The sequence below is a fragment of the Lactuca saligna genome, chromosome 5, assembly GCF_052625555.1.
Source record: "Lactuca saligna cultivar CGN05327 chromosome 5, ASM5262555v1, whole genome shotgun sequence".
Taxonomy (NCBI): domain Eukaryota; kingdom Viridiplantae; phylum Streptophyta; class Magnoliopsida; order Asterales; family Asteraceae; genus Lactuca; species Lactuca saligna.
In genome coordinates, this window is record NC_136421.1 from 234,450,795 (window position 1) to 234,522,883 (window position 72,089).

The 72,089-nt window shown below is 34.7% G+C and overlaps 5 protein-coding genes across 13 annotated transcripts in view; 1 reads left to right on the forward strand and 4 right to left on the reverse strand.

Annotated features, from left to right (window-relative positions):
• LOC145046387 (glutamate receptor 2.7-like) overlaps window positions 1–5,966 on the forward strand; it is a 17,712-nt gene extending 11,746 nt beyond the window's left edge. Inside the window, exons 2-5 of the mRNA XM_078994676.1 lie at window positions 3,087–4,279; window positions 4,351–4,657; window positions 4,733–5,130; window positions 5,246–5,966. Coding sequence (XP_078850802.1) covers window positions 3,087–4,279; window positions 4,351–4,657; window positions 4,733–5,130; window positions 5,246–5,626 — 2,279 coding nt within the window. The 3' untranslated portion in view covers window positions 5,627–5,966. The remainder of the gene's footprint in view (window positions 1–3,086; window positions 4,280–4,350; window positions 4,658–4,732; window positions 5,131–5,245) is intronic.
• A 22,591-nt stretch (window positions 5,967–28,557) lies between these two features.
• On the reverse strand, window positions 28,558–33,461 carry LOC145046373 (uncharacterized). 7 transcript variants are annotated; one of them, XM_078994653.1, is made up of 9 exons: window positions 32,872–33,461; window positions 32,603–32,650; window positions 32,456–32,517; window positions 32,227–32,280; window positions 32,031–32,111; window positions 31,140–31,952; window positions 29,270–31,031; window positions 29,121–29,191; window positions 28,558–28,862 (listed from the first exon to the last, which is right to left on the reverse strand). In XM_078994653.1, exons 4-6 carry the CDS (start codon window positions 32,257–32,259, stop codon window positions 31,506–31,508), a joined length of 561 nt encoding a protein of 186 aa, XP_078850779.1. In that variant the 5' UTR covers window positions 32,260–32,280; window positions 32,456–32,517; window positions 32,603–32,650; window positions 32,872–33,461; the 3' UTR covers window positions 28,558–28,862; window positions 29,121–29,191; window positions 29,270–31,031; window positions 31,140–31,505. The 7 variants fall into 7 exon arrangements, with proteins under 7 accessions (XP_078850779.1, XP_078850783.1, XP_078850785.1 ...); XM_078994657.1 differs by having other exon boundaries at window positions 29,270–30,295; window positions 30,911–31,952; XM_078994659.1 differs by having other exon boundaries at window positions 29,327–29,390; window positions 29,630–31,952.
• A 7,221-nt stretch (window positions 33,462–40,682) lies between these two features.
• LOC145046374 (glutamate receptor 2.2-like) lies at window positions 40,683–43,879 on the reverse strand. Of its 3 annotated transcripts, none has more exons than XM_078994661.1 (5): window positions 43,548–43,876; window positions 42,246–43,429; window positions 41,831–42,143; window positions 41,364–41,761; window positions 40,683–41,277 (listed from the first exon to the last, which is right to left on the reverse strand). In XM_078994661.1, the coding sequence occupies exons 1-5, from the start codon at window positions 43,798–43,800 to the stop codon at window positions 40,882–40,884; spliced, it is 2,544 nt and encodes an 847-aa protein (XP_078850787.1). In that variant the 5' UTR covers window positions 43,801–43,876; the 3' UTR covers window positions 40,683–40,881. The 3 variants fall into 3 exon arrangements, with proteins under 3 accessions (XP_078850787.1, XP_078850789.1, XP_078850788.1); XM_078994663.1 differs by having other exon boundaries at window positions 41,121–41,277; window positions 41,378–41,761; window positions 43,548–43,879; XM_078994662.1 differs by having other exon boundaries at window positions 41,121–41,277; window positions 41,360–41,761; window positions 43,548–43,879.
• A 10,273-nt stretch (window positions 43,880–54,152) lies between these two features.
• LOC145046375 (glutamate receptor 2.9-like) lies at window positions 54,153–57,693 on the reverse strand. Its single transcript, XM_078994665.1, has 6 exons — window positions 57,547–57,693; window positions 56,569–57,008; window positions 55,466–56,454; window positions 55,076–55,367; window positions 54,609–55,006; window positions 54,153–54,528 (listed from the first exon to the last, which is right to left on the reverse strand). The coding sequence occupies exons 2-6, from the start codon at window positions 56,819–56,821 to the stop codon at window positions 54,262–54,264; spliced, it is 2,199 nt and encodes a 732-aa protein (XP_078850791.1). The 5' UTR covers window positions 56,822–57,008; window positions 57,547–57,693; the 3' UTR covers window positions 54,153–54,261.
• Window positions 57,694–71,308: 13,615 nt separating this feature from the next.
• LOC145046382 (glutamate receptor 2.8-like) overlaps window positions 71,309–72,089 on the reverse strand; it is a 3,377-nt gene continuing 2,596 nt past the window's right edge. Inside the window, exon 5 of the mRNA XM_078994671.1 lies at window positions 71,309–71,939. Within this exon, the coding sequence (XP_078850797.1) occupies window positions 71,487–71,939 (453 nt within the window). The 3' untranslated portion in view covers window positions 71,309–71,486. The remainder of the gene's footprint in view (window positions 71,940–72,089) is intronic.

The following is a 72,089-nucleotide window of genomic DNA, read 5'->3' on the forward strand; positions in this document are numbered from 1 at the left end:
ATCTTTTCCTTAGTTTGAGACTGGATTCACATAAGTGTTCATCTAATTCACTCAAACCAAGGCTCTGATACCAACTTGTAACACCCATAAAAATCAAGTTAATTTAAAACTTTTTTCAAACATTCAAAAGCCATTAGTTATTACAAAACGTTTTCAAAGTAGTTTAATATCAAAGTATCCCAAAAACATAGTGCCTCCCACGATCATCTGATGTACCTGAAACGAAAACTCAAACTGTAAGCCCAAAGCTTAGTCAGTTCTCCCAAAATACCAATACACTACAAATAACACATATACAAATAACATGTACTGGGTCCACAACTTTACAAATTGGATCACCGCTAGGCCCATAGTGTGAGTCTGGATTGCCTTCCGGGCCCATTGCTCACATCTGGATTGCCACCGAGCCCATATTACGAGATTGGTATGCCCTACCTGGCCCTTAACTTGTATATGGAATGCTACCGAGCCCACATTACGAGTCTTGCATGCCCCACCCGCCCCTCATCTCGTATCTGGAATGATCCCGAGTCCTCAGTATGAGTCTGGCATGTCATGCCCGATCCTCAAATCATATCTAGAATACTCCAGCGTTTGTTGGCTACCGCACGGTGCAGTACAACCTCAACCCAACCCACATAATATGTCGATATATAACATAACTAATGCACATACAGATAATCAAATAATAACACAAGTAGTCCTACAGACGTACCAAACTGGCATAACAACTAGCATGCAAAACTAACTCATACTCAACATACTTCCAACTACTAGGATAACATATCCAATTGGACCGACATTGGTGCCTTTGGCCCCTTAGTATAGTGAGGATAACTCACTTCTTAATTGTCAAATCAAAGTGATAAACTCCAACTCTCGAACCAAGGCTACGAATTCCACCACCTATATTTACCATAAGACCATTTTCATAAATTTCCAATTTATCAAAATACCCCAGAAGTCAACTAGTCAACCCTTGGTCAAAGTCCAAGTTAATGGTCAAGGTCAACCGTCCATATTGACCCGACTCGTCGAGTACTTTCAGAACTCGAGTAGTTGTGAAATCCCTTGTTGACTCGTCAAGTTTCCCTGCAACTCGCCGAGTTCATGCATGTTCAAAAGTCGGGAAAACCCTAGCTGACTCGTCGAGTCCATGCAGAAATCCTTGCACGACAATCTTCATCGGACTCACCGAGTTGGACATGCAACTACTTAAGTCCCTTCATTCCTTTCTCTATTCAAATGCTTTTTAAGCCATTCCAAAACTCCATATTGCAGATCAAGCTTCCCAAGGCATGTTTATCACGTAAAGTTGCAAACTTGACGTGCATGCAAGGCTCTATAGGCAAATGATCCTTTAAATATGGTGGAAAACTCCGATAATTAGGGTTTCATCCTTAACTCCAACTAGTCGAGTCGTGTCCTCCGACTCGTCGAGTTGCTCACTTAAACACGTGGCCAAAGACGTTCCTACTCGACGAGTCAAGGCATCCAACTCGTTGAGTAGACCTTTCAATATGAAAAATAAAGCTTTAAAATTAATACCTGAGAGTCGGGACGTTACAACACAAATATACATATACACAGTATACATACATCCATCATACATATACAGATATATATACAATACATACATATACATATGAATAAATTTATACACACATACATGATTGCATACCAACTACACATAAACATAGACAAAATACACTTATAAACATATAAACTGTTGGATTAAACAAATTTGCATACCAAATACCATATGTTTGCATACCATCAAATTTATGTAATAATTGTTAGATTTCTTATTATAACCTTGAATATGAAAAAAATAATTCTATAATTATTTTCGCTCATAAAAGTTTGCATACCATCTGTTTTAGCTCAAATACCATCTGTTTTAGCTCAAATACCATCTGTTTGCTTCCCAAATACCATCTATTTGCATACTAAAGAGAGTCACTAACCTGAAATTGAAATCAGAAGCACCTGTGGTGGTGTTTTCACTAGGAAAATCTACAATGGCGGTGGGCATGCCGGAGCAGCAACAAAAATGGCTATTTGTGGATTTCTTGATCACAAAAAGTTATTTTAGAGTGGACATACTTCACATGAGAAGAAAACCGACAGGAGGGATGGGAAATTACTTACTGTCGGTGGTTTTGTGGTCGCAGGGTCGCCGACAACACACCTAATCGCTGGTAAACTCCCCAAAATTGTTGGTATGAAAACCCCAATGGTGTTCCTATCAGTCAGAGGTGGTAATCGGAACGACCTTAAGCTTTCCAAAGGGTCGGAGTGGAGTCGGAATCGCCGGAGAAGAGAAGTGGGAGTGATAGTGAGAAAGCAAAACGTTGACAGGTGGATGAAATTGACTTAAGCTATTACCCACGACGGTAATAGCATCGACAGGGATCAATAGCGGCGACACTCAATGGTAAATGGAGGGAAGTTTTCGCTGTCAACATTTTTTAGGGTATTAGTGGTGACGGGGTCGCCGCTATTTCTATCGTCGGTAATAATCTTGTTCGATGCATCATTTAACCATTCGATTGGAATCAAGATCGACGGTTGTGGTGAAGCCTGAACATTTAACACGGATCGATGTTTTTTATCATTACCTGCAACGATATTAGCGGCAACAAAGGCATTACCGACAATATATTTGAAATGTCGCCGCTAATACCGTCGCCGGTATTAAGCACAAGAAATTTTGTAAGTACAAAATTGAGGGGTTAGAAAAAAAGGGTATTTATACTTCAAAAAGCAAAAAGAGCACATCTGCTAGACCATTTCACAAATGGTTTTGAAACGGACAAGTGGACGATGCATATCTGTGCATTAAAGGTTGTATGTTCTCTGAAGAACTAAAGAAATCATAGACGGCCAATGACCTACGATTTCAGTGGCTAGTTGGTGTAATTTGTTAATTTTTTGTTATTCTCTTCAAAGTAATTAGGATTGTTAGGCTAAATTACAAAATTTATCTAGTTTATGAGGATCCCTTGTGCATCGTTATCTACCTTTTTTTTCCCTCTATCCTACCTTCAGACAGATAACAATTTCTGGACTTGGTTGAAATGCAGCCACATACCTGATTGAAACACATAAAGTGGAGGCGATTTTAGGGTTACAGACCTTGGAAGAAGTGCTTTCAGTTTCAGAGGTATGTAGTGAAGCTCAAGTTCCAACTTTCTCTCTTTTTGATTCACTTCCTCAACGGGCACTAGATAGGTGGCCCTACCTATTTCAAGCTTCACCTTCTCAGTTTCCTCAAACGAAAGCTTTTGTTGCTATTCTTGAGTCTTACGGATGGAGTCGTTTTACTTTCATATACGAAGATATCAACTCAGCATCCACTCAAGTCATTCCACATCTCATGGAAGCCATTAAAGAATCTAGTACTGTCGAAATAAGCAGCATTGTAAAGCTCTCACCTTTATCCTCTTCTTTTTCATTGCCAAAAGAACTCGAAAGAATCAGTAAAGAACAATGCAGAGTGTTTCTTCTTCATTCCTCTTTGGAAACAGGCGTTCGCCTTTTTCAAAATGCAAAGAACATGGCGATGATGGAAAAGGGTTATGTGTGGATCACAACAAGTTTAATCACAGATCTTCTCCACACTCTAAATTCCTCTACTTTTTCCACGATGGAAGGCGTTTTGGGAATTGGGAGTTTCTTCACAAATACGGGCTCACAGTTTGATGATTTTAGCACAAAGTTTCAGAAAAAGTTTAAACTCGAACAACCTGAAGAAGAAAACAACATCCCTGGGGTTTTTGCAGTTCAAGCGTATGATGCTACATTGATTGTGGCCTTAGCATTGACCAACAACAACAGGAGCTGGCAATCCGTTGACCAAAAACCACTTGCATCACATATATTTCCAATCATAAATGTTATAGGAAAATACTATAGAGAACTAGGGTTTTGGTCAGAAGGACTCGGTTTTTCTGAGTTTATTAATGAAAAAACCACTTACGACACTTGTTTAAAAAGTTTAGGCTACATTTTTTGGCCTGGGAAACCGTTGCATACTCCAATAGGATGGGCTATTCCTACAAATGCCAATCCATTACGAGTAGGTGTCCCAACAATGGCCATGTTTAAAAAGTTTGTAGAAGTGAAATATGATCATAAAAATCATAATCTCACATACAGAGGCTACTCAGTTGAGCTTTTCAAAGAAACCATCAAATTCTTGCCATATTACTTGCCATATGAATTTCATCCCTTTAATGGAACCTACGATTCTCTAGTGGAGCAAGTTTATTTGAAGGTAAATCAATGACTCAATCAATCATATATTGTTCTTGTTATTGGTATTAAATTCTTTATTTATTCTGGCAGAAATTTGATGTGATAGTTGGTGATGTATCAATTGTTTCAAGGCGATATAAATATGCCGAGTTCACACATCCGTACACAGAAACAGGGCTGGTGATGATAGTACCTGTCACATCGTATCACGGACAATGGTTATTTGTGAAGCCTTTTACATTAAGCATGTGGGCCCTAACAATCTTAATCAATATATATAACGCCTTTGTGATATGGCTGATTGAGCACAAAAACACCCCTGAACTTGGAGGGTCTGCTTTGAATCGCACAGGAACTCTTCTCTCTTTAGCGTTTACTAGAATGTTCTTCACAAATGGTAAGTTTTAAACATTTCTCACACATTTCAAACCTCTTGTAACAGTGTTAATCTGTTATCATCGTCATCATTCAGGTGATGCGCTTCATAGTAATTTGACCAGAATGACAACAGTGGCGTGGCTGTTGGCGGCGATAATCATCGGGCAGTGTTACACCGCTAGTCTCACCAGCCAGCTCACTGTGAAACGGCTGATACCTAAAGTAACAGACTTTGAAACCCTAAAAAATGGTAATGCAGTTGTGGGGTATGGCCAAGGAGCCCATGTTGCCAGTTATTTGGTGGATGTTCTTGGTTTCAAGAAACACAACATAAGAGCTTTCACTTCTCCAGAAGGATACGCACGTGCCCTTAAAAACAAAGAAATATCAGCGGTTTTTCTTGAGGCTCCTTTCACTAAACTTTTTCTTGCTAAGTACTGCAATAGCTTCATTACTGCTGGACCTACATTCGGGGATGGAGGATTTGCGTTTGTAAGATTATAATATTATATAAACTTTTTCTTAATTTATCATTTGAATATCTGTTGAATTTGGGGATACCGAGTTGGCGAGTTGTATTTATATTATATATATGATTTGTTTGTAGGTGCTTCCGAAAGGTTCTCCAATGGTGGCTGATTTTACTAAAGCATTGTTGAATGTGTCTGAAAGTGGAACCCTACAAGAGATAGAGAAAAGAATGATTGGTTCTGAGAAATGTGTAGAGATTGATTCAGATGATGATGAGTATGAAAGTTTGGGTCTTGGTAGTTTTTCGTCGCTTCTTGTTTTGACCAGTGGGACTTCAACTGTTGCTCTTGTAATTTATGTTGTTATTAGCTTGAGGGATTATTGCCGGATCGAACAGAAAAGTATAATTTCAATTTTTTCAGATGTTAAGAAATACTTTGTGAATCCAAGGAGACGATTCTCCAGGAAACTCAGCGACGTAGAAACTCCTAAAAGTCCCAACTTGGAAATGGCTTAAGCAGGTGCACCAACCTTTTTGCAAGTAAGCATATTATGAAAATAGATCATACCCTGGGGGCATGCCATCTTGCTATTCATTCTCTTATAGTTCAATTAGAGGTATGCAAACGGATTGAGCTTATGGAATAGACTCACCTTGATTCGGGCTTTTACATGTTATCAACATACAAGAAGTTGGTGCAAATTGGATCAACTCTTAGGGCTAAATTATTGTAAACTTTAGTTTTTGTGTTTTTGATGATGCAATTAGCGATTCATGATGAAATTATGGAATGCTTATGTTGTAAATCGTCTAATGTGGTTAGAGCAATGCTATCATGTTCTTAAATTCATTTTTGATGGGTTTAACCCTTTACAACCATGTTAAATCAAGAAATTAATGGTTTGAGACAATTTAGGTTTCTTAGACTTTTTTTTTTTGGTAGATCTAAGGATGTTTATGACCTTGTAATGCTATAGTTATGTTACATGGTGGTGAATCATTATGGATCAATTTTATGCTTTAAAAACATGTTTATGGATGTTTTGGTGAAAATTCACGGTAGAAATCGTGGATGTGATGGCTCAGCCATGGGAATGTATGAGGAGGCAGTACAACCATCCACATGACGTTACGAGTTAGTGTAAAAAATGGTATCATGTATAAGTATACTATTGAAAAATTGAAGCTTTTATCTTGGGGGTTGACTTAGGGTTTAAGGGCTCTAATAGGTGCATTAGGGTCCTATAGTTAGAGATGGAAATATATCTTTCGGGGCTTGGTATTTCCCATAAAACCAGACAAAGACGTTGGGTCTGATCCTGTTAGGCTAATAACCAAATAACCAGGGAGTGACGGGGGTCGAGTGCTCTATTCCCCAAACCTCACCCCATCCCCACGTTACTTTGCCATGTACATGAGGGTTTTAAAATACAAAATCGAGCCTTGATGCATTTACTCTCCTCCTCACGAAGCGTAAGCCTTGAGGCGAACCGAAGCGTAAGCTTCAGGACATAATGAAATAATAATAATAATAATAATAATAATAATAATAATAATAATAATAATAATATATTGTATTATTCATAAAAACGTACTAAAGTCCAAATCAAACATAAAAAAGATATTAAAATTCATACTAGTCTTCAAATCAAGCCAAATTAGTAATTAAAAACAAAAGCATAATACTTTTCAAATCAAAGTCAAATCATTAAAAACAAAGGCATATTAGTCTTCAAATGAAGCTAAATCACTAGAAAAGAAGGGTATCGTTATCTTCCATGTTACCATCCAAATCATCATCTTCATCTACCAGATTTAATTCAACTTTCCTCCTTTTTGAACTTGAACTTAGCCACATGTTGCAATTTCTCCACCATTTCCATATTCTTTGTCACTTGGGTCGGCTATCTATTTATCATCACAAGACAAATTCCTACAAATAAGGGATCATCACCCTCTTTTAGTTTCTTCTTTGAGACAAACTTTTGCTTCAACTTCTTGTTGTACATAATGTACATCAAGATATTCATTTTACCCATATAGTCAAGTGATTCCTTCACTTTGTATGTACTTGATTAAATGTACTCCAATTTTTTTGCAAGCTGGAGTGGAACAAGTTAGACTTAATATTTTTGTTGCAATCATCATGAGTTCGGGCACACCCACCCCAAAGTTATGCCACCATTCAACTACATAAATAAGCAAAAAATCAAATTATTATATTATTGAAAAAAAAGGTATATATAATTATAATTTTAGTATACCATGTGATCATTTAAGGTATGATGTCAAAGAAACATTATATCCAAACAACTTGCTTTTGTACTAAGAGACTTAAAATCATCGATTTGTGAATCAACTTTTTCACTAGTCTCTCGATTCAAAAGTCTATCCATGCACATGTAAAACCACCTTTTGTGGTTTTAATTGAATACACAACACTAAGGCAAAAATGAACGTCATCCACGACAATCTTCTTGACAATATTTTCATCTGGCTTCTTGGCCCAACTCAATTTGACCACTCAGTTGAAACACACACCATCTATAATGGTTACTTCAACCCGTACATCTTTTCCAGGATGGAGACATGAAACACAAGATAGATTGTAACTGTACCTAGCAAACGAAACTTCAGTGACACCATCCCAATGCGTTTGAGTATTGTATAAGACCCAAACTATCTTGATCCAAATTTCTCGTTTTGCTATCATGCCATTAATTGTTGCCAATAAAAGTTAAAGTTTGAGGTAAATTTATCCCAACCTCAAACTTGACCTCCCGCCTATGTGCCGAAACATGTATTTTCATATGATGTTGAGCCTTTAACGAATATCCTTTGAGTTCATTCAAAACTTAATCGTGCTCCCCTAAATGACATACCACCTTAAATAACTCGGAATAACTATTTTGTAATATACCACATGTAGTGAGTGCCAACCTTAAAGGATCTTGAAAGGAGTTATAGTAGCCAAAGTATGATACATGGTATTAAGCCAATACATGACCCATGATAACCAATGTGACCATTGTTTGGGGTGTACGATGCAAAACCTACTACTTCTCATAACAATGTTTCAACTACTGTTATATTTTGTAAACTGGTTCATAACAAAACAAACTGGGCATAATTCCCACTTGGTTGTAATTAATCCATTAGGAACCGAAAGTCAAATATTTATTACATACAATGCACAAAACACTTACATAACACCTTTAATGCTTGTAATAATCCATTTGTTTTGTTTATATTGATGCTTGAACCACTTACATAACAAAAATTATGTAAAATGCACAATGCACAAACCACTTAAATAACAAAAATTTATGTAAGTTAAACAACATATGAAACATTCCAAAAATACAGCCTAAAAATTTCTTTTTGATTAATTATAAAAACCATAGATACCATTTGTCATCTCATAAAAAGAACATAAGTAATATGTCTCAAATCATCATAATAAAATATTGTGTCAAAATCATGTGCCAAAATATCAAAGTCTAAACTTCCCAGGTTGAACAAAAGGTATGTGCACTGCAATCATCCTGAGCTCTTCCCCTTGCTATCGGATGTACCTGAAACCAAAACTGAAAACTGTAAGCACGAAGCTTAGTGAGCTCCCCTAACTACCACATACCATACATGTATAACATGCAACTAAGAGATACGGGCCCCGCCCACACTCATGGAGATACGAGCCCCGCTTACACTCTGCTATCTAAGAGATACGGGCCCTGCCCACACTCTGCTGCTATGAGATACGGGCCCCGCTCACACTTAGCTACTATGAGATACGGGCCCTACCCACACTCAGCTACTATAAGATATAGGCCCCGCCCACACTCAACTAATGAAAATACATACAAGTATTACACAGACAACAAGTATTCTAAATCTATCGATCAATCATATATTCATACTCAACTAAGCTATGAGATACAGGTCCCGCCCACACTCGACTACTATAAGATACGGGCCTCGCCGAAACTCGGCTACTAATCATACATATAGGGGCCGACCTTGGTGCCTTAGACCCATCCTACTAGAGGAAACTCACCTGGCAAACCTGACTACTGAAATCTCGAGTGAGGAATCTCTGACGGCTACTCCCATGACTCCCTAGCTATTATTATCACAATAACACTTAGTCAAAACCTGATAATTCTCCTTAAGGTAAAATGACCATTTTACCCCTGGTCAAAGTCAACGCTTTGGTCAAAGTCAACTTTCTAGTTGACCCAACTCGTCGAGTTCCTAGGCTACTCATAGTCGTGATCTACCGAATCTACTCGTTGAGTCCCTTCACCGACACGTCGAGTTCTAGCTTAAGCTAAAACCGGACAAACCAACTCAACCCATCAAGTCCCTCTATGGACTCATCGATTTCCTCTGTCTGATTGAGCTATCTCATTTGATTAAGCTCTTACCCTTCAGATCTAAACTCCATACTTCATCTACACACTGGGAATACACTTTTAAGGGTAAAGTTTCCAATTTTATGTTGGATTAGGTGTCTAAGCCCATAACTATAATTGGTATGTACTTGACTCGATAGTAGCATGGTCCTTTTGGGTTGTCTTCACCAGATCAATTTGACAGGATGGATATTTGAGAAAGAGGTTATTTTTGATTTTATTAATATATTATATGAATAATATATTAACTCAGAAATCATATTATTTAATTGGTATTGATCAAGAATTAATTTGGAATTAATTTAGTGATCAAAAGAGACTGATTAAATTTATAGGGACTGATTAGGTATATCAATAATACTTATAGTTTGGGACAATGATCTATGTTGGTTAGGGATGGACTAAACATATATGAGAGTCCATGAAGGTTTAGTCCAAAGGGCTTACCAAATGTGAAGAGCCATGGTGAATTAGGGTTTACCTGGAAGAAACCCTAGGAATTCCATACTATAAAAGTAACCCTTAGCATCACTAAAATCGACGATAAGGATTCCAAGGTGAAACCCTAACTGATTTGTGCTTCCTAGTCTCTCTCTCACAACCCTCAATTTGCTTTTGGTGTTTGTAACTGATTATAGGTATCAAACTTGAGGTACTAAGCTCTTGAAAGGCCAAGAACTACAAGATATAACTAAGAGGTATTCATCTAACTAGTTTTTAAGTTGTATATCTTCAATTTCATGCTAGCTAGGGTATATGCTTTGGACAAAATGAAATTGCATGTATAACTTGAGAAGCTTAGATCTAAAACATTAGGGTTGTATATGTACCATAGGGATGTTATAGTGCTCAAAACCTATCACTTTACCCACTATTAGTCCTTCTTAATGGGTTTAGCTCAAACCCTCACTCTCTAGAACATAGATCTTGGTCCACAAGCCATAATACTCTAAACTAAAGCACACTATAATAGATCTAAGCCTTGGACATCAGTTGTACACGTAAAGTTCCTAGCTTTCTTTCCATGCATGACATTTTAGGGCTAAAAAGGCCATAATAACGTTTTTAAGCTTGCATGGAGCTTCCATGGTCATACAGTTTGCACCTTTATGCCATGGAACCCCTTGTAGATCCCAGATATGGAATGTAAGTCACTTGGGACGTCCAAATCCCAAAGACCAAGTTCTTGAACTAAAACCCTAATAAAAATTGAAGTAAGTAGATCTAATGAATGAATGATCAAGTTAGAGACTTGATTACCAGAAAATGATGAGGATGGAAGGAAATCTGTGGATCTGCAATCTTCTCCTTGAACCTTCTAGCTCCTTCTTCTCCTTCTAGAACACACACAAAATCACTCAAGAATGGCTCCTTCTTCTACATCTAAATACTTATGTTTTGTTCTTCTTGTGATACTTGTTCTACTATGTAAGCATGTAAGTATGTATACCTTTATAAAAATATGGTTATATTTTAGAAGTATACTTTTAGTCAGAGCACTTCGGCCCCATTGTATTTATAGTTGAATATCTTTTATAGGTTGATATACTTAGTTCACTATAAACAATGCACTGATACCAATCTGTCACACACCTAAACCGGAACGACGGAAACGTTCAGGGGCGGAGGACGTCATGTACAGTATCACAAAAACTGTATAATAGTAATCAAAGCAACAAAAACCATTGTATTAATAACATAGTATTTACATTGTGTTCAAAACATTACTTGTTTAACATTTAAGACTATAGCAAAAGATAAGACGTAATGCCACTATGGTCCATCTTCTAACCCTTGAGAGGGTACCTGTCTACTAACTTTCTTGAGAATACAACTAGTTTGAAAAAGTGTTAACATTTAAGTTGGTGAGTTCATAAGTGTCTTGTTAGAAAAGTTATGTTCTTTGTTATTGAAAACATTAATGTGTTCTTCCAAAATCCACTATTTTCTTAGTAAATAAATCATAATCTTAGTACTTTGAAAATTAAAAAGTATAAGTATCTTATGTTTATAACATGTGATTCGAGATTATGAATCATGTAATTGGTATAACACGTACTGTTACCTCCTATGATTTCTTAGTGTATATGTATAAGTAAAAACGAACGAACAGTCGATTAGGTGATTCTGCCCTAAGCCCACAACCAAACAAGGAACAGGAAGTAAGTCAGAATTCACACATTCCACTGCCTATCGGATCTTTATAAATATGTAACTCTGATGTATAGACTAAGGAGCCATAGAATTAACGATTAAAGGTCCTTTATGTTATACTAGTTTGTAAATAAATGTTGAATCTTTTGTAAATATGTTCCTAGTTGCACCCGCTCTAATGTAAAGCATTGTTTTAGATAAACAGTTGTGATTGTTTTCAGAAAGTTGAACTGTAAACTATTCACCTGTAAAATAATGATATTGGTCCTGGGAAAAATCCTATATTTTCCTTGATAATCGGGTTGTAGTCTTAAACGTACCAAGACCAAAGGTACAAGTATAAATACCATACTTGCTTTGATAATACCTAGTTTTATTTGTAGTAAAACTAGCTGAAAATATGTTTGTTCTGTAAGTTATATGCAATGTAAATACTCCTTTTTGTCTGTTTAAATAAAAGTATATTACTACGTAAATGATTCATGTTTTCTCCATGTAAATTCCTATAACCATATTGATGACTCATGATGGCCTGAAACGACGTTCTTCAGGTGTCGGAATCATTAAGACATTTGTCACCCTAAGCCTATCGGCCTAACTGTAGCTAACAGTTTAGGTGCTGGATTGTCAATCCCGTATAGATCTATACATATATTCACGCTCTCTCTACAAGAGACTCTGGTTATAAGTTAGGACTTAGTTGGTACTTAGATAAGTACGTGAAGGCATCTCACAAATAGCTTCAATGGATTTACTAGTAATAAAGTGGAAAACCCTTTTGTTTATGTGTTAACCTGAAATTTGTAACATAGTCTCTTAGTTCCAAAAACTATACCTATTATAGTTTATAAGTTTGCTTCTATGTTGGCGTGAAACTGCTGAGTCTTAATGTGTTCTGTAAATCATTTGTAGATTCGATAGTAATGATATTTTGTGTATTTAGTAAATTTCATGCTGAACAATATGTTACGGTAAAAAAAATAAACAATTTAGATTTTTAAACACAAGATTTGTTGTGTTTTACTTGTATTCCCACCCCCCCTAAAACAATTTAAAAATTGTGAAAACTTAGGGATATGAACTCACATCTTTTTGTGAGTTCTCGATTAGTTGAGTCGTAGTTGTGTAGATCTCCATATTAGAACTTGTATAGTTAATCGTATCAATAAGCCTTAGAATAATTTGTTGGTGCTCTTGGTGTGTTCTTCGTTGTCTTCGTGAAATTATGGAGATTGGGTGTTTTCGGTTGGAATTAAGAATACGGGATGGTGTTTTCGTTTGATATCAGGTACACTTGATGATTTCAACAAGATTCTATGAAGATTCAAGGCTTTTCGGTTGCATATATATAGAAAAAGGGTTGATTTCGGTTGGTAGTTTTTTGATTTCGCATGAATATTTTGATGAGAAAAGAAGTGGTGTTTTCGTGGGGAATGTGTGTCAATTAGGTTGAGTTTTTGGTCACATATATATATATATATATATATATATATATATATATATATATATATATATATGACGTGACATGTGCCTTGAAACACGTAACTTATCTTCTAGAAATGCGAGCCAAAGGGATAGAAGTTGGGTATTCGGCCGAGAACACAATCCGAGAAGAAGTGATTGGACCGATCCTGTTTGCGGCCGAATATTGGTTTTGTTGTCCGAAGACGTTTGCGGTCAGGAGGGAGTTTGCGGTTAGAAGGCTCGTTTCTGGACCGAAGGTTCTTAGTTAAAAATGGTTCTCGGTGCAAGGCAAGTGGCTAGTCTGAGGGTTTTCGGTGGAGTCTAGATACGAGATTTCGGTTTAAGTGTTTTTACTTCTAATTTTTACAAAACTTTTAATAAAAGGTTTGTACATATCAAGATTATTAATTTAACTTTAATAATTGAACAAAACAACTAATTTTGAGTTTTATTTGACATGTTTGATTTTTGTTGACATTGGTTGACTTTTGTTGACTTTTACAGATTTGAATTAAAGGGTTGTCTCATTATCTCCCCGTGAAAGGGAATTTCGTCCCGAAATTCCATCTAGTGTGGTTATTCTTTGAATTTGGAAAAGATATGGGTACTTTTGTTTTGTTACACTTTTCTGTTCCCTAGTGAATTCAAGTTCTCGCTTAACGTTCGATTGAATCTTTATTATTAGTATGTGACCTTGTTTTGTTTAATTTGACTCTCTGTTTTAGGAGGGTAAGTTGTACTTAAAGTGGGAGAAAGTGTGGGTTTGGTGTACTTGTCTACTTTTACTTGATTCATAGCATACTTATTCAAAGTCTTGGGCAACTTTTCCTTAAACTTCATGGTAGGACTCATACTTGGTTCCTCCATCATCACTTCGTTTATACAAGTCGTATATAATTAAGATTCAAAAGACGTTCGGGTGGGTGGCTCTGCCTTACGTCTACAACCAAACAAGGAACAGAAAGTAGGGCGGAAGCACATATCCTAAATCCGTAGAATCTTAATTATATACCACACTCGTGTATACCCTTAGTAGTTATAGATTAACCGCATGGGTACTTAGTCTTTATTCTCGAATTTGACTTGTTGTACGAGTGGTTTTCCTGGGAGGTCTGCTGAGGATACTTCGGAAAAGTTATGGATTTCTGGAACACTCTCGGTGCTGTTCGCTTCAAATTTCTTGTCTAAGGAGTGAGTTAGGAAGGCGTAGTACCCCTCGCATGGGTATTTTTGAGTTTTGAAGCAAAAGATGATACTGATATTTGTGTCGGGTTTGTAGTTATAGTTTAAAAAGTTTGTGTTAAGTGATTGGTTAAGGCAAAGGGTCTTTTCGTAGTACATGGAGTTTGTATGGTGAGGACGAATCCAATTCATGTCTAATGGCGACGTTGGAATTCTTATCGTAACGGGTGTTAAGTCAATTAGGAGAAAATGTTTGTTTTAGAGCGATAGTACATTCTATGCTTATGTCTTTAGTGTTCTTTGTTTTATCCTTGTTATTACTACTGTGAAAATTTGTACCACATTTAGTGAATATAGATAATAAGAGCACTTCGATACTAAATGATAAAACCTCGTAATATGATCCCTATGATGTCCCTCTATAATCGCTTAGTCTATACAATTCATATAAAGTTAAGACTGAGAAGACAGTCGACTGAGCAACTCTGCCCTAAATCCACAATCAAACAAGAAACAGGAAATAAGGCAGAATCACTCCCTCTAACCCTGCAAAATCTTAACTATGTATGTCTCTAATGTTACACTAAACCATCATAGCTCACCTGTAAGGATCCTTAGTTTTTATATGAATAAATTGTTTTATTTGAATGAGAAGGCAATTTATCATTTTGAATTTGAATTGTCAAAAATTTTTGTGAAATTTGATGCTTAATTTTTGTTATTTGGAAAACGTACCAAAATCCCAGAAAAGTTCCTCGTTGCCTCACTATGTCCTATTTGTTAAACTCTTCCTACTCCTCCGTCATTCCACTATATTGGACAATCTCTCTTGAAATGTCCTATTTCACCACATGCATGGCATACTTGACTTGTACTAGCATCGGTAGTTGAGGTGATGTGTTGGGCCGAGGTCCTACAAAGTGGGTGGTGTGCCCCTTCTTGTTGCATTTGTTACAATGCAGCACTCGGCAGACTCCATAATAATGGTAGTAGCACTTGCTGCATTATGGAAGGTTTCCATAATATGGTGTTGTCGGTGTTGAGGTAGTAAGGTCAGTAGGGGTATGGACTACCACAACTGGTTGTCTTTTGGTAGGCCTTTGAGTCGAACTGCCTCCTTTCTCATTCACAAACCTTCGTTTCATGCTCTTGGGTTTGGGGTTTAGGGTGTCCTTGTAGGTAGACACTATTTGTTTTACTTGGTTGTTACTGCGGTTTGAATTGTCGACACTTTTTCAATTTTTGTTTGTGTTGTTAGCATTGAGATGTGCCATGACGGCTATCACGGCAGTTGTGACCGCAACTTGAAAAGTAGTTGAGTCTATTTGCAGTATTGGGGTTTCACCAGTTGGCTGGTTATTTCCATGTGAAGACATAACTCTGTTGCATGATGTGAAATGAGTTCATAAGTAATTATTTTCACTGATAGTTGTATTTTACTTATATATATATATATGTGTGTGTGTGTGTATGTATATATATAAATTTTCTCGTTTTGTTGTGCGATTCTCAATGTTTCAACCTACATCCCTATGATGTATTCATGGTATTGAGTAGAAAAAGGTTAAGTTCAACTGTCCTAGTATTATTCTCGTCCAAGCACACTTAACTGCGGAGTTCTGATGGGATCCGGTGCATTAGTTTTGGTATGATCGCACCCAATAAGTCTACAAGAAGGCATCTTTCTACCATAAGGTTTAAAAGAATGAAATGGTAGTAAGTCTTTAGTAGTTTCGATTGAACTATGTTATCTTGGTTCTGTGCGTATCATGTTCTGATTTTTATAAAGTTTTGTAAACAATTCATAATAGAAGTCTATATAGAATAAACTTATGAATTTTTAATAGTTATTGCCCTTATATGAAATTCTATAACTTGTTGTATTAGTATTTGTTGTTACAAAAGAAGTGATAAATCTAACATATAGTGTGAGTAGTGTAATCACTAACTCACTAAGTTATATCTATAACATCCGGACTCCCAGGTATATTATTTAATCATTTATTTTGAGATCTAGTGAGAAACTCGACGATTTGGTGCCTCAACTTGTCGAGTAGAGACTGATTGACCACGTGGGTCTAATAACTGACTCGATGAGTTAGAGAGTCGACTAGCTGAGTTGGCGCTGAGAGATGAAACCCTAAATCCCCAGGGTTGGGGCCTATTTATGGGAACTTATGACCTCATTTGCGCCTCACCAACTGCCCAACTTCCCTGTGTGAAACTTTAAACGTGTGTAGTGAGATAAGAGGGTTCTAAGGCTAATCTTTGAGTATTTTAGTGCATCTTTTAAGGAGAAGAAGGAGATTATTCAGCAAGGAACGAGGATAAATTGTTGGAATCAATGTTATATTGTCCAGAGCTTCCGTGGAGGGTATAAAGCCTACACCTTTCTCATCTTATTGGTTAGATCTCATGATTATGGAAGTTTATGGTTCTTACCACCTTTTTATTGGGACATTGAGCACATTGAGTCTATCAGGAGTCTAGACTTCATATGTGGACCTTGTGAGGTCCATAGAATCCAAAGGTCCTAGCTTTATTCACCCATATAAGAGATATTGAGCGTAAACGTCTTTATTAAAGTTGTATTGGCATTTTGGAGAAAAATATACCATGCATGAACATTAAGATTGAAGCTTTACGTGAAATTCGAACCTACGGAGCCTAGATCTAGAGTGTGGAGTAGTAGATCTGCCTTAAAATGTCTGAATGAGAATTGAGACTGAAGGGACTCGTCGAGTCAACGAGCTGCCTCGATGAGTCGGCTAGGGTTTTCCCCGATGAGTGTGCACATGGGTAACTCGACAAGTTGATGGGACAACTCGACGAATTGAGTTGGGTTTTGGCGATGTTCTGAAGAAACAAAGGGGACTCGACGAGTCACATAGATGTACTCAGCAGGTCAGATCAACATTGACAGTTGACTCGAGTGTTGACTTATGTTGACTTTAAGGTTTGGTCAAGGCAGGAAGAATGGGAACCATGGAGGGGTAAAATGGTCTTTTACCCATTCTAAGAGTTTGAGAGGGACATAACCTAATTTATTTCGAGTCGCGATTTAAGTTTTAATTAGAGAATATTCTCGTATGTTTTAAGCGGAGGCTAGTTTGATATTTGTGTACGATATTATTACTTGCTAGCTTACGAGGCGAGTCTTCTCACTATACTTTATCTAGAGTGGTAATCTTTGTGGGACCGGAGGATCTTAAGTGTTATATTGAGTATTGTGATATCCCGCATTATGTCTTTGTGATTTGTGTTGTGTATTATTCTGAGCTACTGAGTTAGGACCAGAGGGTCCACCCGAGTTGTGGGACCAAAGGGCCCCACAGAGACACATTGACTGGAGGGTCTTATTGAGTTATAGCCTCGAGTGGCTAATAATCCGTGTGTGGTATTTTGGGGAACTCACTAAGCTTCGTGCTTACCGTGTTATGTGTTATGTGTTTCAGGTACATCTCAGGATCACGGGAAGGTACTGACTTGATAGTACACACTCGAGCGAGTTTATTTTTATGATTATGGGATTGTGATTTTTACTTGTGGATTTGCTGACATTTGAGATACTTGTGATCTTTGAGAAAATATACATGAGTTTTATTGTGTTTTAAAATGATAATTTTGTTTGAAAATTTACGATGTTACAAGTTGGTATCAGAGCCTTGGTTTGAGGGATTCAAATATATCTTCGGGTGTATCTAGACTCAAACTGAGTATTTGAGATAAAAAATCAAAACAAAGAATTTTCTAAAATTGAGAAAGAGTTTTATGAGAAAATGAGTTGGAGCAGTGTGTACAATCAACTAGAGCCTAAACGGTGATTTCCCAAAATTCCCTTACTTTTGTGTTATGAGATACTTATGAGATATTGATTATGCATGCTAGAGGATAGGCTAGGTATTTCATATTTTAGGACGAGATATTGGTTATGCATGCTAGAGAATAGGCTAGGTATTTCATATTTTAGGATTAGAGGTGCCTAATTTGTGATGCCTTAGCCTAGGAACTGCTGCTATTTGTTATGTGCTTTGAGTATGTGCTGAGTAAGAGTATCTAGCATGAATCACCTAGAGAGAGAGAGAGAGAGAGAGAGTTCTAAGTCAAGAGATAATCTAGGAGAGATACCTAGATGAGCATATAAAAGATCTACTAAAAGGGTAGTCTATTATTCGTGAGAGTTAGAGTACTTATGAACAAGCATCCTAGGAGGAGGACTTGGGGTGACTAGAGGTTTGTGTGGAAGGTAGTATTGGGCCCGTACTACTGAAAGCATTGGATCTGTAAGCAACCTAACTAAGAATATGTAGGATGTTAATGAGCAAGTAGGGGTGAGTGATCGGGTGTGAGTATACTCGAGCGAGTCTCTGATGATTTTGTGTTGTGTTTCAGAGACATCATGGTGGGTACACGCCACAACCCAGGGAGTAGTAGGACTAGCAATGATGAGATTCGTAGGATGATTCATGATGAGGTGGCCGCAGCCATACGAGAGGCGATTTCGAAGATGTTTGGGTCTATCAATACCACTCTGATCGATACATTTAATGAGCGGTACGCTACTGTTACTGAGGTTGCTGCTGTCGCAGCCACCGCAACTATCATTGCTGCCAGGCCATAAGGAGGTGACTCGTTGTTATTTCGGGAGTTCAGCAACATGAAGCCACCATAGTTTGATAGGACTCAGGATCCGTTTGTGACGATGAGATAGATCTCTGATATCGAGGGGTGTTTTTACACATGTTCATGTCCTAATCATTTGAGGGTTCGGTTTGTGTTGAACTAGCTTCGTGCGGGGGCGAAGGACTGGTGGAAGTTTGTGACTACCAGTTTTACTCCTGCAGATCATGCTGCAGTGTAACACCGTAAATTTTGAAACAAAATTTTTAATTTTAAATTACCAACATCACATATAATAATTATCAAAATCTCAAGTGACGATGTCATAAAATATTTCAAAATATTTTTCAAAAGTAATTATTAAAATCGAGGATCCTCATTCATGACTCTTTTCAAAAGTAATTATCAAAATCCAGGATCCTCATTCAAAATAGGGATACCTAAACACGTTAGGGTTTTCTGCCAGGGCCTAGTACGCCCAACATACCCTCTGGTATGCCTTGCGTACTAGGTTGATTTCGCGTTTCCTCCATGCACAATAGTACACCAAGCGTACGCATAATTACGCCCCGCGTAGTCTATTTGCTACACATTACACAATAAGGGCTAAACTTGCTAAATCTTCAAACTACCGTGGCTCCTTCGTTACAAGTCTGATTACAATGGATCTTATACCCACGAAAAGGTGATGGGAAGCCCTATGCCCCCAACAACTCGTCCTAGTCCCCGGGGCTTCCTCATGCCCGAGTTGTAGCCCTCAAATCCCTAAATCACGGACGATCTGGAACAGGATGTTACATAGAGTGACATGGGAGAGGTTTACCCAGTTATTTCGAGATGAGTATGTTCCCCCTGTGGAAAGGGAATGTTTGGACCAGGAGTTTCTATCTCTCCAGTAGAAGATAGAGTCGGTGAATGAGATTACACAGGTGTTCCATGAGATGGTGTTGTTCTGCCCTGAGCACGTGTCTACTGAGCAGGCACGTGTGAGTTGTTATCTGACCATACTGAGGAGGGATATACGGGATTTCATGGCGAACTCATCATACCGGATATTGGCTGAGCTTCATACCAATGCCAAGCATAAGGAGATTAAGCTAGAGTTATAGAACAGAGAGGAGGAGGAGTCATGGGGGAGGGACAAGGGACCAACATAGTCGTAGCTGGCAACGAAGCGGGCTAAGCCCGCTGATACAAGGATTGGGGGCTAGAAGGGCTGCACTTGTGGTAAGTGCATCAAGAGTCATGAGGGATCGTGTCGAGCATGGATTTGCTACAAATATGGTAAAGAGGGGAATATGGTGAAGGATTGCTCCAAAGGGTTTGCAGTCTGCTTTCACTGCAACCAGACCGGCCATCGGAAGACCGAGTCCCCCTAGCTTCTTCAGGGATCAGCATAGGGATCTGCACCTCCTACTATACTAGCTACTGAGGGTTGGCTAGTAAAGGTCGAGACGTCGAGGGTTCAAGGGGGAGCCTTTCAGCTGACAGCAGAGGAGGTTCGCACAGCACCTGACGTCGTGGCCGATATGTATACTTTATTATATTCTTTTGAGATGTGTTGTGCTTATATTATGCTGTGTGTAGGTAATTTTCTTGTGAGTTATGTACCTGCTTTGGTGTTATTTGACTCGGGTGCGAGTCGATCCTTCGTGTCTTTAGCTTGTAGTCGTCACATCAGTATCTGATGTGAGGCATTGAGTCGACCTCTGAGAGTTTCAATAGCCAAAGATAATGCGGTTTTGCTACTGATGTGATTCGGGGGTGTGTACTAGAGATCTTTATTGTTAATTTTCCGATAGACCTGGTACCGATCGCGATGGCTGATGTCTGTTTCATAGTGGACATGGACTGGTTGGGTCGATTTGGAGTTGTGGTTGACTGTGAGCAACAATTAGTGACTATACGAGACCCTAATGGGGGAGTGCTTACAGTGTATGGTGAAGGTACTAGATCTGGATCAACTTTCTGTTCTATTGCCAGAGCGAGACAGTCTACAACAAGGTTGTATGGGGTTTTGGCATATATGATGGATACGTGGGTTGCCACAGAGAGGCCGAGTTCTATTGTCGAGGTTCTAATAGTGTGCGAGTTTCCTGATGTTTTTCCTGAGGAGTTTCCGGGTGTGCCTCCTGAGAGGCAGGTGGAGTTTCGGATTGATTTGGTTCTGGTTGTGACACCTATTGCCAAGGCACCTTATCGGCTTGTGCCACTAGAGATGCAGGATTTATCCTCACAGCTCCAGGGGCTGTTGGGGAAGGGTTTTATCAGACCGAGTAGCTCACCGTAGGGAGCGCCGATCCTTTTTGTCAAGAAAAAGGATGATTCACACCGGATGTGTATTGACTATCGAGAGTTGAACAAGCTGACGGTCAAGAATCGTATCCACTTCTGAGGATCGACGATTTATTCGATCAGTTTTAGGGGGCATCTTGGTTTTCCAAGATTGATTTGAGATCTGGATATCATCAGATGAGAGTATGCGAGGAGGATATTTAGAATACAACCTTTAGAACTCTTTATGGGCATTATGAGTTTGTGGTGATGCATTTCGGGCTCACTAATGCACCGGAGGCATTCATGGATCTCATGAACCGGGTGTGCAGGCCTATATTGGACCGGTCGGTGATCGTGTTCATCGATGACATCTTGGTGTATTCGAGGTCCATAGATCAGCATGAGGGGCATCTGCGAGAGGTTCTTGGGGGTATTGAGGTCAGTGAGGTTGTATGCCAAATTTGCCAAGTGTGATTTCTGGTTACGAGAGGTCCAGTTCCTGGGACATCTCGTTAATCAGAATGGGATATTGGTCGATCTGGCCAAGATTGAGGCAGTTATGCGATGGGAGGTGCCGAGATCCCCATCCGAGATTAGGATCACGTGTTATGTGTTTCAGGTACCTCTTAGGATCACAGGAAGGCATCGGCTTGATAGTACACACTAGAGCGAGTTTATTTTTATGATACTGGGATTGTGATTTTTTACTTGTGGATTTGCTGACATTAGAGATACTTGTGATCTTTGAGAAAATATACATGAGTTTTTTTGTGTATTAAAATGAAAATTTTGTTTTAAAATTTATGGTGTTATAATATCATTTTATAAATTACTAGTGTGATGTATAGAGTGCTTTCTAGTTTTCTCCTGATGGGGTATGGTTCGTTAACGATCTTTCTAGTGCCTTTCACTTCGTTAGGTATTTTCTCAGAATTCTCCTCATGAACCATCTTTTGGTTCTTCCTCAACTCTTCTGTTGGCTATTGTAATGGAGTGGTTACATCTATCTATGTTGTTCATGCAAGAACAGGAGTGTCTAAAGAATTTACGATATTAATAAAATATTTTTATTAAAAATAAAATTTTACTAGAATGATCCTTACCGGGTATTTCTATAATCACATAGTGTATACAGAATAGACCTCTGAATAAGTGATCATACTCTAAAACCACAACCAAACAAGGAACAGAAAGTAGAGTGAAAATCACAAATTGTAAGTCTATAAAATCTCAATTATGTATAACCTTAACGTATACACTCAGTAATTATAGACCTACCAGTAAGGGTCTTTAAATTTTCACATAAGTTAGTTATAGTACTTAAAATACTCCTATACTATTTTAATTATATGTTTGATTCTAGAATTTCTTGGTATATGAAGTTTGATAAGTTTCTAGACTTGTTATTATTGTATAGTGTCGTCAAATACTCCTGTAGTATTTTAAACTTTTTGTTTGGTTCTAGTATCCTTTGTATATAGGGTTGGTAAGTTTTAGAGTTGTTACAACACCACTATCATTCCCAAACACATGTTGGTCGTATCGCAAATAAATATAGTTGATCAGGCTATATTTATCCCATATATGATTACATAACTATCTAGGTTTGACTATAGTGTTCAACATCTAAATACTTTGGTTTTGTTCTTCTTTTGATACTTGTTCTAGTATTTAAGCATGTAAGTATGTATACGTTTATAAAAATATTATTATATTTTAAAAGAATACTTTTAGTCAAAGCACTTCATCCCCATTGTATTTTAGTTGTATATCTTTTATAGGTTGATATACTTAGTTCACTATAAACAATGCTTTGATACCAATCTGTCACACCCCCAACCCGGAACAGCGGAAACGTTCGGAGGCAGAGGACATCATGTACAGTATCAAAACAATTGTATAATAGTATTCAAAGAAACAACAACCATTGTATTAATAACATAGTATTTACATTGTGTTCAAAACATTACTTGTTTAACATTTAAGGCTATAGCAAAAGATAAGACGTAATGCCACTATGCTCGGTCTTCTAACCCCCGAGAGGGTACCTGTCTATTAACTTCCCTGAGAATACAAGTGGTTTGAAAAAGTGTCAACATTTAAGTTGGTGAGTTCATAAGTATTTTTTTGGAAAATATATGTTCTTTGTTATTGAAAACGTTAATGTGTTCTTCCAAAATCCACTATTTTCTAAGTAAATAAATCGTAATCTTAATACTTTGAAAACTAAAAAGTATAAGTTTCTTATGTTTATAACATGTTATTCGAGATTTTGAATCATGTAATTGGTATAACATGTACTGTTACCTTCTATGTTTTCTTAGTGTATACGTATAAGTAAGTGCGAACGGACAGTTGATTGGGTGATTCTGCCCTAAGCCCACAGCCAAACAAGGAACAGGAAGTAAGGCGGAATTCACACATTCCACTGCCTATCGGATCTTTATAAATATGTAACTCTGATGTATAGACTAAGGAGCCATAGAATTAACGATTAAGGGTCCTTTATGTTATACTAGTTCGTAAATAAATGTTGAATCTTTTGTAAATATGTTCCCAGTTGCACCCACTCTACTGTAAAGCATTGTTTTAGATAAACATTTGTGATTGTTTTCAGAAAGTCGAACTGTAAACTATTCACCTGTAAAATAATGATATTGGTCCTGGGAAAAATCCTATATTTTCCTTGATAATCGGGTTGTAGTCTTAAATGTACCAAGACCAAAGGTACAAGTATAAATACCATACTTACTTTGATAATACCTGGTTTTATTTGTAGTAAAACTTGCTGAAAATATGTTTGTTTTGTAAGTTATATGCAATGTAAATACCCCTTTTAGTCGTTGTTTTCTCCATGTAAGTTCCTATAACCATATTGATGACTCATGATGGCCTGAAACGACGTTCTTCAGCCGTCAGAATCATTAAGACATTTGTCACCCTAAGCCTATCGGCCTAACTGTAGCTAACAGTTTAGGTGCGGGATTGTCAGTCCCGTATAGATCTATACACATATTCACGCTCTCTTTACAAGAGACTCTCGTTATAAGTCAGGGCTTAGTTGGTACTTAGATAAGTATGTGAAGGCATCTCACAAATAGCTTCAACGGATTTACTAGTAATAAAGTGGAAAACCCTTTCGTTTATCTGTTAACCTGAACTTTGTAACATAGTCTCTTAGTTCCAAAAAATATACCTATTATAGTTTATAAGTTTGTTTCTGTGTTGGCGTGAAACCGCCGAGTCTTAACGTGTTCTGTAAATCATTTGTAAATTCGATAGTAATGATATTTTGTGTATTTAGTAAAATTTCATGCTGAACAATATGTTACGGTAAAAAAAATATATAATAAACAATTTATATTTTTAAACACAAGTCTTCTTGTGTTTTACTTGTATTCCCCCCCCCCCCCCCCCCCCCCCCGCGTTTAAAACAATTTAAAAATCATGAAAACTTAGGGATATGAACTCACATTTTTGTGTGGGTTCTCGATTAATTGAGTTGTGGTTACGTAGATCTCCTGATTAGAACTCATATAGTTAATTGTATTAATAAGTCTTAGAATAATTTGTAGGTGTTCTTGGTGTTCTTCGTGAAATTAAGGAGATTGGGTGTTTTCGGTTGGAATTAAGAAGATTGGATGGTGTTTTCGGTTGATATCAAGAACACTTAATGATTTCGACAAGATTCTTTGCATATTCAAGGCTTTTCGGTTGCATATATATATATATATATATATATATATATATATATATATATATATATATATATATATATATATATATGGTTGATATCGGTTGGTAGTTTGATGATTTCGCATGAATGTTTTGAAGAGAAAAGAAGTGGTGTTTTCGTGGGGAATGTGTGTCAATGAGGTTGAGTTATATATATATATATATATATATATATATATATATATATATATATATATATATATATATATATATATATATATATATATAGAGAGAGAGAGAGAGAGAGAGAGAGAGAGTCAAGATCAAATAAGAGGGAAATTTTTGGTAGGAAGGTAAGAAGTTTTTTTCTACATATTTTTATCGCAAACAAACAAAATGAATCATTAGATGATTCATTTGTAAGATGATCCATAAGAAAAAAAAATTCTCAAAAGAACATCTCGATTTTTCATTTATACAATGATTTTGTTGATATTCACTAAAATTATCATAAACGTGAATTTTTTCTTAATTTACTTAAAAATGAATCATAAAGATGTTTTTTTGGGAATTTTTTTTCTTGTGAATCATCTTACAAATGAATCATCTATTGATTCATTTATTTTGTTCATTAAAAAAACATGTAGAAAAAAAAACTTCTTACCTTCCTACAAAAAAAAAATTTCTTACCGGATCTATATCCTATGCATGAATATATGACGTGACGTGTGCTTTGAAACATGTAACTTATTTTCTAAAAATGCGAGCCAAAGGATAGAAGGTGGGTATTCGGCCGAGAACACAATCCGAGAAGATGTGAATGGACCGAGGCTGTTTGCGGTTCGAAGACATTTGCAGCCGAAAATAGGGTTTTTGTCCGAAGACATTTGATGTCAGGTGGGAGTTTGTGGTCAGAAGGCTCGTTTTCGGGCCGAAGGTTCTTGGCAGAAAACGGTTCTCAGTGCGAGGCAAGTGGCTAGTCCGTGGATTTTCGGGGGGGTCTAGATGCGAGATTTCGGTTTGAGTGTTTTTACATCTAATTTTTACAACACTTTTAATAAAAGGTTTATACATATCAATATTATTAATTTAACTTTAATAATTTAACAGAACAACTAATTTTGACTTTTATTTGACATGTTTGACTTTTGTTGATATTGGTTGATTTTTGTTGACTTTTACAGATTTGAAACTAACGGGTTGTCTCACACACACACACACACACACACACACACATATATATATATATATATATATATATATATATATATATATATATATATCCTTTTCAAACTCTATATTTATATATATGTCCAAAGACTTTTCATTCACATGCTTTATGTGGGAACATTTCCTACAAAATTTTCATTGCATAAATAAATATATTCCATCACTATAAATATTCATCTTCATTTTTCAAAATGATTTAAGATTTAAACATGTTTTTTTTTTTAATTAAGAGTAAGCTAAAGAAACTAACTTTGAGCCATCAAACAAAAATAGATTCATTAATAGTTCAAATGGTCAAATCTATTTTATAAATGAATAAGTGTCTATTCCTACAACAAATATACTTATAGAAAATTTAGGTTTATTTCCAATATTATCTACAATTTCTTTAGCTTAATTAATAATAGAGCGAAACACAATTTCCCTATATTTCTCAAAATAACTAACCAATCCCTGTAATTTTTTTTACCACAATATGATGTTCCTAACGAGTAATGTACAAATATTTAAGTGTTAATTAATCTATATATTCAAGTAAATCTTCTCATATTTTTGTGTAAGTAGTATTAACACTATGTATTATTTGAAATGTACCAAAATAAAATTTTTCTTTATGATAAGAATTTGTCGCATCACACAAAACTAAGCTAAGAATATGACACCTAAAAACCATATAGGTAGTTTTTTTATACCTTGATGCTTTCTTTTTATATTAGATACATCATCACTTAGTTCCTCGCACACAATAGATATTTAGTCAAGAGAATTCAAAGCATCTTCTAAAACATCAAGACGTTATTCTTGATTTTTAAAATCTAAGGAAAGGGATGAAAAGAAACGGAAGGAGAAAAAATTTAGTCAGATGTGTTCTTGAGTTGGAGGGGAAGGGGCGGATGTGTTCATGGTCAAATGATATCAGTTTTACAATGTTAGAGCGTTGCTCACTAACTCGCACCTCCCTGTCCTCCACCACAAACATCACTAATACCATTTCATCGTGAAATCTTTATCACAACCCATCCCCACTATATCTTTTAGGGTTACGATTAGGTTTGAAGATACCAATATCTAAAGATTAATCGGATTTTCAATTTTGGGTTTGAAGAGCCTTTATAAGAAGGAATATGAAGTTGAAGAAGAAATCCAAGGGAGAATTTTAAAACTTTCAACTTTCCCTCCCAACTCATGTAAATTAAGTAAGAGAGTAAATGCTACCCTTTCCTTCCATTGAAAACTCAAGAGCACTATTTTCCTTCAGAATCCCTTCCTTGAAAATTCTAAAGAATTAGGTGCACAAAGAACAAAACTAGATGTATGAAGACAATTAAAAACTCTAGAAAAAAAATTCTACTTTTATTTGAATACTTACTACATCTACACATCTACTATAATAAATGCAGATCAATTTTGCCAAATGTCAATCTCTCATGAGTATTGACACTTGTCATTTTATGATATTTTTTAAATAATAATATCCACATGTCAGTTTATGGGAAAATTAAAAAGCCATATAATACTTTTACTCATATCACTATAAGAAAAACGCAAGTTTGCTAGGGAAGGAAACCATTCTAAAAATTTGAAATTCCAGTGTAGAAGATGAATAGCGACATAATTTGCGACTACCGATTTCTGTCCCCAAAAACCCGTAGCGAGGGTTTTCTAGGGAAAGAGCCATTGTGTCGCAAATGTGACAACTGAATGAAATCCGTTGTAAATGGTATTCTACTGTGTATTCCATCACAAATTCCGTTGTAGTAAAACCCTAGCAAATTCCTTGGTGGTGAATCCCTAGAAAATTTTGTGGTGGTGATTCCCTAGCAAATTCCGTAGTGGTGAATCCATAACAAATTCTGTGGTGGCGATTCCCTATCAAATTATGTGGTGGTGAATCCCTAGCAAATTTCATGGTCATAAATCCCTAGCAATTTCCGTGGTGTATATTATATAGCAGATTCCATAGGGATGGATGTATAATCAATTTATAAATTAAATCTAAATTATTTTGTAGTAATATATGAAACACAAAAATAACAAACACTACTAGAAAAACAGCCTTTTACGATGCTCATTGCGCGTCGTAAAAGGCTCAGATGACGCGCAAATGCGTGTCAAGGAAGGCTCTGTCATAAAGAGAGACGACGCGCATTTACGACGCGCAATTACGACGCGCAATGCGTATCAAGGAAGGCCTTGTCATAAAGGAAGACGACACGCATTCGCGTGTCGTAACCTTACGACGCGCGTGTTAATGACATGCAATGCGTATCAAGAAAACCCCTGTCAAGAAAGGCCATGTCATAAATGAAGATGACACACATTTTTGCGTATCATAATTGTAAACGTTTAAAAAAAATATTATTTATAGATTTACTTATTTTCAAATTAAATTTGTATTTAATGTTTCATAATAGAAAATAAAATATCATATACAAAAAATAGAATCCATTGCATAAATTTAATGTCATACAATTCTATTTCTTACAAAAAATAGAATCCATTGTAAAGACTATGTACATCAAATTCCAACTAAGTAAAGTTGCATCTTGCCTTTCATAATTCTTTAAGACTAATGCTCCAAACAACTGGTTATATGGATAATCAGTTGTACATTGGCCCATCTCACTCAATAATGACTTAGCCAAATTCAACTCCAAGTCTTTACTGCATCTTGCTGATAATGCTGCAAGATTTAAATGAGGTGGCTTCATATTCCTTTCTTCCATCAACTTTACCTGATGCACAAAATACACAAACAAAAAAAAACATTGTAGAGGAAGGGGTAATTTGGGAAAATGTGAGGGGTATAATATATAAGAATGCAAATACTAAAGTAAACTGTAAAACTAATAAAGCCCTGATTTTCTGATTATTAGATAATATGGAATTCTGCTGTAAAGAATGAAAAAGAAAAAAGAAAGATAAAAAAGTAGAAACATTAATTAAAATAAATAAATAAATAAATAAAAGAGATTCTCATATGAGTGTCTTACTTTGGATCCAACACCAGTTTTTGAACTTCCTTAATTGATGAACTTGCTGCATAAAGTGAAATCTTTCCAACCTATAATCATTCAAAATTACAATTAAAAAAAGGTAAATAGTGAAATCACAAGGGTATAATGGGAAAAAAGATGTTTGCCCTCTAAAATTTGAAGCTTTGCATCATGGTAATTAGCAAGTTCACGAATCTCTGCACCTAATCATACAGCTTCTGCTAGACTTTCAGGGAAGACGAAATCAAGCCCTAACTCAACCGTTGACTGCAAAAAGCCAACACGACTCAATTATCAATTTTTGGTGATTCGTTTCCCTACTTCAATATAACGTTCTTCATTGTTAGTAACAATCTGGAGAACATTTCTTACTCCAACTTCTTCAATGATTTCTTTAAATAAACCATATAAAGCGTCTATGGAGCCTATAATGTTGATCACATCAACAGACCCCAAAAACATTAGCCCTTCAGGACAATAAACTGAGAAATTCATAAACATTTTACCATTTTTTGAAGTCAATTCATCGACTAAAACAGAACAACCACTCTTGCCCCAAGTCCCCATGCATTGATCAACTTCTGTTCTAACTTCTTGAACTGTATTCTTTAAAATCCAGCTACGAAGATCATGATATGAAGGCCCCACAAATCCTGACCCTTGTGAAGCAATTGCATAAATCATGGGCTGGAAATATATGGAGTTCACAGCATCTAAAGGTACACCAACGTCAAATAAAAACCTCCCAATTGCTAAACTAACTTGATGGTTAACCTTTTTGAATCATCATACACGGTATCAATAAGAGCAATAGCATTCAAACCTTTTCTCACTCTACATCCTTTTTTTCTTCTACCTCCACCTCTCTTACTACTTACAGTACCTTCTTCTTCTTGAGTTACTAATAAACTAGGATTGGGCTCAATAGCTTCTGCAACAGGAAGCATTACAGCTTCAGCGTTCAAAGTAGCTTGATTACCAAAAGAATCAGTCTCCCCAGAATTGAAATTAGTGATTTCTTCAGCCAATTTCTGTTTCTTTCTCTTCTTCACTACGACACCATTTAAGCTCTCTTGAATCAACAGACGAACATCAAGCTGTACTCTTAAACAACTGGATGTGTTACCTTTTTGGCCTGCGAGGTGTTCTTTAATCCTGTGAATTCCACCGCCCTTCAACATTTTTCCGCAATATATACACTTGAGTTGAACCATATAAAAACACTTTAAATGTTGTAAAATAATTTTTATCAGCTCCATACAATGAATGATAGAATATCTAATAATATTATTACAAGCTAAGCCAATATGCAGGGCCTTTATGTATTATCACATGATCAATATATAATACAGAGGGTGAGGGGAGTTAGAAACTTCAAAATCTAAATAAAAAAAAGTCAGCACAAATCTACCGTCTAAAATTTTAACATAAAACAAGTCAACACAAATGTAGTTATTAAAATTATAAGAAGTTAACACGACTCTACCTGTTAGAAGTAAGTTTAGGGGATTTAAATCTATAAGTCAACAATAGTGCTAGAAATTAATCTATAGGGTTAGGGTCTTTGATAAATATAAGAAGTCAACATTCATGAAAAGTCAACAAAAGCCTACCTATTTGTGAGTCTACCACAAGTACTTCAAACAATCTCCTCTTTCACAAAGTTTAGGGTTTGAAGGGGTGGGTAAAATGGTCATTTTACAAGGATGAGAGGGTTAGGTTAAGAAACAGTGATTTCGGGACAAAAATCTTTAATTTACTTAATAATGATTAATGATGAAAAATACCTATAGGAATGGCATCTACTAGTGTCACTAGGAAGGGCAGAAGTGTAATTAATGCACAATGTGATGGATTATTAAACCAACTCTTTATTAGAATCTCATTATTCACTTGCATCTGGAAAACCTGAATCCACCAAATAATGGAATCGGTGTTATAGATGAAAGTAAAGTTTACAATTCCATTCCATCATGGAATAGAATGGAAAAAAAAAGATTAAATTAGAAGTATTACCTGTGGGCAGTTGTCAATTATGGCAACTTAGGCAAGCTCAACACCTAAAACAATTAAATCCTTTGTGTAAATTCAATCTGTGAAAACATTACCTGTGGGCAGTCGCTATACAACTTATAGGAATGTGAAATCAGGATCACCATAGACCTTAATATTAGGTGCAGTGCCATACTCACATAAACAAACAGATCTTGCATATTCACTATCATAAACTGAGTTAAAGCAATGCCTTTACGTCCTCATAGTTAAGGGACAATATTTTAGCATTGATCTTCTAGTTGATGTACTAGCAATGCCTAACAAAGAAAATATAAAAAAAAAACCAAATAAACACAATCATCGAGTGTTCCAGAGCTTGATTCTTTTCTACTTTGGCTTTGCTCTGTATAAAATGAAAGATTCAAAAACAAACACAAAACAAACACATCTCCATAAAGTAAAATGCAGATTCTGACCTGGCCAACCCAATGCCTGAGACCTGTTATATGCTAACGAACCTGCTCTGGTGTAAACACCCTTTATTTTTTGCTTCCCGGACTTGGTTCCAGTAGAAGGTTCTACAGGAAGTGATGTACTTTCCTGGACCACCTCCACCTTTTTCTCAGTCTTAACAACCTCCTGCTTAATGTTAATGGGCACAACAGAACTCGCAGGAATTTCCACTTTTACCCCAGTAACAGTTGGAGTATTCGTGTCATCGATTTCAGGTTCTTCTTCTTCATGGAATACTTCCTGAACGAAATGAGGTGTTTTCCATAGCTTTTCTTGACCATAATCTTCTAAGAAATGTGCCCTCACTGGGTAAGTGAACCCCTATATTCAAACACATGAAAGTAGATTATTGCAGAAACCATAGCATTAGCCAAAGGTTATTATATTTATAATCCTAACCTCCATTACATCTTTGATTTGACCACATCTTTGACCACATATATAACAACAATATGTTACAAATTCAGGTGTATTAGATATCTGAAAATTAATAACAAATGATTAAAAGATAATGAAATGAAATCAATCATAAAAGCTGAAATAAAGAAAATATGTTATAAAACTAACCTTTATTTTCATGTGTTATAAAACTGACCTTCATTGTTGCTAGTTCTTCCACACACTGCATTAGAACTCCACACTCTGGTACCTATTAAACCATTTGTGTGTGGATAAGAGAGAGAGGGGGGGTAGATAGATTTGTTTCAACTTTAAATGAGAGGTGTATGCATGCAACAAAGCTCTTTTGTGTGTTTGTAAGAAAATTCTTTCAAGTAAAGTTACAGGTTTCAACCCATACTGTGAATACATAAGTAGTATAATACCTTAAATGCCCTTAAAATTGCCAAGTAGCGTAATGTACAACATCATATGGTTCACTAAAATCCTGATAAACAGAAACATACACAAGATATTAAAAAAGGGTTGAATTCAGTGTACTTTCATTGTTGAGTTTCTTACAGCATTCCTACCTTTTGCTTTGGATGGACCAAGAACTCCGAACTCCTTAGATCAACAACCTACAACCAAAAGTCGATTAAGAAAATATTGAACCAAGAAATCAACTCATTTAACAAATGAAAAAATAAAAAAATAAAAAAAAATAGAATTTTCACCACGATGGTGAACTACAGGATGTTCTGAGCCATAGAAAGTTAAAAACATGATGTAAATGAACTGAAGCTAACACGATCGAGCCAGAAATGCAGAAACCTTAACAGAAAAGAAGATAGAAAGAGACCTGTAGAGCTTTACAGATGTTTTCGAGTTCATCCCGGAGGTTGACTTTCTGGGAAGTCGTCACCACCTCAACAACACCCAAGCATGTTTCACCATCTATTTCAAACACAGGGAGGTTGAGACACCTACAAAAGTTGAGTTTTTTTTAGCATAAATCACACGTACGTCATCCCCTTCTGCAACAATTCGAAGATCTGGTGTGCATGTGGGAAATTTCTTCATGAAAACGCGACTAGGGAAACCGATAATCTCATTAGAATCATACTTAACTTCAATATTAATCTAACCTAGGGCTTGTAAACTTGAGCAATCGTTGTAGTCTCTGGTGAGGTGAGGTGAACCCGAGGTCGTCGGCGGAAAGAGATGAGCCGAGGCCAGAGGTGAGTTGAGGTAGATTCAGTAGTAGTGTAGGCAGATTAGGGTTTACAGAGGAAAGGGGAAGGAGAGAGTGAAGGTTGTCGGCTGGTGGCGTGCTTGCGTTGATCGACAACGACGACCGGGAATGGCAAGTAATGTTGGTCGAAGTGCGAAGGAAGAAGTAGGCGGCTATGTCGGAAGGGGAAGGAAGGGGCGTCGATAATTAGGGCAAGAGGGAAAGGAAGAAAAAGGAAGGCGGGGGATTTTAACTTTTTTAGGATTTCATTCCCCCCCCCCCACCCCCCCCCCCCCCACCCACACACACACACAGAGCTATTAACCCCCCCCCCCCCACCCACACACACACAGAGCTATTAAAAGATGGAACGCGCGTTCCCATTAAAATTTATAAAGCGACATCTTCATACGACACACTTTTTATTATAGGCGCCCTCCGTGTTTTTATTTTTTATTTTTGTTTAGACACTAATTTAAGGGCACGCAAAAATACGCGTCCTAGATCTTTAAATTTTATAGAGAGCTGACATTATCTTTAGGTCATCTACTTTTGCGTATCGTAAATCGACGCGTATCATAAATTACTCGTCGTAAAAGACTATTTTTCTAGTAGTGAAAAAAATCAAATAACATATATCAAAAAATAATACAATAATTATTTCTTACTTGAAAAACCCTACTGGTTTTGTTGTTCTCTAATAACATCAATAAGATCCATTGCCGATTTAAGTTGTTTATCAAGTTGCTCAACTCTTACGTTGTATTGGTATTTTTGGGCCTTCATTATTCCTTTAAGCTCTACGTTTTGCTCTTTTTGTTTAGCAATAAGCTCCCTCAATTCTTCCATTTCATCATATTTTTTTCGGAATGTAAGATACATTGGTTTTACCATCAATCTTGGGAACCGCCTTTGCAAAAGAGTCTAATCCATAAAGTCTTTTTTTTTTTGTCATGCCCACCAACAACATCATAAAATATTTTGTCATACTTAAATTCAGCACCTTCAGCTTCCAGCTCTTCCTGTTTTTCTGTATAGGCTGCTTACAAAATAATAATAATTTAAATTAAAAGATATCAAAGTTATGAATGACATTAAGGACTAGCTACAATATAAAAGTTTAATGGCACTGAAATGAATATTACATGAATTTTTCTATCTTTTTCATTTGTAAATGTGACTCAATCGTGATTATTCGTGTGTGTATACAGGAACAATTCACTATGGGGTGGATCACCTCCTAATTTCCTCTTCTGCATAAAAACCATAAAATGTAAAACATACACATAAACATAAACATTGATGTACCATTAAAAAAAATTACCAAATCATAAGCTATCTTCAAATGATTTGTGGATCCATCATTATGGGTAGGTTGTGCTATTCCATCAGCCACACCGTTACGCCTAATTTTCTTGTTATGCTCGGATTTCATCTTGTATTCATCCGTATTCCATTTTTCTTGCCATGAGTTCTAGACTTCTTGTGAAATATGAGCTAGTTTAAAGGCATGTAGGTTTCCTTGTGGGCTCCGCATGTTGTAGAGATATTGGCCATAACTTTGTGGCACTTTACTTGCCCAAGCTTGGCTCACCAGCGAGTCTATTGTTTCACCCCCAACAACATTTTTCTACATATTAACAATATAAACATAAGTTTAAATGTAAATATTTACCAAACAACAATTTATCACATATAGTTAACTATCTGGAACTCCTCCCAATATAATTCGCGTGTAACGACCCGATTTTTCAAAGGAAAATTTTCATTTTTTGATTAACCAAACACATTTCCATAAATTACAAAATCCCATATATAACTGTTTTCAAACTCATATCAATTACAACTTCTATTTAAAATATCAGAGTGTCCATAAAATGCTTGTGTGAGAGTGCATGTCGCGCCATCACGCCTTTCCCTTGCCCTTGGGATCCAATGTATCTGAACCAAATCAACAACCTGTAAGCTAATGCTTAATGAATTCCCCAGAGCAAACTCCGCACACAATCCACATAACACAAATCATATTAACTATAAAGCTACACATACCACATAAGCCATGCATACATAAACCTGTAAGGATGTTGTTGGCTCCCCTAAGGTCTTACACCTTCTTGCCATGGGCTACCCCACATGGTGTTTACCTGGGAATGCCATGCGCTACCGTACATGGTCCAACTGTCATGGGCTCCCCCCCCCCCCCCCCCCGGGGTCTTTCATGCAATAACATACATAATCAACCTAGCATATAATATCACAAATGTATCTAACATACTACATGCACATACATAAACCTGTAAGGATGTTGTGGGCTCTCCCCAGGGTCTTACACCATCGTGCCATGAGCTACCCCACATGTTCATTACCTGGGAATGCCATGGGCTACCCCACATGGTCTTATATCCAACTACCACAAGCTTCCCCAGGGTCTTCCATGCAATAACATACAATCAATAGCATACCATTTAGCACAAAGCTAACTACCATACCACATATCTCTACAAACTCTAGTGTACCACATAACATAAAACGGGCCAACCTTGGTACCTTATACCCATTGGTATGGTGAGAAGACTCGCCTCTATCTTTAGAATCCGAAGGTTGATCTCCTAACAATCCGTTGACACTCGTGTTGAACAATAATAATATTACTCAATTTTAGGGTCAAACACCATCTAAGTGAAGAACCCAAATCCCCAAGTCCTTTCACAAAGCCTTAAAAGGTCTTCCTCAGCTAATGGGCCCAAAGTCCATATCCCAAGTCATTAATGGACATCATGGCCCAATAAAGCCTAATTATAACATCCATGGTCCAAAACAGATAAACTGGCCCAAAACAAATCCAAGTCTATCTATTGTGCGTACGCTTAGCGTACCACCCTAGTACGCGCAGCGTACTGAGTCTATGGGCCTTACGTACTACGTATGCTAGGTTACGCCCAACGTACTAACAAATTACACACTTTCTCCATTAAGTGCTTAATACTCGATTTTCTCACGTTCAATGGTAAAATCTAAGCTTATTAGGACGGCCTAGGGCATAAAGTTGGAAACTTTATGCCTTTGCTTGTCTCATATGTTCCCAGCAACCTCATTAAGACCTTTTCAAGGTTCTTAATCAATTCATGAGGTCAAAACACCCATCAAGACTTCATTTTTATGTTATGAATTGACCAAAGCACCTCAGATCTAACCTTTCCAGCCTTTGGGGTTGCTCAACTAATAAGAGGAGGTTCGAAACCAACAAAAGGGACAAAACTAGAAAACCCTAGCTAGATCTAATGAATAAGATGGAAAGATCAAAGCTTTATACCTCCAGAAGCTCCTCAAGGTGATCTAGATGCAGATTCTTGAAGCCCGATGTCACTCCAAGCTTTCTTGGCAACTTCTCCTTCTTGAATGAACACTAAAATGGCCACAAATACAATCTCTAAGCTTAAAAATGATCTCACAAACTCTCTCTGGAGTAAAAGGGCGAAATAAGGCTATGGAGGCTGTCTAGGGTTAGGTCCAAAAGGCTTAAGAACGTTTAAATAGGCCTCAAGTCCAGAAATTATGGTTTTAGACGTCCGTCACGTATGCCAATCGTACTCCTAGTACGCCCAACGTACGTGTTACCCATTCGCGATCCTCCTTGCAAAGTACGCTAAGTGTACCCATAAGTACGCCCAGCGTACTTAAGGGACTTATTATGCTATATTTAAAACTCTTCAAGGGCTTCAAGGTAATACCTAATTTGGAGTATTACATCATGCATTTCTTTGCTTACTTTTCTCCAAGTGTAGCCCTCTGAATCTACTCATTGTAAAAAGGACCGACTAATAATGTGTGCACAAGGTCCTGGTGGCATGAGCCTGCATGTAATCATGAGACCGTTTTAATTGTGAATTAATATGTACGTGTACACCAAAATGTTATACATAGAAAAAAGCTGTAAGATATGATTGGTAACTTATGTTTTTTTTTCAAACATGAACAGTTAAATGTCCTTCTAGTCTACAATCTTCAAAGGGAATGTTTTCACTCTCTATATTTTCCACAACATATCCTTTCATGGTTGGTTGTGTTGGTGATGTGGTAGATTCTGAGGTAGGTGTTCGGATAGATGTATATGTTGAGGATGTGGTAGTTCTTTTAGGTAAGGAGGATGTGGTAGTTACTATAGTTGTTGAGGAAGGTAGTGTCAATTGTGACATCCTCAAGTTCACGGTCATTTAAAAATTTTATTTAGGCGTATTTAAAAATCAAAGTATCCATTTTAAAGAATAATATTGTAGAATTTTTTCCCAGAAAACATGATAAATATATTATAAAAAAACATTTATGATGAAACATATTTTATATTGAAACATTGGGATGTCATCGTCAATACTGAAACATAAGTATAAACTGACCTTACATTCATTAACACTAATGATTTACATCTCTGTTGATCTCTCAATATAATGTAGTTTCGTATCGATACATGTGATACGATGCATGTAGTACTTTAATATGACTACAAGTAATTTTTCGATGAATAAAATCCGAAAAATAGGAAAAACTATGCTTACATTTAGAGATTAGATCATAGGAATCTCTCAAGAAAAATAGCACCAAATGAATACAAAATAAAAAATAAAGCTTATTTTTCCTATTGCTGTAAAATATAAACTAAAAAGGAAATCTTTGGTAGTTCGAATTGACCGATATAAGTCAAGGGAATATCAAAGACTCATACCACTTTCTAATAAAGTTGAAGAATTAGAAATAGAAGTAATAAAACCGAACACTAAAAAGGAATGCGACCAATGAAGCATAATTTGTTACAAACATACCTAGAGAAAACAGTACGAGAGAATCAAGAACGGGTTAAGGAACCACCCTCCCTTAGCCAATTTCCTAGTGATAAGCACTACGATCAGAATTTTGGGACAAAATTCTTTAAACAGGGGGAGAATATGAAAATTGAAAATATTGACACCAATTGTTAATTGCAACAAGTATAAAAGATTTAAAATGGAATAGTTAGCAAAATGCAAGATTTCGAGCTCCAACATGTAAGAAAAACTAGTTAAATTGTACGAAGACTTTATAATTAAGTGCACAAAAAGTTGCATTAATTTGTATAGAAAGTAATATATTCCAAAAGTACACTTCGACACGATCCCAAAAATATAGATTGCATAAAGATCTGACTTCATGTGGAGAACTTATGGATTTTCCTAAACCATAAAATCAACTGCACACAAAGGATGTGTGTCGTAGAAAGTAAAAGGAAAATAGGTCGAGTTTTAGCAAAAATTATTTAAAGGAGAATCAAAGTAATCCTCATTTTTAAATCGATAAGACAAAAAATGCCAAAAAGAGGATCCATACGAGAAAGATATGATTTTTGCAAAATCATTTAGGATTATAAAAATATGAACTAAAAATAAAGTCAGAATTTTCCAATGCAACCTAAAGGAACGTCGTAGTACTTGATGATAGCTACGCGTAAGTATAAAAACGACAAAAAATAGAGTTTGTATGAAGAAGATACAAATTTAATAAAACAATATTTATGCGTTTGTGATGCACATTTAATAAAAACAATTTTCGTACGATCGTGATGTGCGTCACGCGTGACACACATATTTGACAATCGGATTCGCTGAGATACAAGAGACATTGACGAACTGGTTAATGGCATGTGTCAAAATTCATGCATGGGTTCTGAGAATTACTTACTTGAGTTTCGGATGATTGAATGCATAACACCCTTTTTTCTTTATAAAACCTTTTTTAGGAATTCATTTTCTTGTAAAAGATGTTTATAAATCGTTAGTTTCAATTCAGACACGCCTTAGGATGTGTCTGAATCTCTCAAACCAAGGCTTTGATATCAACGTGTAACATCTCCTTCTGACACATATCACAATATTAACCGTTTTGGGTTCCCAACATAAAAACTTCCCAGGGGGTCACTCATCCCTGAATTGCTTTCATCTGGGCACGCTTAACTACAAAGTTCTTATGAGATATGTTTCCCTCATGACTTTAATACATATTGCGACAATGAAGGTATCAAAACCCCTTATAAGGAATGCTTAGTTCTCATTTCCAACAGACGCGTGATCATGTGCAACCGACTTCTAAGTAGGTCGGTAAACTGCAACTGAACCTATTAAATAGATATACCCATTATACAATATACCCACCTTCACCTTCAAAATATCCTACATGACATGCTATGTAGGATGCTAACCTGTTGAACATGCTATAATTGCTACATGGTAACAATTTTGGGAGTTTAAGGTCTTAAATATCATGATTTGAACTTAAATGGGTAAATTGTGATGTTTTAGTATGCCGTTTAATTCAAAGCCTTAATATGAATACTATGATTTGTTGAATCATTGTGATGAAATCCCAATAAACTCTTGAATAAAGTTTTATATCTATTTAAAGTAATTTCTATATTTATTTAAATCTCCGCACGACTTTGAAAGCTTAGGTGTAAAAGGTCAAGCTTAGGTGTGAATGTTATACAAATCAAGTTTATAATTTAGACCACCTAAAATGCTCAAAAAGTAGAGCTTCAGTGAGGATGTGTGAATGTTATACAAATCAAGTTTATAATTTAGACCACCTAAAATGCTCAAAAAGTAGAGCTTCAGTGAGGATGTGTGAAGCTTTGTAGGAACATATTGGAGTTCACAGCCTAGCATTAACCTCCAACACTTTCTCGGAGAGTATGTGTTCAATCAAGCTCCATGTGTTTTGATCTAACTTAGTATAAAGAATGAAGTATATGATATAAACTTGGTAAATTAGGAAGTTGATGACGGTGACCAAGACCTTATGATTGACAATAATTTTTGTTAATATTAAGGCGCATGCTAAAAGGATGAAGAATGTCAAAAAAAAAAAGTTGGAATTTACCTAATAATTTTTTAAGAGTCCTTATAGCCCCTTCATGCATACAAATTTGTACCACGCCGATATGGACCATCTTTCAAGACCTACCGTTTCCCATCATAATGTATGCAATCATTATATGTAGCACATCACTATTGGTTTTGACACATGCGTTAAAAAGTAAGAATACGAGGAATCTAAAAATCCATGGAATCTTATTAAACTACATTCGGTAGTCACAAGTACTAAATCTCTTTCCGAGTATACATTGTTTTAGCCAGAATTGCATTAGGCCCTCTTCATTTATTATCAGACAATCTTTCTTCCAATGGCCCACTTCATTGATATTGTGACACACATCATTTTGGATTTGGCCTTCAACTTTGTGACTTTCACCAACCTCAATTCCCTTTGCCATTTCCCTCTCCTTATCGTAACTTTGTTGCCACACATTCTACCAAACCGGTTTCTTATATTTCTCATACAAAAAAAAGAAAACAAGAAAATTCACAAAACTGATGTAGGCAAGAAACTCATGAATAACACACGAGACTGTAAACTTCAGGAGTGAGTGGGTTGTTTTGTATATTATTGAGACTTCCTTTTTCTAATCTGTTACACCACGAGTTACATACTCAAGTCCTAGTATTGTTATCTATCAAATGAAATGACAAAAATGGCCATCATAGAAATTCATGAAGTTTTTACAATTCTCTTGCTAAGAATAGACAACCAAACGTATTTGCTACAAGATCCACGTCAACTCGTGTTCACCGGGCCCATCTGTAGGCCTGTGGGGCTTTGTGCATCGGCAACTACTCTAGATGAGTGTCCCCTTTGATACCATTTGTCTTTCATAAATTCATATATCAATTCGAAGATATTTGTGACTCCGGGATTAGATTCTTTAAATTTTCTAATGCTCATGACAACGTACACGACAAGAGCAACCGTTGATGTCCCTCCCGTTAACACAAATAGTATCGAGAAGCTCAGAGGGCTAAGACTCTCATCTTCGTTAGGAAAAGATTCGTCATCCACACACTTCTCAGATGTAAGGAACGTGTCTTCCAGTTCTTTCAGTTTCCCACTTTCCGAAACATTCATCAGGGCTTTATTAGCATCCGAAAGCCATGAAAATTCCTTCGGAAATGCCTGCACGTACAACAACAACATTTAATTTGACTTTTCAGGTTTGAAATTCGTGAAAATCAACCTCAAAAGTCAAAAGACCCACTTACGAATCCAAACCCACCAACTTTGAATGTCTCTCCGGTTCTAACGAAGCTCTTGCAGTACTGAGCTAGGAAGACTTTGGCTACCGGAGCTTCAAGAAAGATGGCGGCGATTTCGCCACTGTTTAGGGCTTCTGCGTATCGATGAGTTGAGTTATAGCTGTTGACCTTGAAGCTATTGAAACCGAGAACATCCTTCAAGTAGTAGTTGATAAAGGACCCGTTGCAGTACCCCACGGTTGCGTTCATGTTTCTGAGCATTTCAACACTGGTTATGGTGGGTTCGAGTCGTTGAGCTGTGAGCATGCTCGCAAAGCTAGCCGTGTAGCTCTGTGTGATGATTAGCGCCACAAATAGCCAAACGACACCTGCCATTCTTGACAAATTGCTATGCAACTTGTCCCCTGAAAACGATTATGTGTGAAACGACGACATTTAAGATTAGTGAAAGTTTGTAAGTTTGTAAATGGTACCTCGCAAAGTGAAGAGTGTGGTGAATGCAAGCCAAATTACTATTCCGATTTGAGTTATGATGGAGCCTTGAAGATGCTTGCAATGGGGTTTCTCGATCAACCAAATGATGAAGCCATTGTAAAGGGTGATTGCTGCTATTAGCCACCACATTTGCGCAGTAAAAGGCTTCATGAACAACCATGGCTGGTTTGATAATTTGGAGCGGATGGGGACGATCATCTCCAGACCTGATTCAGTGTATGGTTGCGTGAAATCGACGTACTCGTGCCTTCTAGCTACAATTGTTACGTCGCCTGCTATGGCGTCGAATTGCTGTTTAGAATCAAGAAAAGAAGAAGACAATAAATCAGCGATGTATCATAAATTAGGGTCCGGTGAACGTTAAAGATAGAATGGAAAATTAGGATCGGAAACCTCTGCTGGTATTTGTCTCATCAGTTCATCGTAAGAACCATAGAATGGAAAATAATCGTATGGCAGTTTCATTTCTCTCATAATTTCATCAAACACGGCGATTACGAATCCACTGATCACAGTTTCATTATTCTTGGGATTATATTCCACGTTCACGAATTGCTTAAACAGCGATCGACCAGGCACGCCGACCCTCATCCGAATCTCTGGATTTTCGGCGAGATTCCGGCGCCGTTTATTGGCGTACCACGGTTGCATCGGCCACAAAGCTTGTCCGACGCTGTCCATTGAATTGGTGTACGTGGTTACTCCGTTGATGTCATCGTCCATTGTCTCTGAAAACCCTGATCCTTCGGTCCAGTACACACTGTGATATCCCTTTCCTACCACTTTCACGATCTCGACGATACTCTGCGGGGGAAGTATTTTGTGATCAAAGTTTTCTGGTGATATTTCTTCAAACAATTTCACGGCATTGTATCCTTGCACGGCAAAAATTCCAGGTTCATCCTCCTCTTCTTCTGGGTAATCTGAACTGAACTTCCGACGGAATCTTTTGCTGAAATCTCTAAACTCCGGAGTGTTTTCCGGGAAGTAGCTTTTGACTCCGATCATGCCTTTCATTGAAGAAATCATGGAGGAATTAATGGAATGAAAACTATCTGTGATTCCATTAGTTGCAATCCATAGATACCCGTCTCCAGTCATCTCCATTTTCTTGGCTGCCTGAAAGAGACGAATCCCGAGTTCCAGGGATGTATGAATTACAAAGACTTTAACTTGTTGCTTCTTGAGCACCTCAAGCTCTTCTTCTAACAAACACGACGCAGATGTGAGTGGTACGATATGGTTTAGCTCAGAACCTGTTTGTCGAAATGCCTGAGAGAGGTGAGAGATGATTGATGCTGTTGAGGATAGATGCGAGGCTTCATATATGAGAGTAACTTGACGTATACCCCACGATTGTAAAATGGCAACCACTGCATTCATCTGTGTCGATTGTGTGGGAACTGCTTGAAAGAAAAATGGCCATTGATGAGTGGCCTGTGGTGTAGTCGATAGTGAGAGAAAAACTGGAACATTTTGATCAGCTTCACTGATAACTTCAGCTATGGCAGAAGCTTCTTCCCAATTATGACCTCCCAAAATGGCTTTCACATTGTCTTCATCAATAAGATGTTTTGCTGCATTCCCACATCATCTCTCAATATGTTAGCATATGGATACGATTCTAAACAACCGAATTAAACTTCTTTCACATGAATTTGACAACTTTTGAATAAGAAAACCAGAATAATTTACCTGCAATAGCTGCATGAAGTGGTTTGTTTCGAGAGTTTTGATGATTCAGACCAATTGTCTGATTGGTTTTGATGTTGAAATCTTGAATTGCAATCTCAATGGCTACCTTGGCCTCTTTTCCAGGCCTAGAAGCTTGATCAAGAATCACACCAATGCTGAAATTTGCACTGATCACTGATGCTTGCAGAAGAAACCACAACATTGAGAAAGCAACCAAGTTGATGAGGCAACTTGCAGAACTATACATTTTCATTCAGATTCTTCTTTATTCTTTACAGATATTAATATATATCTCAAAATTTGGTGCATATTCCCCAAATCATATGATCATTTCAACACATATTTCATCTTTTTATACACAAAAGTCCATCACACGGTTTGTTAAAACTTTCCCACGAAAGAAATTTCTTGTAAGCTTTCATTGATGGTGACCCATGTGCTGTTGTATAAAATAATATCTTAAATCATACTTACATGTAATATCAGACTTATTTTCTCGTTTTGTGAATGTTAATTGTTATACTTGTATAACTGTTTTAATATGAATACAAGTGTCTTGACATTATTACTCGTTCAAACTCTTGAAATGTTGTTAATTAGTTTACAAGGCATCTTATCTCTACTTGTGTCATTTTCAGAAGTCAACATGTACCAAGGGTCTGACTAAATCAGCCATATGCTCTTACGCTAATACATATAAAGAATTGTATTATGATTGTTTGACTATTTTTAAATATTTTACTTGTCCTCTCCAATTGAAAAAATAAACGGATGAGAAGGACCAATATTTAATTTACAATTAGGTGTCAGATTGCTAATATCTAGATTTTAAACTTTTCTACCAAGGAAATTTGTTAATTTTATAAGACATTTCTAACTAAAAAGTCAAACAAACTATTGTGTATGCATGGTTGTCAAAATCGCGATCCTGATCGTAGGATCGTACGATTCTACGATCCTAGGTATGAAAAACGATCCGGATCGTATTTGGGGTAGAATCGCAAGTAGGATCGTAGGATCGTAGGGTCGAGATCCGATCCGATCCGATCCTACCATCCTTTGATTTTTTTTTTATTTTTTTGTTTTGCAAATGAATTTTTTTACCACTTTATGTCTTTTACCATTTACCAATCCACCATTTATCATTTTTTATTGTGACTTATAACTAATATTTTGAAGTATTTATAACTTTTGAGCGAAAAATTAAATATTTGAAATATCTTTCATGATTAAATATTATAAATTAAAACTATATTCTATTTTGTGGGATCTTAGGATCTCGATCCCGATCTTACGATTCCGATCTTGCAAACCCAAAAACGATCTTAGGTAGGATCTCGATCTTGACAACCTTGTGTGTATGTTTCTTTTTCAACTTTTTTATAATTTTTTGTAATTTTACAAGTTCTATACATGGAGTTTTTCATAATTATAATACTATTTTATTCAGTTAGATAGCTTTTTTCATCTTGGTAGGACCTATAAACAATCTTTTTTTAAAAAGCATTAATATAGTTGAGATAAATTGAGATTTTTGGTTTGTTAATATGGTGTTTATGTGACAATTTTATTTTTTTGGTAAAAATACTATTATTATAGATGATGTTACGGTTCCATCTTTTTTGGTAGGATAAAAAAATAGGAATTTGGTCATGCTGACATGAGTCCGAGTGTAAGGCACACCAAATACAAAACAATCTGCTCGTTCATCTCATGTTGTCATGTTTAGTGTTCAAATGGACCCTTAAGTTGTATTCACTTGTGATTTTAAGAAAGATAAATCATAGCTTGGAAGTTTCTCAAGAACAACTAAGTGTTTGATTGCTTTAGCTCTCTTGAACCATGAACCAATAGTTGTTTTTATTCAACTAGCTAGTGCATCAACTTTCTTAGAAATAAAAGATTTATTCTTTATTCTTTACGGATATGGTCTAAAAAAAAGATTTATGTTTGTTTCGATTACAATCGACACCGGGTATTACAATTGATACAAACAAAACTATAGTAAGTCGGTGATATTCATACATAGTATAAACTATGTCTAGTTTCTATACTTCAAAAACTCATAGCTATCAATACAAGCATAGTCACTTGAACTTGAAATACATAACATTTAAACAAAAACATTCGTAAGACAAAATTTTCTAGTGAGCTACATGGGTTAGACACAAAATCATTATCAAACATTTGATAAAATATCATTTTCATTAACTTTAACAGAATTTCATGACTATGCAATGCATGTCCCCACGCAATAGACATTACAGCTTCCATTCCGTTTCCATATTCCCTTTTCATTACATTTGCTTTTATAGTTGATATGGACCTAAGATTAAGTGATCTCAGGTATTGACCACCACAGGAGAACATATCATCCTGGTATGACCCTATTATTTAGGATTCCTACTTCATGACGGGAGGTACCCTCCCAATAGAGTCTCATTAGTCCCCTTGTAGACCCCTAGGCTAGCCGGCTTATACATTACTTTTTTCATTATTATGTACTTTACTTAAATGATGCATGATCACCACATTTCTTTTCATGACTAAATCACATACAATGACATGCTTTACATAAAAACAATATCATATTGCATAGTTTAAACAAAGTATCATATCAAAACTGTAACATCCTAAAAATTTAAGATTAGGTTCTTAAATTAATAAAGTAAATAAACTAAAAAAATGATTTATATAAGTAAATCATCAAGGGATAAGCATATCATTAGTTGATATGAAGTTTAGAACGTTAGAAGTGAAAAATAACAACACTTAAAGTTAAAGGGCCAAAAGTGTCAAGTTGGAAAAGTAAGTTGACCAAGGGGTTGACTCAATTAATAGAAGGGACTACAAAAGTTATATAATGGACCGAGAATGACTTATTATGTCAAAACCTAGGTTAAAATCCCAAATATTGAAGTTTTGTGAGTTTTAGCCAAAACTAGTAAACTTGATGGATTAAATGTGAATATATTGGGGAAATAAGATGCACCTATTTCTCCTCATTCATAAAAAACGTGGAGAGGAAGGTAAGGAGCTCTCTCATGGTGATTTTCTCTTATTTTGCATCTAAGAGTTGATCCAAGACAAGATTTGGGTAACCAAGCAAAAGAAAAAGGAATCTAAAGCTTGTTAGGTACAATATATTATATTCTAATTCTAAATTTCGAATTCAAGGTTTTGCAAAAAAATCCCCAATGTCAATATTGGCTTCAATTGATGATTAGGGTTTGATTTTCTAACCCCCTTGATTGGTTTCCATGGTTCTAATCTCAATTCAGTCATCTCATTAATGGATTTGATGATTTAGGTAAAAAGCTTCATGAACCCTATAAATTCAAATTTCGGGATTTCATGTTTATATGTTATATTGGGTTATGTTCAATGACCTACATGATGTTTGATGGTAATAAATACAATTGGAATGCTTAAAGTCATCAATGATGGTAGAATCATGTTTATGCTAGAAATGGAATAGAATTGAGTGAAATGTGATGAAAACAATGAAATCCTTTGTTTATGAGCATTCGATGATTATATGACACTCATGAATATGATTGAATAGTAATAATGTGATTTGAATGCAAGAACATGAATACTTGAATGATTTCTAGTTGAATTTATGGAATATTTGGTCATAAAGGTATTTTGGGAAATATATGGATTACTACATAAATTTTGACATCTAAGAAGTGAATAACATTCATGAACATGAATTGACACTCTAAGGATGATATTGGAACAGAAACATGAAGGGATGCTAGTAAGGTTCTAGCTCTAGTGATTGTTTTGCCCCAAAGGGCAATTTGGGAACATGGAATGAAACTGATTATTCCATAGGTAGATTAGGTGTTTAAAATGAGATTAGTTATGGTTTCATTCACTTAACAACATCCTCTTGAGTTTTCAACAAGTTTGGAGCAAGTTTTGTGGACTTTGGAATGTTCACATGCAAAATAGACTAGTTTACCCTTCTTTTAAACACTTAATGATCTTTACGAACTTAAACGGGTTTCAATGAGCACTTAAGGGGTTAAGAGGAGTATTTTAGGATGATAAACAATTCTTATCCATGTGTGAGAACCCATATAATTGGTACAAAGTGAATTGAAAAGGGCATTCAAGAACTATGCAAAGTACAAAGCCTTAATGAGACAAAAATGCACATTTTAGAGCATAGTATGGTTACATAGGGTTATGGTAACACCTCTCACTATTATGGTAAACCCTACTGTCAGTACAGTGAACATTGTCTCAAAAGTTCCTGTTTTTCACCTTTATGTTTCGAAACATTACCGAAACCTTTTAAACATATACCTTTATCATATTAAAGCTTAGGAAAAAAAATAAGAACCCTTGTAGGGCTATTTTGGTCATTTTAAGGATTCGCGTCCACATATGGTGTATGTAGTGTTTGAAGATGATTTCTTTAGGGAAAGGAACTAGAAGAGGACTAGATAAACCTACGTGTGATTGAGGTGAGTACGTATTGGTATTTTCCCCATTTAGGGCACAAGGAAAAATGATTTTATGATAATGAAACACTAATGCTTGATATATGAAATGTTTTGAAATGAAAGTGTCAAATGTTTTTGGAAATGATATTTGAAAGAATGCCTTGAAGGCAAGAATGTTTTTTGAAAGAAAATAACATTTTGCAAGATCGAATGTTTTGAAATATGTTTGAAATGTTTTGAAATATGTTTGAAATGTTTTGAAATATAAATGCTTTACTTTTGAAATGAGTTTTGTTGATACTAATGTATGGAATGTGTAAAGGATGGAAAGTAATGACAAGAAATGGAAAGTAATGAAAAGAAATGGAAAGTAATGAAATTAATATATTACTCGAGCCATGTTGTCACCGTAATAGGATATAGAGGAATCTACCAAGGTGATGCCTCCTTTTCGCGAGATAGATGTCCTAATGGAAATGATTCCTTAGTGGACTAATATTGTTCTTTCCACCTTGGTATAAACTTGGGGATATTGCTAGGCCTTAAGTATAAAAATGGCAACGATTCACACCAGAATTAGCTCTTAATGAAAAAAATGAATAGAATGTGAAAAGAAACCACTTTTGAATGATGTTATGACTAATGAAATGTTTTGATATAGAATGGAATTTGGAAAAATGTCTATTTGAAATATGTTTTACAAAGATGAAATGTGGAAATGTCTACTTGACATATGTTTTGCAAATATGAAAAGTTTTCGATGAAAATATGATAAATGTTTTAGGTCACAAACCCGCATAGCTCACGAGACATTATTAGCTTACGTATCTCTTTTAATGTTATGTGCTCTAGGTTATAGATAAGGATTAAAGATGATAGAAGGAAGTTAGAAGTTAAGAGATAGAGAATAGATGTCCTAATGGAAATGATTCCTTAGTGGACTAATATTGTTCTTTCCACCTTGGTATAGACTTGGGGATATTGCTAGGCCTTAAGTATAAAAATGGCAACGATTCACACCAGAATTAGCCCTTAATGAAAAAAATGAATGGAATGTGAAAAGAAACCACTTTTGAATGATGTTATGACTAATGAAATGTTTTGATATAGAATGGAATTTGGAAAAATGTCTATTTGAAATATGTTTTACAAAGATGAAATGTGGAAATGTCTACTTGACATATGTTTTGCAAATATGAAAAGTTTTCGATGAAAATATGATAAATGTTTTAGGTTACAAACCCGCATAGCTCACGAGACATTATTAGCTTACGTATCTCTTTTAATGTTATGTGCTCTAGGTTATAGATAAGGATTAAAGATGATAGAAGGAAGTTAGAAGTTAAGAGATAGAGAATAGATATCCTAATGGAAATGATTCCTTAGTGGACTAATATTGTTCTTTCCACCTTGGTATAGACTTGGGGATATTACTTGGCCTTAAGTATAAAAATGGCAACGATTCACACCAGAATTAGCCCTTAATGAAAAAAATGAATGGAATGTGAAAAGAAACCACTTTTGAATGATGTTATGATTAATGAAATGTTTTGATATAGAATGGAATTTGGAAAAATGTCTATTTGAAATATGTTTTACAAAGATGAAATGTGGAAATGTCTACTTGACATATGTTTTGCAAATATGAAAAGTTTTCGATGAAAATATGATAAATGTTTTAGGTCACAAACCCGCATCGCTCACGAGACATTATTAGCTTACGTATCTCTTTTAATGTTATGTGCTCTAGGTTATAGATAAGGAGTAAAGATGATAGAAGGAAGTTAGTAGTTAAGAGATAGAGAATAGAGTGGAGCTTATCAAGTTACTTATTCATATTATTGATGTAATTCATATTTGCTTGCTATACTTGTATGATGTTTAATGGTAACACCCAAAGTTTTAATTGTAAATGTTTTAATGGGATCAGTTTTACTAAATGTAGGTTAATACCTGAATGTTTTTATAACTATAACACTTGAAAAAGTTTTAAAAAGTTCGAAAAATTAGGGTGGTACAAAAACAATAACCAATTTCTACATTTAGCATAGGCTCATAATACACTCTACATTTCAAAATCACATATAGTCAATACTTAATCTTGTAAAGTGTTCATTTTTTCAAAACATTTACTTTTGAAAACCTTTAGCTTACTCTTTTAAAACGAGTTTATTTATTCATTAATCATAACTTTTCATTTTCAAAATTATTTCAAACACTTTCTTATATATTTAAAGAATCCATTCAATAAAAAATTATTGTTATGCCATGTACCCCATAAGGAAAATTCACAAATACTCACTTGGGGAGACTAGGTAGCACCTAGTCTTTAATCCACTCCTTGCAATCCAAATTTTGCTTCATACCTAATTAAGCATCCCTTTATTCATTACATAAGACTACTTTTCGCATTTAAGCAACCTACTTTTAAAATTAACATAATACTTCACTAATTACATTTAGTGTAGTTTGGTCTCATTATAGAAATAAATTAATCATATGGTCTAGGTTTCCAAGTGTATCACATATCATGTAGGTCTCATTTTTCATAAATAACAACTTATTTTCATTCTACTGTTTCACTTATTTAGCAACATGCTTCTGTTCTCATAACTATGTAATGACTATACTAATCTAGTCATCCTCACATCATTACAAATCCATTTCAATAGTTACACGTGCATTATAAGAGCAAAATACTCCTCTTGGACATTTTTGCTATTTTTGTCACACTTTATCGAAATAATATTTTTTTTTTCTTGCATGTATTGCTTTACTAGTTGTTATTTAAGCTTAAACACGTTTTGTTAGTGTTTTAGACTTGCTACTATAATCCCAACATGTCATTTGGACCAACTCTCATTTCAATATTTTTTGACACTTTTCTCATTTAGGTGTTCTATTTTACCTAAACGTGATTTTCTTGAATTTTAAGATGACGTTTCTGTAACTTTCAGGTTTTAATATGTTTATAAGACAATATCAATATTTAGTTGACAAAACATCTCCCATTTTAATCACTTATACAAGATTTGGTAGTTTGAGCTGCTAAATTTTCTAATAATAATTATTTTAGTTCTAAGTTTTCAACATATTTTGTTGCCAAATCCATCCAACGTTACATAAATATTATTAAAACCATTCCACACTCATGTGTGCTCGTATATTTTAAAACTGTAACATTTTAATTTGACCATTTTGGTCATTTTTTTGGCTAAACCAAAATACCTATTTTCTCGATCCAAACTTTCTATTTCTTTCTTTTTTTACCAGCCTTGTGCATAATTTTTCCTCAACTTTGTACATTCATAAAATTTCCATACGAAGTCGGATTTAGTTGATTCTTTTTCCTATGTACTTTGTGTTGTATTGAATACAAATTAGAACAAAGAATCAACCGATTTGTTTCATTTATGCTTAAGTTACATAGCCTCAAACATGGGCTGCTTGGCATAAAAATACTAATATTTTGCACTTATAAAATTACCTATTCTTATGGGTCTTTCCATTCCAATAATGGATTATATTACTTAAATAATTTAATGTATTCTAAACTTGTTGTTATCGTATAGTAGCTTCAAAACGTTTGTATCTGCTCAAGTTCTAATACATTTTTCATAAATAAAAATCAAGTTAAAAGGATGGAATTCATGATTCCATTCCATTTTGTTATTTTACCAACATCATCTATATATTGCATAGTGTCTACTATATATTGGATGTTTGTGTTCTGTTTTGTTCTCCCAATCATTCTAGAGAAGCATACGGAAAACCTTTTATTAACCTTTCATGAAAAAGTTATATTTGAAATGAATTGGATTTTCGATGTATTTTTATAAGATTGGGGTGTTACATATCTTCCTGACAAGTAAATCCGATACAATGGAGTATTATTAACCTTTCCTCCTAGTTGGGATTGAAATCAACAAGTTGTCATTACAATATTTTTTCAAGAAATACAAAACATACCATGCTATAAATTGTGAGTATCTGACAGCAAATCTGGTTGTGAGGAGTGTGGATGTGCATACGTCAAATACGTTTTATGGTAATCAGGGGCGGAACACAAGCAATGTAACCGGAGGGGCCGAAATTAAAACTTCAAACCAAAACCATATAGATAAATAAAAAAAATACATATATATATATATATATATATATATATATATATATATATATATATATATATATATATATATATTCAGAATTATAACATATCAAAGTTCAAACGAGAAAAAATAAATAAAGAATAATGTTAATTAAATTGCACTTTAAATGGAACTTTTTGATATTTTGCATTTGTAAAGTCTTACATAATTGTTTCTGGTTATTTCCTGATAATATATACTACATAACGAATTTAACTAGCAAATATTAAATAACTAAATAATAAAATAAAGTAACAAAAAAATTATACATTCTAGCAAACATGTAACGTTTTCTGATAAAGGTACTCTCATAAATAAATAATATATTATAATTTCAAATATTTTTATTATGGAGTGTTTTACTCTCATAAATAAATAATATAACAAAAAGATAATATAATAATTAAAACTAAAATGTGTATGTAAGAGTTGTCACCATTTTATAGTCTAGCATGTATCATTATACCAATGTTCAGACTCCACCATGTAGTTTACCTATGTTCACACTCTACATACTCCATCATATTTTTGTGATAGAACGTAAGAAAGAGAAAGAGAGTAAGCGATAGAGAGAGAAAAAAATACCAGTAGTAGATATTGCTCTTGTGAGAGGAGATCGGAGTGGGAGAGGCGGAGACTAGTAGCCAGTGGAGAAAAACAGTTAGCGACAGCGAAGCAAGAGGTCGTCGTCAGAGACGCAAGAGTCCCTCGTGTGGTGACAGGGACCGGTCGAAGAGATGCAGTTGGGCGTCGATGTTATTTCCGGTGAGATTTAGACGTTTTCTCTTTTCTAATGAAGAACTTTCTGGGTCTTGGTGGTTTTTAAACTCAAATCTTCAGCTAAGAATACATTTATTACACTTTTTTATTTATAGATTTTGAGAGATACTTTCCATGTTTCGTGGATTAATTAGGTTCCTAATACCACATGGTTTCTTTTGATTTTATCAGAAATTTTCGGATGTTGGTTTGACTCGATTGTTTGTTCAGATTATTGGCTTTTGAACTCAAATCTTCAGTTAAGAATACTTAACTGCATTTGTTTTGAACTCAAATCTTCAGTTAAGAATACTTAATTGCATTTGTTTAGTTACATTACATGTAAAAGCAAACTCAAAGCAGTGGGGCCTAATTAACAAATTGAATGATCATTAAACTTAGAGTAAATTACTGAAATGGTCCCTATGGTTTGATCAAAAATATACGTTTGGTCCCTAACTTCTTTTTACACTCGGATCGTTCTTGTGGTTTGATTTTATTGCGTTTTTCATCCCTATGGTTTGCTCAAAATTGCACGTTTGGTCCCTAACTTTATGTATGTAATGGATGAAAAACGCAACAAAATCAAACCACAGGGATGATTCGAGTGCAAAAAAACCATTAGGAACCAAACGTGCAATTTTGACCAAATCATATGAACCATTTCAGTAATTTACTCTTAAACTTATTTTATATAAAAACAATATATACTAAATGAACACTATTTTAGGATAATAAACTTTAATTAAATCAAAACATATTATAATCATTTTGACGCCCATCCCATCCTACACCTATACATACACACACTTGCTGAGGCCCACACAAAAAAGCCCATATATGTTTGAGCAAGTAAGAATTTCAATGTTCTAAATAACGTAAGGCGTGATTTGGCGGCAATGTCAAGGCTTAAGTTTTTCCAAACCTTGGCGAGTCATTATGTTTTTAAGACGTGACTTAAGGCGACAATTTTCAATATAATTAATAATTTTATATGTATTTTTAACTATTATTCATTTTTATACACATATATTAGTTAAGACGGCGTTTTGAAAAAGCTTGGCCGCAGGTGCAAACCTTGAAGTCGTAGCGTGCAATGGCGGAGCCCTAACGAGCTTTTTAGAACCTTGAAGAATTTAATGAATTAATGTTTTAAAAAGTAACAAGTAACAAAAAAAAATCAATAAAAAATATTTTGATCATCTTACCTAACTGACTTTCTAGTTTATTTGACAAATCTATAAACTAAACAATAAACAATAGATTTCATTTCATAGAAATGTCACACAAACTCGTTAGAGATTCCAATTTCTTCATATTCTAATTCTTTGACAGATTCATTCATTCCAACTACATTCTGCGAACCATTCGCCTCCTAATCCTCTTCAAAATGTACACGACAAGACAAATAGTTGATGTCCCTCCCGTTAACACAAATAGTGTCGAGAAGCTCTGAGGGCTAAGACTCTCATATTCGTTAGGAAACGATTCATCATCGTCCACACACTTCTCGGATATAAGAAACGTGTCTTCAAGCTCTTTCAGTTTCCCACTTTCTGATGCAGTCATTAAGGCTTTGTTTGCCTCAGAAAGCCATGAAAATTCCCTTGGAAATGCCTGTGCATGTAACAACACAATTTAATTTGACTTTGTAGGTTAAAAAACTTTGGAATTCGTAGAATCGACCTCAAACTTACGAATCCAAATCCACCAACTTTGAATGTCTCTCCAGTTCTAACGAAGCTCTTGCAGTACTGAGCTAGGAAGACTTTGGCTACCGGAGCTTCAAGAAAGATGGCGGCGATTTCGCCTCTGTTTAGGGCTTGTGCGTATTGAGGAGTTGAGTCATAGCTCTTGATCTTGATGCTCTTGAAACCGAGAACATCCTTCAAATAATGGTTGATAAAGGACCCGTTGCAGTACCCCACTGTTGCATTCATCTTCTTGAGCATCCCAACACTGGTTATGGTGGGTTCGAATTGTTGAGCAGTTAGCATGCTGGCCAAGCTAGCCGTGTAGCTCTGTGTGATAATTAGAGCCACAAACAGCCAGACGACAACAGCCACTCTTGACAAATTGCTACGCAACCTGTCTCCTGAAAATGATTATGTGTGATACGAAGAAATCAAAGATTAGAAAAAGTTTGTAAGTTTGTAAACGGTACCTCGCAAAGTAAAGAGTGTAGCGAATGCAAGCCAAATGATGGAGCCTTGAAGATAGTTGGGGCGGGGTCTCTCGATCAACCAAATGACGAAGCCGTTGTAAAGGGTGATTGCTGCTATTAACCACCACATTGTTGCAGTGAAAGGCATCATAAACAACCATGACTGGTTTGATAATTTGGATCGGTTGGGGACGATCATCTCCAAACCAGATTCGGTGTATGGTTGCGTGAAATCGACGTAGTCGTGCCTTCTCGCCACAATTGTTACATCGCCTGCGATCGCGTCGAATTTCTGTTTAGAATTAAGAAAAGAAGAAGACAAGAAATCAGTGATATACGTCGAAGTTTAGGGTTCGGTTTTGTTGAAGATAGAGTTTTATGATGAAAGACCTCTGCTGGTATTTGGCTTATCAGTTCATCATAAGAACCATTGAACGGAAAATAATCATATGGCAATTTCAATTCTCTCATCATCTCATCAAACACAGCGATTGCGAATCCACTGATGACAGTTTCATTCTTCTTGGGATTATATTCCACGTTTACGAATTGCTTAAACAGAGATCTACCAGGCACGCCGACCCTCATCCGAATCTCTGTACTTTTGGCTAGATCCCGGCGCTTTTTATTGGCATACCACGGTTGCGCAGACCACAAAGCTTTCCCGACGTTGTCCATTGCTTCATTGACGCCATCGTCAGTTGTCTCTAAAAACCCTGATCCTTCGGTCCTGTCCACACTGTGATATCCCTTTCCTACCACGTTCACGATCTCCACAGTACTCTGCGGGGGTGGAATTTTGTGATCAAAGTTTTCAGGTGACATTTCTTCTAATAATTTCACGGTTTTGTATCCTTGCACGGCAAAAATTCCAGGTTCGTCCTCCTCTTCTTCTGGGTAATCGGAACTTGAATTTTGACGGAATCTTTTTCTGAAATCTCTAAAATCCGGCGTGTTTTCCTGGAAGTAGCTTTTGACTCCAGCCATGCCTTTCAATGAAGAAATCGTGGAATGAAAACGATCTGTGTTTCCATTAGTTGCAATACATAGGTACCTATCTCCGATTTCCGTCTTCGTGACTTCCTTAAAGAGACGAATCCCGAGTTCCAGAGACGTATGAGTTACAAAGAATTTAACTTGTTGTTTTTTGAGCACCTCAAGCACTTCTTCTAACAAACATGAACCAGATGTGAGTGGTAAGATATGGTTTAGCTCAGAACCTGTTTGTCGAAATGCCTGAGAGAGAGGAGAGATGATTGACGCTGTTGAGGCTAGATGTGAAGCTTCATATATGATAACCTCGGCTATGGCAGAAGCTTCTTCCCATGTATGACTTCCCAAAATGGCTTTCACATTGTCTTCATCAATAAGATATTTTACTGCATTCCCACATCATCTCTCAACATGTTAGCATATGGGTACGATTCTAAACACCCAAATCAAAGTTCTTTCAGATGAATTCGACAACATTTTAATAAAAGGAAATAATTTACCTGCAATAGCTGCATGAAGGGGTTTGTTTCCGGAGTTTTGAAGATATAAAACCATTGTCTGATTGGTTTTGATGTTGAAATCTTGAATTGCTATCTCAATGGCTACTTTGGCCTGTTTTCCAGACCTAGAAGTTCGATCAAGAATCACACCAATGCTGAAATTTGCACTGATCACTGATGCTTGCAGAAGAAACCACAACATTAAGAAAGCAACCAAAGAGACCTGGTAACTTGCAGAATTATGCATCTTCATTTTGATTCTTCTTTATTCTTTTACATACATTAATATATATCTCAAAACTTGGTGCACATTCTCCAAATTATATGATCCATTTTGATGTATATTACATCTTTTTGTACACAAAAGTCCATCACAAGGTTTTTAAAGTTTTCCCAACAAAGAAGTTTCTTGGAAGCTTTCATTGATGTCGACCCACGTGCTATTGTAAAAAAAAATATCATAAATCATACTCACATATGTAATCTCAGACTTATTTCTCGTTTTGTAATCTCAGAAATTTCTTGGAAGCTTTCTTGATAACTGTTTTAATACGAATAAAAGTGTCTTAATCTGAAAGAGCTATGGCCAATGGTTTAAAATGAAATGACATTTTGATTATCTTTATTACTCATTCAAACTCTTACAAGGCAAAGGCCTTTTTTGTCTACGGGTGTCATTTTCAGAAGGCAACATGTAAGAGACTATGACCTGATCATCCATCCATATGCTCTTACATTGATATCTATAAATAATTAAAGACAAAACTACAAAAAGTCCTGTGCTTAGCTGAAAATTAACACTTTTGTCTAAAAATGTTTAAACCATTAGTCCAAACATTTCATGTGAATTTGATCCAATTTCCTTTGACTTTTTTATAATGATGATTTTGTTATTTTTCCTTTTTCATTTTTTTTTATTAATTTCTTAATTTTTTTATTAAAATAGATTAAAACAATAGAAAGCCAATTAGAACACACCATCTTCATGCCACTGTCGGAGAATCAGAACGCTGCTGCCATCTTCCTTAGCAAACCCTTCGTCGGAGTTTAAGCGAACAACACCATCTTTACTCACCTTCTCAGGCGATTATGTTCCTAGCAAAACCTTCGATTCTACAGGCGATCTGGGTGGGTGTTGTAGATCCATCAGGAGGGAGGCCATGAGGAGACAATGGTTTCAAGATGAACAGAACATAAGGAAGGAAGATTGAGGAAGATCTCTGAAGTCCAAGGAATAGATCTGAACTCTTGTGAACAACGAAAAGATGTGAACTTATGCGAACGACAAACATATGTGAACTCCTACAAACGACGAAACGTCGGAGACGAAGAGAAACGAAGGCGGTGGCTAGCTTGGGTTCGTTGACGAAGATGGCGACACTGGTGGTCCAACGAAGGGTTTGCACATCGATTCAGAGAAGGACGGTCGCGGCTAGAAACTCGAGCACAGACGCCAATGTTGACGTCGGTGACAAACAGATATGATGGCACATGTGAAGTCATCGTCGGCTTCGGTAGTTTTCAGATCTACATAGTTCCTGAAAAATTGATGTTGTTGGTGGTGTTGAACTAGTGACGATGGTTTATGGCCGGTGGCGTTGGTGGTGGTGGTTCATATTTTTTCGGCAGGCAACGGGGATTGTACTAGCTTTTTTTTGGGTGTGTGTTAAAAATTACAAAGTAGAGAGTAAGAGATGGGAAGGAAGAAGAGAGTTTAAAATTTTCTTTTAATCATAAAAGTATTTAAATAAATAAAAAAACTGAAAAAACAAAAAATTAAGACAAAATCGTCATTATAAAAAAGTTCAAAGAAAATTGAACCAAACTCACAACAAAATGAAAAGTTAAAACATCCGGTATATATATATATATATATATATATATATATATATATATATATATATATATATATATATATATATATATATATATTTGTGTGTCATAAAAATGTTTTAGACTATGTCAAACTACTCCAAATTTGAAAAATGTTTTCTATCAGTAAAGAGCTCCAACGTTTCTAGCTATATTTGGATTCTTCGTATAATTATATGTGATTAATTGAAAATAATTTGTTTTTCTTCGATTTTAATGGTTGTTACGCTTATTGTATGATTATATATGATTAATATGACTAGTAAACCGTAAAAAAATAGTTATGAACCACTCTGTAATGCATAGATCTACTTCGGAATTTGTAGAACTATTCTAGAATGTCTAGAATTATTGTAGAACTAATCCATATAAAGAATTGTATTATGATTGTTTGACTATTTTTAAATACAATACTTGTCCTCTACAGTTGAAAAAAATATACGGATAACAAGGACCAATATTTTATTTACAATTAGGTGTCAGATTGCTAATATCTAGATTTTATACTTTTCTGCAAATGAAATTTGTTATTTTTTATCAGATATTTCTAACTAAAAAGTCGAACAAACTATTGTGTATCTTTTTTCACAACATATCTTTTTCAACTTTTTATAAGACAAAATTGCAAAAATGGCTCCTGTGGTATGCATTTTTTTAGAGTTTTAGTCCAAACCCCGACTTTTTTGGATTAGTAGTCATTTTTGGATTAGTTTGTATGTGAAAATGGTCTCTCCGGAAATTGAGATGACTAAATTGCCCTCTTCATATTTTTTTTTATATTTTTTCTATTTAATTTAATGTTTTATTGATAATAAATTGGGGCCCACACCCCATTCTCTCTCTCTCTCTCTCTCTCTCTCTCTCTCTCTCTCTCTCTCCATACACAGATCCATTAGGATTATTTGGAGGCTTCAGATGAACTCATTCATCCTCAATCTTAACTCTTTTAAACTTTCCCAATCTCCAAATTCATGTCTGATAAGCTCTCCAAAACAAACCTTAATCTGCAAACTTCACTTATGGATCGTCATCGTCCACCATAGTCAGACACCCACCAAAGTTGGACTGTCGCCATTCATCAAAGCTATGATCTTCTCGACTCTGCCAATATCATTTCAACCCCCGCCATAGCTTAACTATCGCCACCCAAAGATACATCCTTGCTAACAACATTCTCACTAGAACGATTCCTAAAGAGCTCACTGCTCTTCGTGATCTTAAAAAATTAGACCTCGCCAACAAAATCTCTCTAGCAAATTCCCAATTTTAAAGAGAAAATTGGATCTAAACACAGCTAGGAATGCTATATCAGAAAGGTAATCACCAATTCCATCCTTCTCTTCGCCTTCAACAAAATCATTCCAGGAATACCAAATTAATAATTTCCCGAACCCCCAAATCAATTATAAGAAGAGAAAATCCTGGAGACTTGCAGATGTTCTAATTCTGAAAATGGAATCATGGGGACTTACTTCCTGTAAACGAAAGGATAACGAAAGCTTATCATTCTACAAATAATTTCTGAAGGAAAGTTGCACTTCTAGGAGGTTACTAGAGGGTGTAACAGCGATTAATTCCAAAAACACAGGACCATGTTTAATTTGTAAGAATGTCAGAAATGGACCTTATTGAACTTCAAGAACAGATGAAGCATTTACAACCAAATTGATACAGAAGAACGAACAACTTAAAGAATTGAAACATCGGGAAAAATCTTTTCGTTCAGCTATAGAGATAATAAATGAGGAATTGCAAGAAGCTCTTTGGGAACTCTTTTTGTGTTGTTTACTGAAGAAATGAAGATCTAATTTCTTAGATGGATTTTTTCCGGTGTAGGTGCAGGCATAACGAGAGAGAGAGAGAGAGAGAATAAATAAATTAGTATTTGATTTAAGAAGAAATGAAAGAAAAATAAAAAAATAAATACTCCAAGGGTATTACAGTCATTTCACTATTTAGAAGGACTAAAAACATAATAAAACTAGCTCAAAATGACCACGAAGCCAAAAAAGTCAGGGTTTGAACTAAAACCTCAAAAAAATGCATACCACAGGAACCATTTTTGCAATTTTATCTTTTTATAATTGTTTGTAAATTTGCAAGTTCTATACATGGAGTTTTTCATAATTATAATAATATTTTATTCATTCACATAGCTTTTTTAAATCTTGGTTGAACCTATAAACAAGTTTTTTTTTTAAAAAGAGCGTTAATATAGTGGCCATAATTTGAGGTTTTTGGTTTGTTAAGATGATGCTTATGTGGCAATTTTTTTTGGTAAAAGGCCTATTATTATAGATGATGTTACGGTCCCATCTTTTTTTGGTAATTGGTAGGATAAAAAAATAGGAATTTGATCATGTTGACATGAGTCCAAGTTTAATGCACACCAAATACAAAACAATCGGTTCGTTCATATCATGTTTAATGTTCAAATGGACCTTTAAGTTGTATTCACTTGTGATTTTAAGAAAGATAAATCATAGCTTGGAAGTTTCTCAAGATCAATTGAGTGTGTAATTAATATGGCTGTCTGGAACCATGAAATAATAGTTGTTTTTAGTCTACCTATTGTTTTTCTTTCTTGAAAGTTCAAATTTATTTCAAGAACGTTGATGCACTAGTTGATGTTGTGCAATATCAACATGTTGAGTTCATAAGATTCATGGTCGACTCGTTGATTTTAAGGGCTTTGTGATAACAAGAAAAACGGGGCCCTAAATACCATTTTTTAATATATAAGGAAAACAAATTTAAGATGGTGAATTATTGTTACATAAAACTTAAAAGTAAATAAATTAATTGAAAAGGAACATATGAAACTTTATAAAAAGTTCAATGGCTAATTATGTAACTTTTGAAAACTAATTTGTTAAACATGTTAGAATGAGGGGTTGATTATGAAATATATAGCATAAAGAAATGGCTAAATATTCAACTTGAATTTAAAACATCCAAAATGTTGTGTTGGGCTACCGAAACTTTATACAATATCTTGAATAAATTCATATATATTTAATTATTAAATATATAATTTAACTAAATCTGGGGCCTTATTTTTTTTGAGACCCTATACGGCTGCCCCTCTTCTCCCCCCCCCCCCCCCCCTAAAACCGGGCCTGATAAGATTGAATCCAGAAGTCTCATCACGATTATGTGAGATAGAATATCAATGATCATCTGGAATGTATGTTGCAATCAAGTAAGTTTTGTTGGGTTTTTAATTATAAAATAATTCAAGTTAAAAGTGTATTTGCAAATTTCAGTTTTGGTCAATGATAGATATTTTTCCAAAAGAAATATTTAAGATTATTTTAATTAGAAAACTCATTACAAAATGATGTTTAAAACATTTAATTACTATGGTTTTCAAACCATTCATGACATAAAAGTCATTTGATAAAAATATGGTCCAAAAAAAGATTTATGTTTGTTACGATTACAATCGACACGGGTGTTATAATTGATACAAACAAAACCATAGTAAGTTGGTGAATATACATACATAGTAGAAACTATAAACTATGTCTAGTTTCTAAACTTCAAAAGCTCATTGCTATCAATACAATCATAGTCTTTGAATACTTCGTACGCTACATGGGTTAGACACAAAATCAATATCAAACATTTGATAAAAGATCATTTTCATAAACTTTAATGTAATTTCATGACTATGCAATGCATGTCCCCACACAATAGACTTTACGTGTTCCATCCTGTTCCATATTCCCTTTTCATTACATTTGCTTTTATAGTATGATATGGAGTTAATCACATGATGCGATCTCAGGTATTGACCACCACATGAAAACATATCATCCTTGTGACCCCATTATTCGAGATTCCTCCTTCGCGACGGGAGGTACCCTCCCAATAGAGTCTCATTAGTTCCCTTGCAGACCCCTAGGCTAGTCGGCTTATACATTACTATTTCCATTACTATGTCGTTTACTTAAATGATGCATGATCACCACTTTTCTTTTTATGACTCAATCACATACAATGACATTCTTTACATAAAAACAATATCATATTGCATAGTTTAAACATATTATCCTATCAAAACATTAACAAATTTCAAACATTTAGCATAGGCTCATAACACCCTTCTATCTTTCAAAACCACATATTATGAATAGTTAATCTTGTAAAGAGTTCATTTATTCAAAACATTTACTTTTCAAAATCTTTTGCTTACTCTTTTAAAAAAGAGTTCATTTATTCACCAATCATAAATTTTCACTTTTAAGATTATTTCAAATAGTTTCTTATTTATTCAAAGAATTCATTCAATAAAAAAATATTGTTAGGTCATGTACCCCATAAGGAAAATTCACACATACTCATTTAGGGAGACTAGGTAGCACCTAGTCTCTAATCCACTCCTTGCAATTCAATTTTTGCTTTATACCTAAGCATTCATTTCCAAACCCTTTATTCATTACATGTGTCTACTTTTCACATTTAAGCAACCAACTTTTAACAATGACATAATACTTCACTAATTACATTTAGTGTAGTTAAGTCTCATTATAGAACTAAACTAATCATGGTCTAGGTTTCCAAGTATCACATATCATGTAGGTCTCATTTTTCATAAATAACAACTTATTTTCTTTTTATTGTTTCACTTATTTTAGCAATATGCTTCAATTCTCATAACTATGTAATGACTATACTAATCTAGTCATCATAAAATTGTTCTGAATCCATTTCAATAGTTATGCTTTCATTTATTTCAATAGTTATGCTTTCATTATAATAGCAAAATACTCCTCTTGGATATTTTTTTTCCTTTTTTTGTCACAATTTATCAAAATAATATTTTTTTTTCTTGCATTTATTTATTTACTAGTTGTTATTTAAGCTTAAACATGTTCTCTTAGTGTTTTAGACTTGCTACTAATCCAAACTTGTCATTTTGACCAACTTTCATTTCGATATTTTTTAACACTTTTCTCATTTAAGCATTCTATTTTTCCTAAACGTGATTTTCTTGAATTTTAAGATGCCGTTTCTTTAACTTTCAAGTTTTAATATGTTTATAAGACAATATCAATACTTAGATGTCAAAACATCTCCCATTTTAATTATTTAGGGCAACTCCAACCACAAAACACTAAAACACACTAAAATGGTAATCTTTTAACATCAAAATAGAGTTTTTATTCCAATCACACACTAAAGGTTTACACTAAAAACATATTTTAATAATATTATAATAAATCAACGTTTTCTTTATTATTATATAATTTTATTTAACTTATTTGTTATAAGATCTAAATTAAAATCAATAATATTGGTAACTAATGAAATAAATGATTAAAAAAATTATTTTTGTGATTAAAAGATTATTTATTTGATTGATGATATCAAATTTAGATGACAAAACAAATACATTACATTAATATTCTGAAAGTTACAAATATAATATAAAATTATAATTAAAAAGCCGCTGCATTTGTGAAGAGATTATGATACCTAAAGATTATATATGATAATTATTATAGTTTTAAAAATCCTTTATGGAATAAATTATTAAAAATTTAATATAAAAGTGAGTTGGTGTTGGAGAAAAATACCCCAAATATGGCTGTCAAAATTTATCCCACAATAATAGCACGTACGGGTGGAGAAAAATTTGACACTATTCCACCGTTTTAGACTAGAGGGAGTGGAGTGCGGTAAGGGTGATATGACGCTTATGTGGCATAGGAAACACCGCCCCCTCTATGCCGTTTGGGGAGTATGGCCATTCTTGGGAGCACTCCTTTCTCTATATCTCTCTCTTCTTTGTGTTTCCTCTCTTTATAGTATACACTCCTTGAGTATGGTAAGGGGGTGTGGTAAAATGAGAGAGTGTGGCACCACTGCCTCCAGTCTTACCATGCGGTTAGATTTGGTCTTTTACAAGATTCGGTGATTTGAGCCGCTAAAATTTCTAAATAATAATTATTTTACATTCTACTTTTTCAACATATTTTGTTGCCAAATCCATCCAACCTTACATAATTTTGTTAAAATTTCATTCCACACTGATGTGTGTTCGTATATGTTAAAAGTGTAGTATTTTAGTTTGACCATTTTGGTCATTTTTTTGGCTTAACAAAAATACCTATTTTCTCGATCCAAACTTGCTATTTCTTTCTTTTTTTTGCATTTTTTTATGATAAGAGATCACACTTGTTAAGTTTAGGGCCCTTTCGAAAAAAAAAAAAAAAAACAATTTTCACTTTTAAAATAGCCGTTTACGGGCATTTTATAAATTTTGAGCCTTTTTTTTTTTTTATCAAACTTTGACATTTTTAGATTATAACTCATTATTCAAGGATAATTAACTTAATCTAAGCTAACTATATTCAATTATCCAAAAATCCAGAATTTTTAAAAAATCAACCAGAAAGTCAAAACTGACAAGCTTTTGACAGCATCAAAAGTGAATCTGGAGCTGACTTTAAACCTTCACTACATTTGCATATCATCTCCAAATGAGTTGATTCGTTTTGCTTCACCTTCCTCTCATGCCACACTATATGTTATGATAAAGAATCAATTGATTTAGACATGTATAGCTCAAGTTATAAAGCTCCAAAAATGATATCTCCACACTTTAATTTGTCAGCATTAGAAAAATTCAGCATTTCCAGCCTTGTGCAGAATTTTTCCTCAACTTTGTACATTCATAAATTCTTCATACGAAATCGAATTTGGTTGATTCTTTTTCCTATGTGCTTTTTGTTGTATTGAATACAAATTAGAACAAAGAATCAACCGATTTGTTTCATTTATGCTTAAGTTACATAGCCTCAAACATGGGCTGCTTGGCATAAAAATACTAATATTTTGCACTTATAAAATTACTTTATGGGTCTTTCCATTCCAATAATGGATTATATGTTACTTCAATAATTTAATGTATTCTAAACTTGTTTTTATCATATAGTAGCTCCAAAACGTTATCTGCTCAAGTTCTAATACTTTTTTCATAAATAAAAATCAAGTTTATTACTACTTCCATGGTTTTAAAGGATGGAATTCATGATTCTATTCCATTTTTTTAGTTTACCAACATCATCTATATATTGCATAATGTCTACTAAAATGTTAACACCATCATTTTTATCTTATTTATCTAATTTTAAAGTCCAATTTCAACACCAACCAAAGTGGATGTGTGTGTTCTGTTTTGTCTCCCGATCATTCTAGAGAAGCACAAGAAAAACCTTTTATTCTCTCTCTCTCTCTCTCTCTCTCTCTCTCTCTCTCTCTCTCTCTCTCTCTCTCTCTCTCTAATATATGCGAAAACTATATGGCTTTATTAAAATACATTTTTTTTTCTTTATAAACTAGTAATAAATATACCAGTTTTATTTCATTTAATTAATAAGGCTCTCTAATTTAGGTGCTAAATACTTTGAAAGCCCAGTTTATATTTCTTGGTGATTTAAACCTTTTTAAAAATAACCCAATAATGTTTCCTACAACTAATAAATATTTATTTAGATTGGAAACGAGTTACACCCAAATATTAGGATGTTACACATCTCATGGCCAATGGTTGTGGGTTCAAATTCAAAAACCAAATGTATGTGAGTAATAAAGCATATACGGTGCATACTGTGTGACATTACAAGTATCCACAATGTATAGCAACGATATCATCTCTCGGCAAAATGGAGGCCACATGTCTTGAAAAATGGCATACATATTGGAGGTTTATGATGCATACCTAGAGGGTTACCACATGTCATTATCATTATTCGATCTTTGTATGTATGTATGTAATTGTAAACCACATAATCTAATGGGATCTTTATTTTTTCGCATCTTATTTGTCACATGGTAGAGCTTCATGTCATATTTTCTTTTTAAACTTAGCGGTGCGTTCTGGTGTAACTTGTGATATCTCTTTTGCATTAGAAAGTACATTTCATGAAAAAGTTGATATTTGAAATGAATTGGATTTTGGATGTATTTTTATAAGATTGTGGTGTTACATACCTTCCTAACAAGTTATCATTACAATATTTTTTCAAGAAATACAAAAACATACCATGCTATAAATTGCGAATATCTTATTGTAAATCTAATTGTGAGGAGTGTGGATGTGCATACATCAAATATGTTTTATGGTAATCAAGATCTAATATATCAATGTGGTTAATGCTATGATTTTTCTCTCTCTTCATGTTTGTATGTTTATTATTCATAGAGCATTAAGGGTTTGTTTAGTATGATGAAATGAAATCATCAAAGAATGGAATACGAACAACATAATGGAATGAGCAAAGTGATTAATGAAATAGACCGTTACATTCTACTGCTTGGTTGACATGAAAAAATGGAATGAGTCATTAAAACATATTGTTTTTTATCAATAAATAGAAACCCAAGGGTGGAGGGAGTAGGATACTCCCAACCTATTGCCACTCGAACTCAATATCGACTTTTCTCTTTCTTCTTTATTCCATCTTTCCCAATCCACTATACATGTAAAACCATATTCCTAGCCCATTTAACCCACTAACTAATTAAAAACATTCAAAATTATTTTATTAAGAGCTTTTATGCATGAAGTACAAGTTTCAAAGGTTGAGAGAGAGAGAGAGAGAGAGAGAGAGAGAGAGAGAGAGAGAGAGAGAGAGAGAGAGAGAGAGAGAGAGAGAGAGAGAGAGAGAGAGAGAGAGAGAGAGAGAGGTTCCATTACAACCCGCAAGAGTAACCCAAACACTTTCTTATTGTCTTGGCGATGATAGGCATGAAGCTATGTGTTAGAGAAATTGTGGCTTTCCTATAGTTTAGTGACTTGAAATGAATTAACGTTTTTATCTTTTGTAGCCCTTAATTGCCATTTACAAATTTTTTGCAAAGCAAACAATTTCATACCTGTCTTTTGTAAGTTTGCTCACTCTCATTTGAAAGCCCTCAGGAACACATTTGAATCCCAAATTAAACTTAAGCTCTTATTTGGTTTTGAACAGTTGAAATAGTTTCACATACAAAGAATAATTGTGGACAACACCTTTATGTTTTTTATCTAATAATTCAGGAAATGGTAATGATTTAGGCATTTACCAATGTGTGATTTTTGTTTCTTCCAAATCTAGAAAATAATATGGGAACTTTTCCCGTTGGGCTTTTCGGGGCTCAATTTTCTCATCTTCAAATTCAACCTCATGGCCAGCAAATTTAGTGAAGCTTAGAAATTGTTCCACTAGGTCTCTAGGTGGAATTATATTATCATCATAAACCAACAATATTAGTTTTCCTGATCATTTGAAGATTCATCAACATCAATTTTTGGACCAACATCAGCAACAAACTTACCTTTACACCTGAAATCACATACTTGTATAACCCAATAATAAGAAGAACATGATTCAAAGTCATAGGTAATATATTACATATTAGATTACTTCTAGCACCGGAAGAACCATTTCCATCAAAACGATTTTCCCCTTAAATCAATAGATACCACTTTTCATAAACATGATTAACAACAAACAACTGTAATGTGTCAAGAGGCATACTACTAACATATTTAAGAAAATATTTGACATCACTATTGTAAGAATTTGCATAACTATGTTTGATCAAGGTCGTTAAAAAGATAAACGTATCTGATTAGTGTGTAACTGTACTTTGAAGCAACCAACGTAATTAGCCCACAAAAGTTGATATCACTACTTATATCTACACAAAAGCATATGTATTCTAGAACAATATATTGCACAGATCCCTCGGTTCTATTACCCTCTACTAGAAATAGGTACTTTGAAAAATTCCTTATACGAAACCAATTTATTAGTATACAAAGATTTATTGGTTTATCTAGCAAAAATGGCAATAAAAATACCGTTATATTAATAGTATGAAACATATCTTTGGAATGTTCGTACATTCAAGATACATGCTCCAAAATGTACGTGTGTCAGATTCCGGACAAGACTTCTGCCAACTAACGTTGACTCTAGAATGATCATAAATACTTCAGAATACGGTATTCCAAAGTGGGTGTTCATTGTCAAAAAGTTAAAAAATGATTACCTTTTCTAAATATTTCATTTATAATGGCTAGATTACCGTTGTTTGACCATTAAAAAAAAATGTATGACATAGACCAATAATAGATGTACAATTAGGTGTAATGTGTCAAATTGGTAATATCTAGATTTCAAACTTTTCCCCAAATAAAATTTGTTATTTTTATAACATTTCAAAGTAAAAAGTGTCTCAATTCAAATGAATGGAGGATTATTTGGAACATCAATAACCTTTAAAATGAAACAAACTATTTCACTAACACATTTTTTTTCAACTTGTTTATAAATTTACAATTACATGGAGCTTTTTCATAATTATAATAATATTTTATTTTGTCACATAACTTTTTTTTTCGTGTTGGTAGTAGCTATAGAGAAGTTTTTTTAAAGCTATAATATATCGAATATATCGGAGATAATTTGAAATTTTTGGTTTTGAGAAGGTGTTTCTCAGAAGAAAAAAAAAAAAAAAAAACCCCTTAATGAAAAGTCTTTTTTATTATGATGTTTTTAGGGTCCCATCTTTTCCAGTAGGATAAAAAATTGGCATGAGTCCGAGTTTAATACATACTAAATACAAAACAACGTGCTCATCCATGTCACATTGTCATGTTTAGTGTGAAAATGAAACTTTAAGTTATATTCATTTGTGATTTTTACGAAGAATAAATCTATCGCCTGCAAGTTTTTATTCTCCTTATTGTTTTTTTTTTCTTCGAAACTTCATATTTATTTTGTAGAAATTTACTGTACTGGGCTGATGGTGTGCAATATCAACATGTTGAGTTCATAAGATTGAATCTAGAAGTGAACCACTTGGATTGTGGTGACTTGGTAAGGCATGTGGAAGATATGGTGGATAACCTATTGACCCATGTTCAAATCCTGACACCACTCAGCCCTTGTGGCCATGGAGGTTCGCCTGCAGTGACTCCAGGGCATGAGGCAAAGCTTTATGTTTGCAGCGGGGGATTAGTCGGTGCGCGAAAGCTGGCCCGGAAACCCTCGTTAGGGAAGTTCCCTTTCCAAAAAAAAAAAAAAAAAAAAAATCTAGAAGTGTGTCATCACCATTAGTTGAGATATAATATTAATGATCATTTGGAATGTATGTTTAATCAAGTAAGTTTAATTGAGTTCTTAATTATCAAATGATTCAAGTTAAAAGAGTATTTGAAAATTTAAGTTTTGGTCAATGATATACATTTTTCTGAAAAGAAAAATACTCTAAAATTTATTTTAATTAGAAAAGTCACGTGCATGGTAGGGCCACATGTCATACTTTTTAAACATAATGGTGTATTTTGGTGTAGCTTGTGATATCTCTTTTGCATTAGAAACTACATTTCATGAAAAAGTTGAAATTTGAAATGAATTGGATTTTGAATGTATATCCAACAAGAGGTGTTAGTGTTTTACATACCTTCCAGAAAAGTATTTCCGATACAATGACATATTATTCTCCTCTCCTCCTATTTGGGATTGAACTCAATAAATTGTCCTTAGAATATTTTTTAAAAAAAAAATACAAAAACATACCATGACAATAAAGCTTTTTTGTGAAGATGATAAGTCGAACCTGGATGGTATGGTATAAATTGTGAAACTTCTGACTCTAAATCTGGTCGTGAGGAGTGTGGGTGTATACGTCTATGTGATATTATAGAGTAAATTACACGAATGGTTATTATGGTTTCGGGTGTGTTTATTTAAATAAATTAAAAACTCAAGGGCAAAATAATATTTTTGAAGTAAGAGAGGGACCATGTGCCTAACAAAAACAAACAGTAAGAACCTTTCAAATTAAAAAAATATGTTAGTAACCAAACGCAAAAATTAACCTAAATCATAGGGATCATTCTTGTAATTTACTCGATATTATATGGTATCTAGATGTGTGACATTAGATTGGTTATTGCTGTTACTTTCTAACAAACAAGTTGATTAATGTTCACACATCAAATGTAAACAAGTTGATTAATGTGCATACATCAAATTTATTTATTTATTTATTTTGTGGTGATAAGATTTAACAGATCATTTAAGAAATGAGATTAACAGTATGATTCTTATCGCTCTTTTCATGTTTATATGTTTATTATTTGTAGAATATTAAGGGTTGTTTCATGCAATGGAATACAATCATCAAACATTGAAAATATAGAATCAATCATTCAAACTATATTATTTTACATCAATAAATTGAAAACTACATAGAATAATTTGATAAATAAAGAAAATAATGTTATTTTATTATACTAATCTTTAATTAAATAAAGACATACCATTAAATAAATTGAATATAAACATAATTAATTCCATGAAAAGTATTTGTTTTTTTAGAAAATCTGTAAAGTAATTGTTTTTTTAGAAAATCTGTATATTTTATCAACCACAAGACTAGTGAAGAGTGACATTTTTTCAATACACATGATACCATTAAGCTACAAAGCTCTTAGCGTGTGCAAATAATAAAAAAATTAATGAAAAAAACTAGATGTCATGAAATCTTAAAATATAACTGTAATAAATAATATTTTTATTCATCCTTTTTAAAATAAAGATTAATTTGTTTAGGATTATATGAGTCAAAGTATCTTATAATTATAATATATATTTTTGGAAAGAGAAAAACACCCTTTCCATAGAATGAAAATCGGCCTATAAGAAGGAATCACGGAATCTTTAATTCCATTCCTTGGTGTTGGTGGCAACTAAACATGAATTTTTTTCATTTCGTCGTAATGTTCCATTCAGTTTCCTCTTCAGTTATTGCATACAAAACATTAAGAAAAAAAAAATAGGAAGAAAGACAAGTTATATCTTACTGGTCAGCAAGCAAGCGCGCGACTCGATTATTTAAAGGTCTAAAATGTACATCCATTTATGTTTATAGAATACCATGTACAGAAATTGCTATACAAACAGGAAAATAACAAAAAGTTTTTGAAGATTTTTTTTTTTACCAAGAATCAAGAATGAACCTAGCTATGATCATATCTGCAACTAGATCCTAACCTCATAATATATATCATCGTCTGTTTCTTGTAAATCATCTATGTCATCTTGAGTCGATCGATCACCATGTGAAGCATGTCTACCACTTTCCACATTAACAACTATGCTCGATGATCGTTTCATTTTACGTTTCAAATCCTTCATAAATGCTGATATAAGTTCCAAAAAACCTTTGTTTTCCTCATCAGATTTTTTAACTTCTTTAATTCTGACGATGATGTAGATCACAAGAGCAACCGTGGACACCCCTACAGTTAACACAAATAGTACCCAAAAACTACTAGCACTAAGACTGTCTTCTTCATTAGGAGCAGAATCTTCATCAATACACTTCTCAGATATAATATGGACTTCCTCAAGTTCTTTAAGTCTCCCACTCTCTGCTACATTCATTAATGCCTCGTTTGCTTCCGAAAGACGATCATACTCCTTGGGAAATGCCTACAAATATAATAATAATATTGTGTAATTAAGCACTCTTTTAGACAAAATCCAACACTCCATATATTTTACATGGTATCAGAGCTAAAACATGATCCAAAAATCAAAGACTCTACATATCTAACAAAAGTCACCAAGATATTATAAAAT

Excerpts from the sequence above, each read along its gene's own strand:
- LOC145046373 (XM_078994653.1), bottom strand. The coding sequence starts at position 32,259 with ATGCAGTGTGTGGAAGAACTAGCAACAATGAAG. Across the intron at positions 32,112-32,226 it reads AAGAACTAGCAACAATGAAG|ATATCTAATACACCTGAATT; the intron begins GTCAGTTTTATA and ends ATTAATTTTCAG. Across the intron at positions 31,953-32,030 it reads AAATCAAAGATGTAATGGAG|GGGTTCACTTACCCAGTGAG; the intron begins GTTAGGATTATA and ends GTTTGAATATAG.
- LOC145046374 (XM_078994661.1), bottom strand. The coding sequence starts at position 43,800 with ATGAAAATGTATAGTTCTGCAAGTTGCCTCATCAACTTGGTTGCTTTC. Across the intron at positions 43,430-43,547 it reads ACTTCATGCAGCTATTGCAG|CAAAACATCTTATTGATGAA; the intron begins GTAAATTATTCT and ends GTGGGAATGCAG. Across the intron at positions 41,278-41,363 it reads AAGTTGGTGGGTTTGGATTC|GCATTTCCGAAGGAATTTTC; the intron begins GTAAGTGGGTCT and ends TTGTACGTGCAG.
- LOC145046375 (XM_078994665.1), bottom strand. The coding sequence starts at position 56,821 with ATGAAGATGCATAATTCTGCAAGTTACCAGGTCTCTTTGGTTGCTTTC. Across the intron at positions 56,455-56,568 it reads CCTTCATGCAGCTATTGCAG|TAAAATATCTTATTGATGAA; the intron begins GTAAATTATTTC and ends GTGGGAATGCAG. Across the intron at positions 54,529-54,608 it reads AAGTTGGTGGATTTGGATTC|GCATTTCCAAGGGAATTTTC; the intron begins GTAAGTTTGAGG and ends TTACATGCACAG.